General features: G+C 45.9%; 1 protein-coding gene and 1 long non-coding RNA gene across 2 annotated transcripts; one reads left to right on the plus strand and one right to left on the minus strand.

The window, feature by feature from the left end:
• Positions 1-28997: 28997 nt before the first annotated feature.
• On the minus strand, positions 28998-34663 carry Irx1 (iroquois homeobox 1). Its single transcript, XM_036207074.1, has 4 exons — positions 34142-34663; positions 30040-31075; positions 29683-29755; positions 28998-29445 (listed from the first exon to the last, which is right to left on the minus strand). The coding sequence occupies exons 1-4, from the start codon at positions 34415-34417 to the stop codon at positions 29388-29390; spliced, it is 1443 nt and encodes a 480-aa protein (XP_036062967.1). The 5' UTR covers positions 34418-34663; the 3' UTR covers positions 28998-29387.
• A 15548-nt stretch (positions 34664-50211) lies between these two features.
• LOC118596042 lies at positions 50212-52345 on the plus strand. The gene is made up of 3 exons (XR_004946660.1): positions 50212-50265; positions 50361-50432; positions 50540-52345. It is a non-coding gene; the product is annotated as an uncharacterized LOC118596042 (long non-coding RNA).
• Positions 52346-72089: the final 19744 nt, after the last annotated feature.

Genomic DNA, 72089 nt, shown 5'->3' on the forward strand with positions numbered 1-72089 from the left:
GAGGCCCCTTCATGTGCTCCAGCAGTGAACAGATGGGATAGATGTTGGGGTGTGCCAACTCAAAGCCCAGAATCTGGGTCTAGGTGGTACCTGGGTTGATCAGCTTGCTCACATTCCTGAACATGTGCCACCAGGGCCAGCTCTTCCACTTTGCCCAGGTGAGGGGCAGGGTTCAGGTGAGGGTTAGGGCTAAGGTGAGTGGCGGGGCTGGCCATGCCAGGTGTAACTCTTAAAACCTTCCTTATAAAGTATCCAGCCTGTGGCATTGTGCCACAGTGGAATAAAGTAGACTGAGACCACCCTGGTTTCTGGTTCGACGTGGTACTTTCTTGACATAAGCTCTTGGCATGATAACTTCCTCAAACTTCTCATAACAAAGTTACCCTCATCTGGGAAACATCACCCCCATTCACTCTCCAAATGCCCAGCTCTAACACTACTCCCAGGGGCTTAGGACCAACCCATGGTTTGGGCAGGGGGGAAAGCTGCAAGACAGACAGACAGGCTCTCCACTGTCTAGCACCCAAAGCCCTCCATCTCTGACTGTTCACAGAGTGCAGCACCCGGGAGCAGGGGAAGACTAGTCCTGCTCTGGCCAGGAAGAAGAAGTGTTTTCTGAAAACCCTGCTATGAGTGTCAAGTGGAAGTGATCCAAAAATATGACCAGTCATCATAGTTTATAAACACACACACACACACACACACACACACACACACACACACACACACACACACATACACACAATACCATGAATCTGGCTTCAACTGAAATGCAATACATTAAGCCTAAAGATGTTACCAAAGCACGTATTTGCTGCTTCCTATTCCCTTACTTCCTGTCTAGTCCTAAAATGGTCTGCAGTCCTTTACAGTAAAAACACTTAAACCAAAAACTTTTTAATCAATGTCCATGAAGTCAGTTCTCTGGCAGTAAAAGCAAATGTTTAATAGAGAGAGAGCAGCTGAAACAGAAAACAGGAGCTAAGAAGAGTGTGCTCTTTGTGTGAGAACAAGCCCCTCACTCCAAGGGCTTCTGTTGGGGATGGGGTAGCCTGAGTCAGAGCTGAGATCCTCCTTCAGCAGAAAGACCTTCAGGGCATACCCAATGCATCTCTACCTAAGTTCTCCAGAGTGCATAGTCTAAAACCATGGCCCTGGGACAGCAGAGGGTGAAAGTATTTTGAGATGGGACCTTCAAAGGGCAACTGAGTTAAAATGAGGGTCTTGGGGTGGGCATGAGTCAACAATGATAGGTGTCCTCATCCAAAAGGATGTAGCTATCTGCAGAGCACTTTGTTTTCTTTTACCTTTCTGGTGCTGGGATTTTGTCGGACTTGAGCCTGTGCAGACTTGGTACACACCGCCATGGTCTCTATGAGTTCATACATGTATCAGTGTATGAAATAAAATTAAATTAAAAAAAAACTACTTCCAGAAAGAAATCTTTATCAAGGCTATGCCTGGCCTGGTTAATGCACACTTCAGAAAGGAAAAGGTTATCTCCAAACTAAAAAGTGATGCAGCCTGGACAAAGGCTTTTGAACACTGCCTTGCAAACTGCCTCAGTAAGACAGGTTTTATGGCAGAAGTAAGAAGTGGCCACAGAACCTATGTGGGGTCATTGAGCACATCTGTCTGAAAATGGCAAGTCTGCACTTTGAAGGCTGGAAGAAGTGAGAGGCACCTGGTGTTGCAGCTACTAGAATCAGGCCTCACTGTAAAATGTAGAAGAGAGGTCTCTGCTGTGCCTAGTGGCACAGGCCTGCCACCCAACTACTAGGGAGCATCCTTGGAATGGGCACACCTGTGATGCCAGTACTTGGAAATCTGAGGCAGAGGATGGCTTTGAGTTTGAAGCCAGCCTGGACTACATATTAAGTCCTTGCTGGCCTGGCTTATATTATAGTGAGACCTTATACCAAAATAAAAGATCCAGCTTGGGCGATTTAGCAAGACACTGTCTCAAAATTAAAAATATGAAAGGGGTTAGGAACGTTGCTCAACAGTAGAGCACTTGCCTTGTCTGGGTGTGCAGTGCCCTGGGTTCAACTCCCAATTCCAGGAAAAAAAAAAAAAAAAGGTTCCTTTCTCCAAGCCAACTAGCCAATGTGTGAATGTGTGCTGAAACCTGGAGCTGACCATCCTCAGGAATCAAGGAGGGCAGTGTCCCCCTCTTACTTTCATTGTCTTTCAACAGGTATCAAAATCAGTGGTGTGGTTGCCAGGGAAATATGACTGTATGGAATCCCTAGTCCTGCGTCTAGCCCTAAGCCCCAGCACAGAAACTCTAGAGTGAGCAGACAGAGTTCATAGGGGAACCATCCTGCCTCTGTCTAGGGGTGGAAGGTGCTGCTGAGGTATGGTTCCCTGAGGAATGGGGCCATGACTCCCAGATCACAGTTCTGCTTCAGAGCCAGGCTTCAGCTAGCTGCCCACTCCTTTGCATTTGTCCCTAACAAGACCACAATGATAAGCAGCAACAATTACTCATTTGTAGCTACAGAGTACCCAATCCCACATAAATTTGTTTAGCTGGCTATTAATCCTGATCTTTTCATTAGGAAGAAAAGAAAAAGCTAAATGAATTCTGGGTGACTGCGGTGGACACAGACGTAGGAAGCTTTATAATCTTCGGGCACTCTGTTATCAATGCAACGACACTTTCGATTGAAAAATCAATTTTCCCCTTCACTCCTTTTAACCTCTTGTGCCATCTTCTTCCCTTGCCTGGATCCGGATAACATAACTCACCATGAAAGCCAGACAGAAACAGCCTTGGGCATGTCCACAGGAAACGCAAGTCCATCTGAGCTCAGGAGGGCTGTTTTCCTCCCACTCAGGCTGCTTTACCCCAAAGGCACCTTTCAACTCTCCTTATTAATCCTCCTCAGTCCTGAGGAAAAGTGAAGCCCAGTGTTTTCTGTTAATAATGCGCACAGGCAGGCGGGAGCTGGACAGGCTGTGCGGGAAGAAAGGAACATGGGCTTATTAGCCAGACACCACATCATCCTGAGTACACACATGTCAAGGTGTCTGGTGCTCACTGCCTGCTTGGCCATGAGCACTGACTCACACACAGACATGCTCGTGATGACACTAGGGCCTGAGCACAGAGCACCATCCAGGTGGAGAACTGCTTCGCTCCTCAGTTGCTGAAGTGAGATTTGAGGACATCATAGCCAGATCCAATCATGCTGAAACAACACAGCTAGGGACCCTGAGTATGGAGCCATGAGTGCGAACTCCTTTGATGGCTTGGGACCCCTAGCCATGAAGACATACCTGTGCATGTTCTTAATGGCTCATGCCTTGTGCTCCTTCCAAAGTCTTGCCAGAAAAAATACAGTTGTAGCTTCACAAGAGCTACCTGTGCCTTCAGCTCTCCATTGTCCTTTCCTGTAACATAGGGATCAACAGCATCTGCCTCCCAATGCTATGGTGATGGAGTGTGTGGGAACATTCCTGTTGCCTGGGACCTTAGTTTGTAAGGATAGCTGAGGCCCTCTGTCACTTCAAGTCCTGTTCAGAAACAGTGCATCAACTAAAAAAGCACATAATACCTGTATTACACAGCTCTGGGGCCTGGGGTCTCAGAATTGGTACCAGCAAGGTCTGATGAGATGTTACTTGTTGTGGTTGCTAGCTGGCTGGCATCTGGCTGTATCACGGAAGGGCCAGACAGCTTCTTTTGCCGTGCTTAAGACCCTAATCACATTCAGGAGGGCCCCAACTTAATGATCCTGTCACTTCCCTCAGAACTCATCAATGGTGCCATTCTGTTATAGTGCTTCTTCATGGGGCTATCCTGTGTATAATGAATAAAAGACTGTTGTAGCTCAGGCTGATCATTTCAGTCAGGGGCTGATTTCTTTCTCATTCAAAGAACAGGTAAGTCTCATTCTTTCTTATAAACCATGGTGAAATACGTGGTGTTTCCTTTAAGAGACAGCCGCTGGCAGCTTGCAGTCATGGGAACTAGGTCATGGGATTTGCACTGTTAAATGTTCCCCCACTCCACCCCAGCTTCCTGGGCCACCCAGCATCAGCTCTGTAGGAAGAGTTCATGGCTCTCTAACAGTGTGAGTAGGAACAGGAGGTGAGTGAATGGGACCAGGGAGGTGGGACTGGGAAAGTCATTGGTGCTAGAGTGTTGACAGAAACAAAGGAGAGAGAAGCTAGATGCTGGCTCAAGGTGTCAGTGTGCAGAGTTGGAAGTAAGCTGTCCCTCCATTCACTCTGAAGGGCGGGGTGGGTCTGGCACAGATTTGATGAAGGAAATCAAGGCTTCCTGTGGGATTGCCAGGCTGGAAAAGCCCATTCACGAGCCATGGGGACATGAGACCAGGTGAAGAGACCCAGGCTGCAGGGTCATCACCACTGATGCTCTCCAGGATCCTCAAGTAAATGAACTGGTACAAGGAATAAGAAACAAGGTCTAAGCAGGTGTCCTTGAACCTTCCAGAAGAATAGAGCAGGAAAAGGGCAGCTAAAGATCGGCTATGCTTGGACACTAACCCTACTAGAAGTAGGGCTGACAGTACTGGTTTCCCTCCTATGAGAACAAGGGAGGTCAGTTATGACAACCACCCACAGAAAGGCTGCGTGGTAAAAAATGAAACAGGATGCTGTTGGGTCTATAGGCGCAAAGCCTTGCATAAAGAAAGCTGAGTGGAGAGGGAGCAATTTGTTCTGGGAGGGAAGACAGGAGAGGATGGACTTGAAGGAGTAGACTTGATGCCCAAGAAGCTTTCTGGGAACGATTTTAAATAAAGAGAAGGTTGGTCCAGGTGGATCCCTGCTTAGACCAGGCTAGAGTTCTCTGCTTATCGGTTACTGAAGGGAGCTGTTGAGACATCGTAGGCTGAACCAATAGAGAGAGCAAAGAACGGAAGATGGTAGAAAAGAGATGCCATGTGTCAAAAGGCAAGTCCAAAGTTCAGTGGGAAAACAAAGGACCCCAGAAGAAGGTAGAGCCTGACCTTGTCACAGGTATGGAAGAGGCTGGTTTCTATATCTAGAAGATGGGGTGTTCCTTGGTTGGCTGGCCATTGGCTAAGAGTGGCATCCTGAAGTGGGAGGCATGTGAAATGGATGTATTCATGGAAGTGAAGCCATGAGATCTAGATCATGGAGGGTCCCCTGGCATCAGTAATGGCTCCTGTTGGGTGTCTCCTCATGCTACACACAGGAATACAGGGAGAAAGCCAGGGTTTCCAGATGTAAGCAGGCTCTTGGTGCTCAACTCTTGCAAAGAATTCCCAATGTGTCTACCTTAGCGAGTCTTTAAGAATCCAGAAAGGGAGGAGACTGAGTGGCAGACAACAGTAAGAACTTACCTCAACCCCTTTGCCTTGTCCTTTCCCTCCTGCCCAATGGCACTTACTCCTGTACTCCCTCATGTGGATAGAGCCTTCTGATTGCCCTAGAGTCTAAGAGAACAGGACTCTGACATTTCTGGGATACAGTATGACATGAGCACAGTATGGGATCTAGTCTGGGCCAGTTGGACCAAAGGAAGTACTTCCTGCTAGCTTATGGGAGGTTTCATTGCTCATAAAAACTAAAGTTGTTACGAGGGAGATTTTCATTATTTAAATGTGAATTGCTCCCCACAAACTTGTGTGCTTGAACCCTTGTTTTCCATCTGATGGTGCTGTCTTGGTATGTTATGGAGCCTTTGAGAGATGGCCTGGTTGGAGGAAGGAGGCCCCGGAGGGTGTTCCTTAAGGATGTCTTAGCCCTGTGTCCGTTCTCTCAGTGTCATTCTATCTGTCTCTGTCTTTTTCTCCATGTGTGTTTCTTTGGGTGTGTCTATATCTCTCTCTGTCTCTCTCCCTTCCTCCTCCTCCTCCTCATCTTCCTTCTGCTTGCAAGTTCCCCAAGATATGAGCAGGCAGCTACCACACACTCTGGCATCTTCATTTATCCTCTCAAAACTACAACAAAAATTGAATCCCAACTTCTTAAAGCTGTTCCTGTTGGGCATTTTTGTTGTGTCAATGAAAAAAGTAACCTGAGGGCTAAGATGCCAGCTGTGTGGTCCCTGGGGCTATAGGACATCTGTACTCAGACCTTGAGGAGAAGCATGGAACACTACCTCCTCTTACCTTTGGATTACTTTTTTTCACATAAAAAAAAATCATAATATCACAACTGCTCACTGAGTTAGGAAGCAGCTGCCTTAGAGGACTGCACTGTGGGATAAAAGGATCATAACATTCCATTCTTCTCTAGGGGTCATTTCCACTGCAGCAGGAAGTAGGCTACCTATGAGCACTACCTCTCACAGAGGTCTGGTCGTCACATCTGCCAGGATGCAGAGCATAGTACAAACATGGTCACAACCAACATTTTAAATGACAGTAGTATAAATTAGAAACCACAGGGGTGTTGTACACACTGAAGGAAGGGTCATTTTTATAAGGCTTTTCTTTAGTCACATGTGTCCCTCATATAAACACACATGTATGTGTGTGCTATGTATGGTTGACTTTCATGCATGGTTGACTCTGTTTTATATTCCTGAAAAGAGCGATTATGCTTGGAATGATTGCACTAAGTGATTTTATCCCAGTCTAATGCTACTTGGGGACTTGAGTGACTCATCCCAGATTCCCTAGTGTGTTTCCAGAAGCTCCACACTATCCCCCACCATGAAGCTGAGTTTTATGATTGTTGAGTATGAAATGCTCTGTCACAATTGTGGCTATTAGAATCTTTCACAGATGAACATCCATGAGTGGTTCTCGGAGAAGCAACAAGGTAAGTAGGGCCACTATGTTAACCGAAGTTCTCTATATGAGCTGAACCAATGAAATGCAAATATATTACAAATATTGACTTTCATGATCCATCTGGGCAGCTGAACAATGACCAATGACCATCATCAGACAAGTGAGGCTGGGAACCTGGTCGCTCCTCAGTCTAGATGGCTGGATGTCAGCAGTCCCAATTTGACGATGACAGCCTGGAGAACTGCTAGGTAGCTGCTGGCCTGCAGTCTATGTGCAAGGCAGGTAAAATGAGTTCAAACGTCAGAGGAGCGTGTCAGCATGACAGTAGTGAGGAGTAGGTACACTCACCAACGAGGCATGAAGGTGGGAGGTAAAAGGTCGAATTGTCCTCCCTCAGTCTTCTTCTCATCTGGGCTTCCAAAAAGTGGTGCCCATATGGGGGTAGGGAGCCTCATCCCTCAGCTAATCCTCTCTAAAAATGCTTCACAGACCCTCCCATAGTTGTGTCTCTTGCTTGACCCCAGATCCAGGTAAGTTTACCACTAAGGTCAAACACCACAGATGTTGCATCTTAAAAGTGATTCTTGTCCTGGAGAGGTCCTCACTATGGTGTTCATGGTGATGATGTGTAGCCAACCCACTCTAGTACTGAACAGATGGGAGCAGACATCCATCTATGCTGCATCATTCTGAAAATCCATTTCATAGTCAAAACATCAATTATTGTAAGCTGAAATTTTTAATCGTTTTTATAAATGTCTATTTGTATATAAGTGCTTTGTCTTTGTGCAAATATTGACACCATGGGCATGCTGGAGCCCGCAGACATCAGAAGAGGTATGAAGTCCCATAGAATTAGAGTTACAGGTGACTGTGAACTGCCATGTGAGTGCTGGGAACTGAACATGGGTCCTCTGCAGTTGAAGTTTTCAGACAGGAATGTCATGAGTAGTGCTTCCCCCGAGAAACTGGCCTGATATCTAGAGTTAGAGGGTTGAGAACAGTGGAGACCTTTCCCATTATTGTTCCTGTTACAGGTGGATAAAGGCATACAAGGCCTTGGTGCCTCTCTCCCCGACAGGACACGCAGTTGGTGGTTGAGAGTGTAGATTCCCAGGATGCACATCTGCAGGGTACACTGTGTTTAGCTATGGTGTGTATGGGGCACTGATAGCACTTGGGTATGGAGTTCTTCACTTATCACTCACCTGAGTTCTCCAGAGGCAGCTCAGTCAATGACAGGCCTGTGCATATTCATATGCACACATACACACAAGCACATACAGACTTATACACTCACATGACATGCACATACAAACACACATACATATACACACATGCACTCACACAGATACAATATATATACACACACCACATACACTCACACCACACACACACACACACACACACACACACACACACACACACACACACACGAATCAGGTCATCTTCTAAGATATTCTAGATATGAACCCAAATCTCAGAAAGAGCTAATTTCATTAATTTTATAATAAAAATTAGTCCCTCAAATAACCACACTGTCACATTTTTTTAAAAAAATAATGGTAAACCTTTCTTTGTCATTAAGGAATCTTAGACATTCACAGCAGCCTAAAGCAGCAGCATTGAGCAACGTCTCACTGTTTAACAGAAAGTAGGATCCACAGTTGACTCTCACAGCATATGTGGTGAACAGAAGTATGGCTTCAAGTCCATATCCTGGGTTTTGAATTAAGTCACAAATATAGTCAGTTCATATCATTGTCATTTGGCATCATAATGAAGCATATTTGTGTCACAACCATCACTGGTAACATTTACCATCTCTGTTGTGAGAGTGGTCCAGCTCCTCCCTCCTAACTGTTGGGAAACCACCAGCACCTCATCATGACTGAGTCACTGGAGTGTACAGCAGGAGCATGGCTGTGAGTGCAGGTGCTGTGAGGGCTGTGGGAGGCTCTGTGGTGTCTTCTCTTCTGGAGGATATGGTGTCGTTGCTATGGGGCAGTAACTTCAGGATTTAAATCCCTCCCTTTGTGGAAAGCTGAGAGCAGATAGAACCATTTCTTGATTATGATCAGGGTGAACATAACTTAGATTCAGCCGGGTTGATTTTTCTTCCATTTCTTATGAGATTGTTGAACATGGTGCATCTCCATTGCATGTAATTGTGGGGTAGTAACTATGGGGGAGACAAATCCCTCAGAAATTTCAAGTTTTCACATGGGCCCCTGGGGCTCTAGAAGTTTCCCCTGCTCTAGTGCCTTTGAGTCTTGGCTTAGTTTCCTTCTTTCAGCAAAGTCCTTCTGAGACCCTGTTCAGAAAAGGCTGTATGAATACAGTCCTGTGATGTCTCTGAAATACTTTTTCATTCCTAACCCATACATAAGCAAGATGATGCTTTGCATCTTTTTGTCACTAACACCATTGGAAATCATAACAGGATAAAGCAATGGGATGAAGTGGACCCCCAAGAGGAGTTATTTCAACCAATGAAACTCTCCCTGTGGAAACAATCAGATCATTGGGGTTAAATTCTGCCACTCTGGGCTGTCCTGAAAGCAGGAGCCATGAAGTTTCATGGCCATTCAAGAGCTAAGACAGGAAGAAGAGCTGTCCCATGGTCCAGATGCCTCAGGATGCATAGAATACCAAATGCAAGGGGTCAGTAGCCCATGGGACAGGGTTTGTCTTCACAGGGGGCACCTATTCTCTCATAAACTCTGTGTGGTGTATTGACAAGGGGAACACAGACAGCAGGGCAGCAAAAAACCTCGGAGAATTTCCATACAGAGATGACTTCAGCACAGGGGGCCCCACAGAGTTCTGGACAACAGCTGCCCATATGCAGGTAAAGACTGCTATGGCCAAAGGCCAATCTTGTTGCACAGGGAATGAGGGAGCTCCCTGACCCAGCCATGCAACCCAGGGTGTCAGTCAGACCTTCTTGCTATAGTCAAAGATGTAAGAAAAATGTCTAAAGGGAGACAGGTATACTCTTGCTCACAGTTTCAGAGGGTTCATCCTATCAAGGCTAGAAAGGAGGACACACTGGGACAGAGGAACTAAGCCAAAAAGAAGAGAAAAGACAAGGAGTGTTCAAGGTAAGAAATGCCTCTCAAATACATACCCATAGTGACCACTTCCTCCTGCCCAAGCCCTACTTCCTCAGTGTCTACCACCTCCCACTTAGATAATTCAAATTTTAAATCCATGAATGAACTAAACCACTGGCCAGACAGAGCCCCTGCAGCCATTCTCTCAGAAAAGTCTTCAGGAGTACTTGTGCCAACCTTCTAGACAACTCCCAACTCAATCAAACTGACAGCCCAGAGGAACTACTGGACTGAGGTGAATCCTCAAAAGGTCTGTTCGGTACTGTAGAGGAAATACTTGATTTTACTGTGTGGTTTAAAATTGTTCAGCACTGACAAGAGCTAACGTTGGAGTCAGAGCATCTTAGTGACCCCAAACATGGTCCCTTTGATATCCCTGTGATGATTAGAAGTATTGTCACTGCTGTGTTTATTGCTGTAGCAAAGCTTCCTGACCATGAGACTAGGCAATCAGCCTTGCAGGTGAGAGGCCATGTACTTAGAAAAGCCAAAGACAGTCACTGTGGTGAGCCTATTTGCCCAGCATCAGAAAAAATTAAACACAATTCTATGGTTTTCCCATGACATCCATGGATAGCAAAGGTTGGATATCTCTCTGAATTATGGAACAACTATTTTATTTCCTGTGGTCTGTTGCCAAAGGGTCACTTATAAGACATTAATATCAATTTCATGTTTGGTTATTTGAACCCATATCTCTGGCACACCCTGAAAGACAAGACAGAAACTACCAAATGCCCTCACTTTACAATGACCTGAATTCAGCATCAGATGCTAAAATCAGGACATGAGATTTGTGTGAGGAGATAAAAGGCGGACCACATGTGGCCTGATATTGGTGGCAGATGTGATTGTCGAAGGGTGATGGCATTTCCTCTGACTTGGACGCAAGCATGACTAGCAATAGAAGTATGCTTTGTTCCCACCCCACATGCTCTCAGTATTGGCAGTTATTACTTCCTTCAACTTTTAAAATCAGACGTTATCCTGCCCACTGCAGAGGCTGCCCTGGTGCAGCATGAGAGGCAAAGGTACGGATAGCCCTTGGTAAATCTCTAGATCCCTGCGCTAAAAATGAGGGCTATGGGATCACTGCTCCCTCCTACTTCCCCAAGTCTGCGTGTTTCCACGTACGCGTTCCTATGGCTGTACAAATAACCCATTCTCTGCAGACCCTAGGTCCCTCCATCCTCGGACCTTTTCTCTTAGCGTCCACACCCCCTCACATAGTTCCTTGCCCCTTGACACCCTTTAATTGACTGCAAATGAAACTTTATTGCAAAATGCCTGCAGCTTTATTAAGCAACTGGATTTACAGGCAATAACATAATCAATATAACATTAATATTGCACATAATTAAATAAGATTCCTACAAGGTCCTGCCTGTATCCTGGAATAGAGAAGCTAACTATTTTCACCAATGGCTTTAACCTGGGTCCAGGGGAGGGGGGGGGCATGGGTTGAAACCAAACTTGGGAGCACATAGTTCCCAGCTCTTCTAGCTGTTCTTATTTTTAAGTATTTCATCTGAAACACATAGGCAATGACCCTGGCAACCCACGGGAAGGCTCTGTCACTCTTTGTTTTCCTCAGGACACCTCTCTTCCAGGCCTGGAGTCGGGGGGGGGGGGGTGCGGAGGGCGTCAGGCTCCGGAATGACTAATGCTCTCAGTGCTCACCAAGACCAAAAGGCACAGTGCTAATTGAGTGAATTTGTTTCCCCACCAAGAAAAGAAGGCTGAGCCACTGAAGGCTCTTGGGACATTCCAGTACAGGGAGCCACATCTGCCGGGAAATGAAGAACTGAGACCTAGAATGGCATCAGCCAGCCTTGTCTCCCGGGCCTTAGTGCTCGTATTTTAAATGAAGGGAAATTCCCTTAGAATGCTCTTGCAAGAGGCCCAGAGAGCAAAATACTACAAGAAGGCAGTGTGTTTGGTGGGAACACTGTACATGTGCACAGCCAATAGAAAGTGTGAAAGACACATACCACATCAGGGAGCTGTCAGGAGAGAGAAGCCACTGACTTGCTCACTCCACATGGGTCACCTGACCTCTTCGAGCAGCTTACTTGTGATGTTGGTCACCTTGTGACTTGCAAACCAGTTTCCTCAATACTCACCATGTGACCCCATACACCACCACATAAGACTGGATAGAGTGCTAGAGGTGAATGCATCAATCTAGCAGAGGGGTGCACAAACCATCTGTGCAATGTTGAGGATGGTCTCTGTGATGCACGGAGGCAGAGTGAGACCATAGCAGCAAGCCCTTGATCTCAGGATCTACTTTGCCTGTTACTCTGGTGAGGCTCTTTGCAAGAAGACGTCCACCCCTGGGAGGCAGCTGTCTTCCAGGTAGAATGTGGCTCAGGCTTGGAATAGGACCCCTGATGCAAATGAGAACACATTGAACATATTCCATGCCCAAAGCCTGGCATAGGCTCAGAAACTAAACAGTTGCTATTAGCAAAGTGAATTTTGACAGCTTTTTGGAAGAGCTATGGGTCTTGATGTTTACATTCAAAGAGCACAAGACTGTGTTGCCAAGATCCAGCCAATGGGAAGGATGGAAGGATTCAGCACCAGGAGAATTGCAGCATGGCTAGGCCAGAAATACTGGGAAGCTTAATGCCTAGCAGCACACGTCAGAGGCTCTCCTGGACCAATCCCAAGGTCAATGAAAGCCACCTAGTGGGTCAGGCTCCAGGCCTCAGGAATGAAGTCAAGGCATGAAGGCTGACCATCAGAAAAAAGAATCTGTTGAACCTGGTGGATCTATTGAACTTGGCATGAGCAAACCACACCTTAATGAAGGTCAAGGCCATTTTCTCTGGACCCTCTTCCTTTACCAGCACAGTAGAAACCTCCATATGCATACATTCTTATAAACACATGGATCCATTTTCTTAGTTGTAAAATTGAGTCCATGACTCTAAGAGTGGATAGCATTCCCCATGTAAGCACAGTTCTGCCCACAATACCCATTTCCCCTCCCCAGTGCACTCATTTACTATTTAAAATAATCAGTAGGTCTTTTACAACAGAGATTAAACCTTGAGTCCACAAAAGAGTAGATGTCCTATAGTCAAGTGGTGGCCTTCCCTACCTATTGACACACAGCCTCTATGACTCCTCTTTGCCCACACTGACCCTTCCTCCCAGGAAGCTTGTGATGCCTGGTTTCTCACCCTTTTGCCTCTCAACTACAAAGTGTGTGTGTGTGTGTGTGTGTGTGTGTGTGTGTGTGTGTGTGTGTGCATGTGTGTGTCCGTCCTTCTGTTTCCTATTCTGCTTAATCTCGCTCAGGAACTGTGTCATGTGTAAACGGGGCTGAGGTTGAGCATTTGTTCCAGGTTTACATTGGAGCACCAGAGGCTGCTATAATACTGCTGGTGACATTCGCAGGTTTTCTGTTGGTGACGGAGACATAGATTTCTGAGTGAAGATGACAGCTAGTGAGCAAAAGGCTTGAGACAACAGAACACACACAAGGGACACAGACTTCAAGATATATACCTACACACCACACACCACACACACACACACACACACACACACACACACACACACACACAGCACAGATACATCTGCATAAACACATATATACATACACATGAGTTACTTGGACAATGAAGACCAAAACAACCCAAAAGTCTTTTTATTGAACTAACTGACAGTTCCAGAAGCAGGAGAGACTATGAAGTCCAGAGACTCAAGTAATTCCACCCCCATGCAAAAACACTGGCAGATATCTCCCAACACTTGCTGGAGTAACTCTGGCATTTCTGATGAAAACATTGTGCACCTGACCAGTTTCTGTTAGAATTACCTTTCCTGACACAGCCGCCTTCCCATTTCTGTCTGCTGCAGTGTGCAGTGTCACACGCACACTGCAGTCCAACCTCGCAGGAGAAGGTACCTCTCTTTCAGTCCTTAAAACAGCACCATTCCAAGAGCAGAGAGGTTGCATCAGCTTCCCCTCCTGCTGACCAAAGACATCGACAAAACTCTCAAGCCTCTTGCTGACTGAAGATAAGTTGTCTGCTCAGATTGAAGTTAGCCATGACACAGCATGTTGCTCAGGCAGGATCTGAAACCCCATCGCAGAGAACTTGCAGAACCATAATAAACACACAGGCAAGCACGTTGTGTTTGCCTTTGGGCCATTACAGTATAAGAGTCTCAGGTGGAACAACTGAAAAGAGAGAGCCTTGGTCCATAAAGGAAAAGACACAGGCTTTTTCATTGTTCTGTGGTTCAGCAAGTACCACAGTGAGCCATAGGAAACCAAGTCAGAGTCCTTTGTCTCCTTTGGCCACACACAGGAAGAGGGAAATGAGCTTTCATTGGTAGGGGACAGCTTGTTTAGCTTACTGAGAAGAATGATAGTGTATTTGTTAATGAGTGTTGTTTAAAGGGATTGAAACACCAAGGCTCAATCTAGAGCTAAGGAAAACAAGATGGAGGAGAGAGCAGTTGAAGCAGTGCTGACTCATTGTCTGGCCTCCTCCCCTGTGGTTCTTGAGCACCAAGACCTTCAGACAGAGCATCTCGGGAGGATGATGCCGAGGCCACTTGGCTGATCCCTTGAAGAGAGACCATCCCCAGTGACCGACTGTGACATTCGGAGACATGTCTGTGGAAAGCCCTCAGGGTGCCTATTCTTATGTGTCTCCTTGCCCATCCTGGAAGAGAGGAGAAGAAGAAATGTCAAGAGAAGCTCCAACCTCTGGGAGAGGGGGTCTGAGGATCGGGAAGGGGAAATGCTGAGTTATTGGATCCTATCTTAGAGAGCAGCAAAATGATTTTAACCATAGAAAGCTGGTGTCTTTGTCCTGCACAGGTAATGTTGTCAGTGACATGCCAACCTGTTCCATTTGAGCATAAAAATATTTTTTTTTTTTTTTTTTTTTTTTTTTTTTTGGTTTGTCGAGACAGGGTTTCTCTGTGGAGCTTTGTGCCTTTCCTGGAACTCACTTTGTAGCCTAGGTTGGCCTTGAACTCAAAGAGATCTGCCTGCCTCTGCCTCCCAAGTGCTGAGATTAAAGGCGGGCACCACCACTGCCCACTGAATATAAAAATATTGTTAAGAAAATAAATATTGATCCCTAGTAATGATTTAAAAAATTGGAATTAAAATTTAAAAAAATAGTAATAATTGACTTCCAGTTGGACCAGCTCAGTTTCAAGGTGTAGTGGATAGCCATCCCAGCATTGGCTGGGAAGTTCCAACCCCCATTGAGGCTTCGGTAATGGTCGCGCCCACAAGGCAGGGCGGAGAAGGAAACAGAAGACAGAGGATTGGAAGGGGAGGCGCGTTTGGTTCCGGGACCCTGGAGGCTGGAGGTAGACCGAGCAGAGTTCTCCAGAGAACACCGCCGGACTGCACTATACCTTTGCCAGACCCTGCAACATACCCCTTCATTGTAAGTTACTCCACAAAATAAACCTCCCTTTTAACTACATGGAGTGGCCTAAATAATTTCACCAATACCAAGGGATCAAGGGTAATGACAGAGTCAGAACCACACAGATTCATTCTGGAATGCACAGTTCTACACAACTATTGCTTGGTAACAGAAGAGCCCCATCTTGTCAGAAAGCCATGCTAAGTGTACTTTCGGAAAATCCCATAAAAGTCAGTGTTTCACCATTCAGTGGAAGACTGGTAAATGTCAACACCTGCAGCAGTGAGCATGGGCAATCCATGACCCTTGAATCAGCCTGAATATGGGCCCATATGAGTTGTCAGGGCAAGGCTTTATGTAGACATTGTTTGAGACTGTGAGGTGGACAACACCTAGTCACTATGTGAACTGTTACAGTTCTATGCACTGACTGTAGCTGACCCAAATGAAGTTTTCATCCCTGGTTTCCCCATTGAAACTCCTCTAAAGACAGGAACGAGCAAAACAGACCCTTTGCATCCCTCACCATCGGAAGTAAGGATGGGGGCATCTTCCCTAAGAACCATTTGACTCTCCTGCCAGCATGAACATACATGTCACAGATTTCATACTCCTTAAAAAAACTGTAGCTGGGCGGCAGCGGCGGCGGTGGCAACGGCAGCAGCAGACACCTTTAATCCCAGCACTCAGGAGGCAGAGCCAGGCTGATCTCTGTGAGTTCAAGGCTAGCCTGGTCTCCAAAGCGAGTTCCAGGAAAGGCGCAAAACTACACAGAGAAACCCTGTCTCAAAAAACCAAAAAAAAAAAAAAAACCTGTTAAAGAAACCGAAAGTCTACACAGTGCACAGGGTGTGAAGCTGGCACAACCATGAAGAGATGTCCCCTTTGGCTGTCAAAATTAAAGGGGGATTGCATCATGATTTTAAGAGCCTCAGAGAGGCGCTTGAATTTCAAAAGCCATCCAAATGAACAGTGGACTTTGATAATTGTAAATATATCAGAAGCATGTGTGTTGAACTCACCCCTCAAAATAATGGATGGGTATACCCAGGGGCATAGGCTTTGAATACCTCAAACTTCTAAAAATATTAGGGGTTCAAAATAGAAGGCTTTTTAGAGAAAGCCAAAGCTGTGTGTTGCAATTCATGTATGTACATCTTATCAAGATTTTGTGTTTCCTTCAAATATTTGATGCTCAAGGAGACTGGGGAATATTTTTACTAATTTTTTTGCCAGTTTTTCTTCTTAGGAATAAGATATATTTCCCAGAGGAAAGAATCAACTTGAGTCCCATGGATTAAGCTGGTTTCAAACTTGGTTGAGAAATTCTTTTGGGACTGAGAAAGTGACACCATGGGTAAAGTACTTGCTCATGGGAAAAAATAAAAACAAAAACAACAACACTTGAGTTCAGGTCTCAACAATACACATAAAATCATGTGTAGTCCTAATAGTGGGAGTGTGGAGACAGGGCATCCATTGGCTTGTAGGGCCAGCCAAGGCAGCTGGAACAAAATTGGAGACTCCAAGTTCACTCAGGGGTCCTGTCACAAAAATAGGGTGGAGAACAATAGAGAAAGACACCTGTCATTAACCTATGGTTTCCACATGTGTACAGCACACACACACACACACACACACACACACTGCTGTGGATATCACTCTGTATAAATAAAGTGCTGATTGGCTAGTAGCCAGGCAGGAGGATAGAGTAGGCGGGACAAGGAAGAGGAGGAGGCTGGGAAGAGGAAGGCTGGGAGAGGACATTGCCAGCTGCTGCCATGAGAAGCAACATGTAAAGACACCAGTAAGCCACAAGCCATGTGGCAAAATATAGACTAACAGAAATGGGCTAAATTTAAGAGTAAGAGCTAGACAATGGTAGGCCTGAGCTAATGGCCAAGCAGTTTAAATAATATAAGTGTCTGTATGATTATTTTATACGTGGGTTGTGGGACCACAGGGGCTTGGTGGAACCTGGAGAGAAGCTCTACAGCTACAAATGGCGCCCAACGTGTTGGCAAGAGTTTCCACCTAAAGCCTAAGAAAAAAGATTCTAAAATGGAGCTAAAAACAGCTTCCTAGTTATCTCTCTCAAGTTAGCGGCAGCCTGCCGGTTCGAGCTACTATGGCGGGTTCCTGGCATGTGCGGCTGACCTGCAGTGTGGTGGGAATGAGGAGTCTACAAGTGGCACTTTTCTCTGCTGCATGTAGATTTAGCCTTTGCTAGTTAAAAAATAAAAAAGGTTTCTGGGCTATGCACTGCTTTGAAAGAACTGCTTCTGATAGTTGATGGTACACAGGGCTCCAGACCCAGAGCTGGCAGTAAACTGTACCACCGCCATGTTGGGAAGCTGAGATGGGCGGAGCCAGCAGCCACAGCGGCGTTTCAGTCTTACAAAGATGGATATTACACAGAGAATCTGGTTTGTGTTGTCTTTGGGATTTTTAACTACAAAAAAAGATTTGATCGTAAAAGCTGTTGAGTTAAACAAATATGTAAATTTTAAAGGTACCTTGACTTCAAAATTTGGATATAAGGATATGTTGCTTTGGAAAAGAGTCTCTGCTTTTGTTTTCACAGAAAGCCAGAGGCTATGGATTTGTTCCAGATTAAGATACATCATGTTTGATCAGCCAAGACCACCTGAAAGGTCTCTGATGACACCATGGCTCAGATGATCCGACATCCAAAATGGTTTCAAGGCAACTGGATCAAAAGTTTACCCTCACGGACTACTCCATAATCCTAAAATTTTCTTTATGTCCCCATAAGATACAGCGCCCCCCTCCAGCAGGAAGTAGTAAGAAAAACTACACCCAAATTCCCAGCTGGCTTTAGAGATGGAATTGGCTCACTCCTTCTCTAAACCCAAGCACGTTGTTAAAAGAAAAGGTTAAGAGATTCTTGTGTCCCAAATCAGAAGAGCCCTCTGGTGTGGGACAGAGAAAAGCCAATATTTTATTTAAAACAGGTTGATTATAAATGCAATCTCTTTTTAAAGATAAAAAGGGGATATGATATAGATATGATAGGATGAAAGGGTAGATTAATGAACTTACTTCTAAAAAGCAACAACTCATTTAAAATGTTTTACATTGGTATAGATTTTAGTCTATTGATGCAAACTTAAAGTCAATTTTGTTATACTGTGTATATATTTCTACTCGTGTTTAAGGTATTATGTTTGTATAGCTCATTTTAAATTGAAATGGATAATTAAAATAGATTAATAATTAGTCATCTATGATAATCATACTCATAGCCATGTTAGTTAAGTCTTCTAGATATACATAGAGATATTTCAGATAGATAGGTAATCTTCAAATACTTCAAAGACCTACAAAATATGGCATTTAAAATACTTTTAAAATTTAGACTTTCTGGACAGTGAGACATGTCTGCTCCTGGCAGCACCAATTTACTTCAGAGAGGAGGATGGGCATTGAAGACACTTCATATCTTATCTTCACCTTGGCAAAAATAGCCATTTGGGCAAGAAACTGTTCTTGTCTGGATTGCTTGATTGACTGGACATGCAGGACCCATGGAAAGGTGACCACTAAACTTTACTTGACAAAATGGTCCTTCAGGTTCCTGCTTCGCAGAGGAAACGGCCAGACATTCTACAGGACACTGAGAGAAGTGACCGAGAGACTCTAGCCCTGTGGGCTGAAGACAAATGCCCCAACTTTACAAAGGAACATTAGGTGACTGTCCAGGCTGCCAGCTGTCTCTGTCTACCCTGCAAGACTCCTGAAAAATGCTTGCATCCTTCTCCCATAATATTATATCCTTCTGAGGTCTTTGATGTGATTGAAGACTAGATAGTTATAATTTCCTCAGTTATGATAAAAGATAAGTTAGATATAAAACCTTAAACTCACAAATATAAGATAGGATATCTTCTTTAATATTGTAACTATAATTCTTGCTTGATAATTGTTTTGTTATCTGTAATTTTACTTTGTAAAAGTTAACCCTCCTTTTTTAACAAAAAAGAAAAGGGGAAGTGCTGTGGATATCACTCTGTATAAATAAACTGCTGATTAGCCAGGCAGGAAGGATAGGGTAGGCGGGACAAGGAAGAGGAAAAGGCAGGGAACAGGAAGGCACTGCGAGGCACCGCCATGAGAAGCAACATGTAAAGACACCAGTAAGCCACAAGCCATGTGGCAAAATATAGACTAACAGAAATGGGCTAAATTTAAGAGTAAGAGCTAGACAATAGTAGGCCTGAGCTAATGGCCAAGCAGTTTAAATAATATAAGTGTCTGTATGATTATTTTATACATGGGTTGTGGGACCGCAGGGGCTTGGTGGAACCTGGAGAGAAGCTCTCCAACTACAACACACACACACTTTTTCTATCATTACTTTCATCTGTGGATGACTAAGAAAGGCAGATGAGGCAGCCCCTGGCTGCCATGGGCTTCATCCTTGAAATACCTTTGCCAGTGAGTTCTCCAGCCTTGTACACCAGCCCTCAGCTATCATGCGCACATCTCACAATATTGTTTTCTCACTGATATTTCCAATCTCTTTCTTGCTTGTGTAACTGAGGTCCCATCAGCAGTCCTCAGTGGGCATGTGCACTGAGTGGGAGACTGTCCTTCGCATATCCTTCAGCTAAGTCTTAGACAACTGCCACCACTTTGACATTAGCAGCTGCATGACTATTAAAATAATAATGGAAGAAAACATTGCACAGGTGCAGATTAATTGCACAAATGACCAGTGAGTTGCAGATGGGAGGAGAACTTGCTCAGACCTAGCCATGGATGAGAGTGCCCAGAGAAGCGGCAGCTACCCTTTGACTGCACCACTTGCAATGCATTCCAGCTCCCGCCATGAGTTGCAGGGGGTGCAAGGCAGAGTTTTATAATCAATCCCTCTTTTGCTGTGGGGACATTGAAAAAAATGGTCCTGCTGACTGTGGATATAGTAGAGTTTTTATAACGATCTATCATCATGGGCAGATTTGTATAACCATCCATGTGTCTGCCAGGACTAGCATGGCCTCTAAGAAGCAAGCTACAGGACAGGTGCCGCTCCATGATCCAGGGAATCCTACCATGGCTACCACAAATTATTTTCGTCATTCAAGACCAATTTTCTCAGAACTTTGCCGTTCTAGTTCAAGTATCAATTAACCCAGAAAAGCGACACATGCTGATTCTGCAACAGGAAATGGTTATCTGCATCTCAGGATCCAAGTGGCATTCTGTCCTATGGGGTGGCTCTACTGTATCCCTCAGCATGACCCTACCTAAGATTTGGATTCCTGGAGTCTACCCTAATCCTTCCAAAACAGAAACTAGGGAGGAGGCTGAAGGCAAGTATACTCTGATGAGCCTCCCGGAAAGCTCCTTCCCTCTCCCCTCTCCCCTTTCTCTTTCCTTTCCTCCCCTTCCCTACTCTCTCCTCTCAGATTTCTCCCTCCCCCAACTTGACTAACTCTCTTGAACCGTAGACTCTCTGTACCTAGGCATGAAACCATCTTTCACTGGCTTTCCTTTATTGCAGACAGGCAAGGTACAGCATGTCTCTCTTGCTAGGCACTGAGCTCTGCCTGAGAGCTGGGGTAACCTTCATCTGCTGGCAATGGCAATGTCTTAATTTGGTGAGTCATAGCCCTCTTCAGAATTCCCCCTTCAACAGGTCTCTGTGCATGTGAACTGACAGTTCTACGTCTTCTTGGTACTGGTACAAAATGCCTGATGCTTCCTTGGAGACAATCGGTCTCTGACTTCTCAGGTGCTAAGCATACCTGATTCCTTGTTGTCACTGCAGCCATCATTAATCTTCTCTTCCATAAATGCAGTGCTGTCTGCCAACTTCCCTGAGGTTGTATTTGCAAACTCAAACCAAAACACTCTGCATCTCCCCAGGAGGAGTAAACCAACAAAGGAATCATAACACCTGGGAAGGGTGAGATACTGGTCCAGAGTCTCCATGATGAAAACTAAACAAGCAAGTCACAGCTCTAATCCAGGGATGGAGAGCCCAGAAATATTCTGAAATGTTCCAAGTGGGAGTAATTTACAACCAGACCAGTCAGGTAGCTTCAGAAAGAGTCAAGCAGAAAAGCTCTGAGTTTCAGGATCCCCTTGCGAACAGCTCAGAGGGCACAGGCAGAGCCCAGCAATATGGAAACACACTCAACCAAAGGACTGTCCCCCAAGCCTGAGCCCCAGTATCCTCTAGGACAGGCAGCTAGGACAGGCTCTGTTTAGCAGATGCTTGTAGAGGTAGTAAAGTCAAGTTTGGGAGGAGGTGATAGGTCGTCTCGAGAGGGTGCACCTGAGAACCTAACTGTAAAAAGGTCTTTCAGCCACAGATCATGTGGACTCCCAACTGTTCACTTCTTAGGGCACTTCCTGCTCTGCTGGAGTAAATGAACACCCACAAGTATAAACCAACAATGTAGATATCAGAAGAGGGCGGAAGGAGCAACGTTTCCCAGAAACCTGAACTCACCTGATGTGACCTCCTCCACACACCCGTTTTGAATTATCCCAGGCTGAATCTAAGTGGAGGATACCACACCGGTATGGCTGCCTCTCATCTTTTATAGAAGTCACCACAGGAGACCAAAGTCAGAAATACGCCATTCTGATCAACAGGACACATCTGTGGTGAATCCACACAGAAGTAATTAGTTTCCTGGTGGTGTTTTTACACAAGAGGCTTAATGCAGGACCCCATTATATAAACAAAAACTCCAGACAGCTACTGGCTGCCTGATAAAAAATAAATCAGATTGCAGAAGGGGGTTTGGCCTAGCGCTGCTACAGGCAATGACTTGTAATGAGGTATTCCAACACTAATTATGAAGCTTATTAAAGAGAATTGTCAAACTTGTACTAAAGTGCATACTATAATCATGTTGAAGTAGGCGGGCCTGGAGAGCACACAGCCCTCAGTCACCTTGCGGCAGAATGGGCCATGCAGGCACCATCAGTCGCTGGATCAAATCACAGAGACAACGTTATCATGCTTGGCAAATTGGTCAGGATAAATCTGACGGCGAGACAGGTGAGAATCCCAACAGCTTGGTGATAATTCACACATCAGAGCTTCCCTGTTCACGAACATCTGCCAGGGAAGAGCTCGGAAACTGTCAGGAGCAAACACCGCCAACACAGTGTTTTATTATTAAACTTATTCCGAGGCTTCTCTGAGGTTGCAGAAGCAATATTTCAATGTACTCTTTCAGGAGGGAAGGAAAAAAAAAAAGATTAATAAAGATGTTAGGAAGCTGAACTGCTGTGAGATGTGTTTAATTATTCCCCACAGGACTGCCCCAGCAATCTGCTGACATTTAGCCCCGACCTTGCAAATCCTCAGTAAATATTAATATATCAACTCAAACAGGGACCGTTGTTTTATTGGTTCACGGAGCTCGGAGAGATTCGCCACAGCGGTGAAAAATAATGTGCAGAACTGAGGAAGACGGGCCGCTTTGATTTCACCTTCTGCTGCACACGTGAGCTGGGGGCATCCACAAAATGGCAGCTGCTTCCCTGCAGCCGTGGAGCAGCACTTCAGATGGCTTCGCCTCCCTTTGTACAGCCTGCCCGAGTAATCCCAAAACCACAGTGGCCAGAGACTAGAAAGCAGGCAGAAGGGGAGACCTGCTAGATAGGAGAAAGCTCACTTCATTATCTGGGAGCGGGCTGAGATTTTAACAAGACAGAGGGTTTAGTTTGTCCTCCTATCATCCCTCCTACCTTACCAGGGGAGTGAGCCTAGTACAGGTCAGCCCGACCAGGGTGCCACTCAGCCTCCAGGCCCCGTTTCACCTTCAGAGGCTTTGTGTGGCCCCATTCCTCAGGACTGTATGTGCATATTTGAAAATGGATATGGCTGGCGTGCCAATTCAGGTTTTCTTAAAGAGACGGTGATGCCCAAAATGATGATGACTGCTTTTGTAACATTCCTGTCGGGTTATATTTTTAACTGTTTTCTTTGTCAGCGCCTCAAAATTAGACATCTATTACTGACTTAATGCCCCCCCATTATTCTCAGGTCCCTGCGGGCTGCGTGCTTGCTGTGGACCCAGGGGGGCCCCAACATTGTGGGTGCAAGCAAGGGACTCCCTAAGTGCACTTGGCTTTCTGATGTAGCACTGCTGAGCTAATGTGTGATTAATTTTATTCATAAAAATGTTAATCACTTCATTGTGAGATCTTTTTAACATTCAGGGCAGCCCACACCTTGCTCATTCCTCTCACAGCCGTTTGTTTGTTTGTTTGTTTGTTTGTTTAATATTTCCTAACATTGTTGAAGCTTTCCAAGGAACCATCAATTAAGCATACACTTAAATGTCAGTAACAAGCACAACAACAAACGAGCCAGCAGGAAGAGACACGGAAGACTCCAAGAAGGACAATGACCAGCTCAGTCTGGTCTTCTGCGTAGTGTGTGACTCCAGCACTCAGGGCCTCTCCCATCCCTTGACATTCTACAGCACTAACAAAGAGACATCTCCCCAACTGGAAAATAACTAGGGGAGAGGTCAGGCTGCTTTCTTCCCCATTGTGGACTCGGGGAGAGGGTATGGAGGGGAATGAAAGGAAAGAAATTAAAAGAAGATGAACTTGGAATTTTAAATAAAAGTTCTCTGTCTAGGTGATTTAACCTACAGTCCATGATCCAGGGCAGTCCTCTATGGTTGTGGGTCCAGAAACCTCCTGGGCAGGGTGGGGAGAGGAACTGGCCTTAGATGGTGCGCTCACCCCTGCCTCAGCCCTCTGTTCAGCCTAACCATAGCATCCTCTTGGACAACCAATATACTCAAAAAGCTGGAAGAAGGATTGGGGAACCAGGAACAGCCCAGGAGTTTTCAGAAAACCATCAGTGGTGTGTGTGTGTGTGTGTGTGTGTGTGTGTGTGTGTGTGTGTGTATACACATATATACATATGTATGTATATATATACAGATGTGTATATATATGTATGCATATATATATATATATATACACATGTGTGTGTGTGTGTATATATATATATTTAAAGGTTGGTACTTGGGCCCTGCTCAAGGACCCCTTGTTGCCTAGAGGACAGTGAGTGCTCTTACTTTGCAGGTTGACAGGGGCATCAGAGTGACTTCCAAGTCTCAGACCAACACCACTGAGTCCTGTGTGGACCCTATCCCCACTGCTAAGACTCTTGTGCCACACTCAGAGAACTCGCTAAGGGGCTAGCTCACTCGGTGTGCCCTTCCAGACTCAGGGATGCTCTCCTCTCTACTGCCCCACTTCAAACAACCTGAGGGTTTGAGGCCGCACAAGGGCCCTCCACCATGGTGGGGGGGGGGTGATTTTCAAAGCTTTTCTCTTCAATGGAAACGGCTGTTAAAATACACAAGTTATTGCTTTGGTCTAAAGTCCATAGCTATAGAAATTGTTCACTTGAAGCTAAAACATGTCCAACAACTCCTAGAGAGTAGGGCCCTGGCTGAGCTTGCGGGGCTGACCTGGCATCCCTTGACATATGTCCTCCTGAGCAGGTCCCACCTTCTCGAGAGGGAAGGGGAATCTGCCTCCAGTCACCAGTCTCCAGGATACAAAGGCCTCCAGCAGCCCCCACGGGATGACCTTTGGAGGCCTTTCAGCTCCAGCTCTGGAGCCATAATTAGAGTAGGCCTGCTCCATGGGGGCACACTCGAGACTGCAAAGCTCAGGCAGCAGCTGAACTGCTCATGAGATTACTGCAGGGTCTTCATGGAGGCTGAGCAATTGAACACTCACTGCCCAGGACAGTTCCTTGGGCTGCAGCTGCAAGGAGCCTTTGAGGTGGGGCTCTCGGATCCCGGGTATCCCACCCCCTAACCCACCCACAGGCCATTAAGAAATCCTTCCAACTGAGTGGGCTCCATCACCATTTTGATGGCATAGCCCAGCTTCAGCTCTTCTATCTCCTGGTTCCTACCCTGGATTCCAACACTACGGCCAATCTGTTTCACATGTCCTCTCAACAGCTTTGACTCTGAGAGCCACATCCTTGTTCTCCCTCACTACCCACCAACCCAGATCCCTGTACCCTTAGCCTCCATGTCCAACTCAGGAGACCCTCCCCTGCAAAGCCTGGCTGACTGCTCCCCCAGTGTTCTCAGTTCAGAGATGTCTAGAAATTGGTCTGGCCTTGCATATCCCTGTGTCTGGTGTTCTCCAAAGACATGGCTGCTCCAACTGTGGGGTCCTATCCTAGACCCCACTCCCCCTTGTCACATCACCCAACAAGTGACCCTCTCCAGACTCTGCCTTCCCTCTTTTCAGCCTTTCCATCTGAAGTAACTGTTGGCAAATTACTAGTCACTTTGGGAACACATTTCCCGTTCTATACTCCTCCAAACTCCTAAGCCAGCATCCTCAAACTGGAGTCTCTGCTTTGGAAGGCCCAACCCAGGGATGGATAATTCCTTTATTAGATGAAGCACTTCTGGGTTCTCTGCACTCCTGAGGGAGGAAGGGAGAGAAGTGATTAAGGGCTGCACTGAGCTCCTACTCCTGAAGCTTGGAGGATTTGGGGGATGGACTTGAAGCCAGACCCAAGGCACCCCCAGGTGCCTTGTGTCTGGCCCTGTCCTCCATCTCTCTTGCTCTCTCCTTAACATTCTCTGCCTGCGTCTGGACCCCAGGACAACTGAAACTCTGCAGGGCATGATTCATCGGGTGGCGCCCTTCCGAGCCGAGGCCCATATGACATTAATCAGTGTCAGACCACTATAATGGAGATATGAATATGAATTCTCCATATTGCGGGGAGATAAATGTGCTTTTATATAATGGATCAGAGGAAAGAGGGCTGGGTGGGAGCAGGGAGACTGCAGACGTTCCAGCAGGGTTCAGCCAAGGGTGCTGGTGTCCACTCCACAGGAGCCAGGCTGGGAGGGCTGACCTAGGCCCTTGAGCTTGAAGCCTTCAACTAGAGATGTTTCTTATCCTTCTGTGTCCTCCAGCAAATTTCCAGAGAAGCTCAGCAGCAAAGAGTTTGCCCTGAACACCACACAACCTTTCCACAGGGAGGAAGGGATGCTCGGAGACCACCAGTTCTGTGGAGAGTCCTACGCCCACCCCTGTCTCCAAATTTTCTATCAGAGTTGCCGCCTCACTAGGGATGATGCCTGGAGGGTTGTGGGGTAGAAGTGTCCTGCCCAGGCACAAACTTCCCAAGGAACTTCTGTGGCTCTAATGTTAGAAGCAAGGTGGAAGCCTTTCAGTACTCAGCATCCATCACAAAGATACATTTACTTGTGTATAGCAACTGTAGAGAACCGTAAGCAAACGATGCAAAACATGCTTTGCGGGTGTGATTAAAAATTCATATTTAGTTTTTCACTGAAGAAAAGCAGTTCTAACTGGAGACCTGATGTGTACACAGTGGAAGGCTGGTTCTCGGGGGGACCCAGACTGCTCAGCCACCTTCTAGACTATTGAGCTCCAATACTGTTAGGATCCTGTCAGTTGAGAACCTACTGGTTCAGCCTCCTCTACACCTGACAAACATCTTATTATACACCGGGGGGGGGGGGGGGGGATAAAATGGACGTGGTCAGACACTCAGGCAGTTTTTAGATTCAGAGATGTGAAAAAGAACGCTTACCTGTCTGTGCTGGAGCAGTCCACCAGAGTCAGTCTGCTGCTTCCCACAGTCACTCAGAATGGATCTCCCAGCATATTTTGAAGGTCTGAGCAGCACATAAGCATGCCTGGGTACCCAATTCCTCATTCCAGACACAAGCCATGGGTAGTCAGATTTCTTTAGAGAAGCAGTTCCATTAGGGACCCCATTCCAGAGCCTCTGGGATGAAGGGTCCAGGGATACCAGGATCCATGCAACCTTTGCAAGGAGGGCTGTTAAAAAGGTACTTTTGACTCAGCAAACCCATCAGGACACTGAAAAGACAGCTTACAGCCCAAGGCCCACATTTGTCTCCAAATGCCAGTGGCCTGGCAGCCCCCCAGACACACACCACACACACGCTCACACACATGATTGATCCCAGGAACAAGCACTAAGCCTTGTCACTACAAATCCATGTTCTTGCCCAGGGAGCTCCAAGGCCCGACTGTCTCAGGGTTTCAAGGAGCCTTAGAAACACCACCAGCAGGGGTCAAGGCCCCATTCTGCTTTTGGACCATAGAGGGCGCCTCGAGCTTGTCCATTCAGGCCTCGGAGCTCCCACTGGCTTAGCACAGAGAGTCTACCGGACCCAGGTTCACCTATCTGGGCTACCGAGCTCCTCAGCTGCCCTGGCACCCCATGCATGACCCACCGCTCACTGACATGTGATCCCACGTGCGGTAGTCACTTGCCTCGGCAGCGGCTCTGAGTCTCTTTCCAGCCTGGAGGTCCAGAAGCCCAATCCTCACCCAGCTGGTGGGCAAGGGTGGGAAGAATTGAGGAGAAAAGGGAAAGAAATGCCCTGAGTGTGGTGTGGCGGCGGCAGTGCATGGATAAGCCTGTTGGTTCTCTAGGCGAGCGAGGAACAGCAGTGAAAGGCAGGCAGTCTTCCGCTCCTCAGCCCCGCCAAGCACACAGCGACTCTTCTGAACAGCCTGGGAAGAGCAAGGCTGGGAAGATCTGAGCCCAAACCAGGGAGGGGCTACAGGACTTTGCCTTTCCCCACCAAGCCTGTTTCCCCGCAGTTTACAACCCCCTTCGGCAGTTTTAAAGTCGGCTTGCACAGTCGTCACGATTCCCGCAATCATCAGAATCCCAAAAGTCCTGGCTCTGGGTTGGCAAAACCTCCCACGGTGCTGGAGGGTGCTGCACGCGACCCTCTAATAAAGCCACAAAGCTGGAGTGGCTGGACTCCTAACTCTGGGCTGCGGTTCTCAAAGCTCCTTTCCTTCCGGAGCGAGCCGGCGGCAGCTCCTCAGGGCTTTGTTGGAACAGTCGCTCCCAGCCTTCTACAGCCCAGTTCTGGCTTCTAGGGAACTATTTGATCTGGGCTTTAGTTGGTGCTGGGTAGCAGATCGTCCTACCCGGGTTTAGAGGAGCGCCCTTCGCAGTCCCGCAGAACTCCCCCACCCCGCGCGGCCCGCCCTCGCATGCACACCTCTTTCTCTGAAACTACTTGCAGCGTCTTGAATCACAAGCGCGGGGAACCCAGAAACCCAGAACCGCAACTCATCTCGCCTATCCTCCTATATGAGGATCTTAAAAAGAACCTTCGGTTTTTCTCCTCTTTGCATTTAACCAAGTAAATAAACACATTGCGAGCAATATTTCATACTCCATTACGTCCACGCTCTGCCCAGAAAACGACCCTCCGCCAAAACGCACTGCTCACACTACTAGTGAGTAATTGATTTCGAGCCCGAAGTTCCCCTTTGGGAGTATGATTGGAAATTCTCTTCATTTTCCCCCATTTTTATCCACTTTAAAACATCGTTTTTGTAAACTGCCTAAAATTGAACCCATTTGCGTTCTGAGAAAGGCTGCTCCAGATAAATGCTTGTCTAAGCGTGGCAAAGAATTAAACTGCCAACAAGAAATTGGCCTAGGAGCAAAATGAACAAATTCAACCACCACCACCACGGAAAGACTATGCCTGACACAGTGGTTTGTTGAGAGGAAACACTGTTCCATGGCCCTACTCCCAAAGGAGCCTCTTTGGCTTAACCATGGGCCCCTGGACTCTGCCCAGGATTTCAAGATCGCATACACCCTTGCCTCCCCCCCAACACGCATGAACACAGGGACAAACAGCTGCAGCAGCGTGGACATCGTTTCATTTAGTTTATTAGACAAAAATATATGATTTAAACAAGTTCGCTGACGCGCTATTTACAATCTGAAATCACGCTATATACAGAAAGGGAGAAAAAAAAAAGAAACAAAGAAAAGAAGACACAAACACGGGGGCGGGGGTGGGGGAGATTTACCGAATCGGATAATCAACCCGAGCGGCAGTCAGTGCCTGCCCACCCCCCAAGCGCTTAGGCAGGATGAGCCCCTTTTTGCAAAGAGTGATGCGTGAGAATCACTGACGCCGCCGTCACGTTTGTCCTTTACATAAGTCTCAAATATTTGTCTTAATTCCTCCCTCGTCTTCTCCCTCCCCAACCCCTCCCCCCTCCCCTCCCCCGCAAAAGTAAAAGACGACCCTTAATCAGGCAGACGGGAGGGCTGCGAGGATCCGAGGCGTTCCCTCCTGCGGTGCCAGCGAGCTGCATGAGAAACACAGCAAGAAGACACCAGCAATGAGTAGACAGATCAAGTGCCACCGCGCCACGGCTTCTTCAGGCAGAGCGGGGGCTGGAGCTAGACCGCGGCCCATCAGGCTCCCCGCTCCTGAGAACTGGAGCAGGCTAGAAGGGTAGTGCTATCCAATTGTGAGTACACAACCCTCACTGCCACTCAGCATTGCTCGGTCCCGCCCCAGGACAAAAGCAAAAAGCACTCACTTGTCGCGCACGGGCTGGAAGGACGGCTTTAACTGCTGTGGGGGCGAATCCGACCTGGTGACTAGGTCTCTCTCTGCCAGGGAACAGAAAATGCGCAGCGTTAGGACAGGGGTATAGGTAGTGGGTGAGCCGGTTGGAAGGGTCCCTATGCCCAGATTCCTCGTTAATGCTCATTCCCTGCGACCAATGTCTACCCCTACCCCTCCCTGTTACAAGCCCTCGGGTGCAGCTCAGCACCTCAGAGACACCTAGGCCTAACTCCTTGCATTAAGGCACCCCTACCCACCAACACTGACACTAATGTCTAGGTCTCTTGTCTGGCACCAGGTGGATGCAACCTTTTTTTTTGCTCGGTACCTGGAAGTGCAGGACTGCTTCGTGCGGAGGCCTTGTCACCGTGGAGCACCCCAGTGGCAACCTGGACAGGAGGCTGTGGAGGTGGTGGTGCAGGCAGGTGTGGGCCATGGGGTGCGGCGTGGGGCGCGCCAACGCCCAGGAAAGAGCGCATGTTCAGCAGCGAGCCCTGTGCGAGGAACGCGCCGTTGGTCCAGTTGGAAAACTTGCCTATGTGGCAGGTGTACAGTCCGTGGCTGGGCAGAAAGGCCGGGTGTTGCAGGGGCGCGCCGCTGGGAGGCCCGTGCGTGCTGGGATGGCTGGAAGGTGGCGGTGGAGACGCCTTGGGCACGCCGTCCGGGCTAGTGGCTGTCTCAGCCAGCGACCAGATCTTGGGCTTGCTGTTCGGCGCGCCCTGCAGGCCGACCGCCGTGGCGCCAGGACTCAGCAGGCGTGTGCTGCCGTGCTCTGAAACCTCCTTAGCCAGGCCCAAGGGCGAATCTTGGGACTTGAGTGCCTCGGCGGCCGACAGCGGTGAACTCTGGTCCCGAGCTAGGGCGGGAGGGGCTGCGCGCGCCCTAGGAACTTCAGCCTTGTCCTCTTCGTCTTCGTTGCTCTGGTCACCATCACGCTCGTCGATCTGGTCGATGTCAATGCTCTCCAGGTCGATCTCCTCGTCGTCCTCGGCCTTCTCCGGGTCGCCCTCCGTGTCGCTGCCAAAGAGGGCGCCGTCTTCCTGGTCCTTGCTGCGCGCCCCCCAGGTCACCTTGTTCTCCTTCTTGAGGCGCCGGCGCGCGTTGGCGAACCAGGTGGAGACCTGCGTGAGGGTCATCTTGGTGATGATGGCCAACATGATCTTCTCTCCCTTGGTGGGGTACGGGTTCTTCCGGTGCTCATTGAGCCAGGCTTTCAGCGTGCTGGTGCTCTCGCGCGTGGCATTTTTTGGCCGCCCGGGATCTCCGTATTGGAACTGGCCATAGGGATAATAAGCAGGCGTCGTGTGGGCTGCGAAGGTGGCTGGATGCACCCCTGGGTTGTCCTTGAGTTCATACTGAGATCCCTGAAGCACCGCAGAGCAGGGGAGAAGAGAGAGAAAGGAAATAGAAGGAGAAAAGAAAGAGACAGAGAGATGAGTTGCTAGGAAAAGAAGACCTAGGCTCCTGTGGACCCTGGGGGCCTCTCGGGCACCTGATTCACCAGGCCCAGAAAAGGAACACACACACACACACACACACACACACACACACACACACACACACACACAACTATTTTTGGAGAGCCATGGTGGCTGGAGGGCTGGAGCTTTAAACTGGGTTGTGGGCGCTGGATCTCCACTAAACAGATTTTTTTTCCTTTTTTTTTTTTTTTTTTTTTTTTTTTGCTGTGGTTAACTCTAGAAAAACTTTTAGAATTCCTGGATTTTTAGAAGATAGCATGATCCCCCCCCCCCCCACACACACACACACACTCCACCCGGATCTTTCCAGGATCCTGGTTCCCCAACACCAACCCTTCACAAAATTCAGATTTCCAAGTTCAGCTTACAGAAGCTGGAGAAGGAACCTTTCCCTGTAGACCGATGAAACAGTTTCTCCAAAACTCAAGGCCCCTCCTTCCTACCCTGAAGGACTCAATCAAAATAAACCATCCAGGGTATTTTTTTTTCAGTCTAAATTCCCTACTAATTTAAAATGGAAGCAGAGTCCTCCTTTGGCCTCCCAAATTAATCTGCATATAATGGTTCACTCACACTTAGAGGGCTGTAGTGGTGACAGGTAATTTAAAATTTTAATCCTGGCCATCCTTGGCAACAATGACAAAAAGCTTTTTTTTTTTTTTTTTTTCAATACAAAAGGAAAGCTTATCCTGTAAAATATTAACGCCAGGCCCTGGAGCCACAGGCTGCAGCTCAGGGGAACCGGTTCAGTTTCCTGGGCCTCTTCGGGACTACTTTATCTATCGCTTAAGTTTGACTTTGATCTGCGGCAGCAAACACAAACTGTTTGCAGGCATTTAGAGGCCATGATTTATTTGCAATCAATATTCTTTTTATCATCAGTAGTAAAACACAGCAAGTCAAATTATCCCATCAGGTTTTTTGGTAAATAACATTTTATCTTTCTAACAGCCTCATTAGGCCTCATTATTACCATAAATTGCCCAGACAGACGCTCACTCACAATTTTATCTTTTGGGTTCCAAATACCGGATCATAAAAGATTGGAAAGCTAGGCCTCCACTGAGGGTTTGGATTTAGGCTTACTTTCCAAGAACCTGGTAGGAGACCTGGAGGTAACACAAACACCTTAAGGGACAAATTTTATTGTCCCTTTAGTTTAAAGAGAAAACAAAACTAAACAATATTCTCCTGTGGACCTTCCCTTCTTTGCCACAATGGGAGCAGATCCTCCTTCCCCCACAAGCACATAGGCACCATTCCCAAATGGCTCACATCTGTATTCAAAATTTCTGTTAAACACACACACACACACACACACACACACACACACACACACACACTCACACTCACACGCGCTCTCCCTCACACACCAAAAGAAAAACCAAAAAAAAAAAAAAAAAAAAAGCAACATCAAAACCCTTCATCTTCCGTTTTTAAAAGATCCAGTTGCCAAGTTAGCAAAGGAGAAGTCGGAGCCCTAACAAAGTTATAAAAAGTATATTTCTTTGACTAACTAGTTTAGTGATCGAGGCCGCTCGGAAAAGGCTTCTGTGGCCCAAATTCGTTTGGGCTTTGTCATTGTAAAACAGACTTCTTGCTTTTCAAAAGTATTTTAGTTGTAATCATAAAGGAGAAATTTTGGGCTCGTCTCTACTGGGAATTCTTTTTGAAAGGGCACCTTGTAAATCTCTCATCGCTCCGGGGGCATCTAGGCTGTCCGAGCAAAATGGGGTCTGATCTTCCTAGTTGGGAGCATCAGAAAGGCGGCTGGCCTGACCACTGAGAAACAGGCTTTCTTTCTAAACTACACGAAAAGTTGCGGGAAAACGCACCGGCCGCTTTGCTCCTGCACAGTTAGAGGCCAGCCTTCTAGGGAATCTGGTCTGGTCTGTTTATCTGGAGACGGGATAATAATTCGGGGTTCATGGAAATTGCGCTATCCAGAAGATAGCAGGGCCGCGGGGGCTGCCTCCCGCACCCACCTCGCAATTTACCAGCGGCATCAAGTTTAAGCACCCGACCTTTCAATCAGAGCAAGGAAAATTGATCGTTTGGAAGGACAGACCGGCCTATGCTCCTGTGGAGAATTAAATTTACACTCCTTCCCCCATCTGACACCTACTGGGACCGGAGATTGGAGGGCACCATTTATTTTTAAGCCCTGGGACACTGCTCCTTTAATTCTACCTTATGTAATGCGGGAAGAGAAGGGCTTTTCTTTCGGTTCAAATAAAACGAAAACTTTGGCAACTTACGAAAGTAAAGGCAAACACCGTTTCTAAAGCCAGAATTTATGTCAACTTAGTATTTCTTAATCTCCGATCCCTATGATTTCCTAAACACGCCATTAAGAGACCTCTGCTCTGCCGATGTCTATTGTTTGTTAGGATGTTTTTGACCGACTCCACTAGGTTTAACTGCTTCCTTTCGGCAAAGTCGAGGGCAACTATCTCTGCTCTGCCAAAGAGGGAGAAAGTAAAGTCTTCTGGGCCCAATGGAAAGCTCCAGCAGCGCCCAGGCGAATCTGGTCACCGGACCAGGCACTGTTGGTAAAGCGGCCCTGGCTGCGGGAGCCCGGCCGGCCTGCCCAGTCGCGCCGGCCGCGCCAGGCGAATTTGCCCCGGACCTCCAGTGCCTGCTGCCTTCTCGGGCCTGCTCCTGAGGCTTTTCTCTACTATAGCGCGACCCTTTTTCAGGCTCCGTTCTTCCGCCATCCCAGAGCGCGGGGGGTCACTCACTGCTTGGGCTTCTGGGCACTCCCGAGTCCCAAGGGGGACGAGGCCTCAACCGCCGGATCCCCTCTGCTGGACCCTTCCCGCTCCTTTCCCAGACACTGCCTGCGGGTCCTCGGTTTCCCCGCTGACTCAGCCGCTCCCGCTGTCCCCGAGCGCGGTGATCTCCCGCCAGCGCGGGCCGGGAGGGCGCGCGGGAGGCGGGAGCACTCACCATCTGCGAGAAGAGGCTGAGGTCGGCGGCATAGGGCAGGAAGGCGCTGTAGTTGGGTGCGCCCGCGTACGGTCCCGCCGCGGCATACATGCCCAGCACCGAGGTAACTGCGGCCGCTCCCGCGCCTGCTCCCAGCTCCGCAGTCCCCGGCCGGCCCGACGAGGCGGCGGCCGCAGCAGCTGCGGCCGCAGCCAGCACCCCAGGGCGCTCTCCACCGTAGGCGCCTGGGCCCGTGGCGCTTAGGTACTGCGGGTAGCCCAGCTGCGGGAAGGACATGTCCGCGGGATCGGCGGTGACGGAGGGCAACACTAACAGCCCGGACAGCGAGACCGGGACGGGATCGGAAGGGATGCGGCGCGGGGGGATGCGGGCAGAGGGCCGGCCCGGGGGGCAGGGGCCGGTTGCTGTTCCTGGGCCCTGTGCTCGCTGGCGGCTCCCGGCTCCCGGCTGCGCCCGGACCCGAGATCGCGCGCCGACTGCGGCGGCCGCCCTCCGCTCGGCGGCGGGGCTCTCAGACACAATTTGAAGTTGATGCTTTGATTGGCATCCCCTTGAGCACAGGCCCCGCCCCTGGCTCCCCTCCCGCCCCCTCCCTGCCTCCAGCCCGCCCTCTCTGGCCGCTCCCGCCCCTCACGGCGAGCACGTGGTGCCCCGCGCCCGCCGGGCCACCTCCTCCTCCGGTGGGCGCGCGCGGCCCGGCTGCTGGTGTGGGTCCGGAGGCCGCAGCCTCCTTCCTAACCAGCCCCCGCGGCTTTTGACAACCTGTCGACATCGGTTTACAGCTGTCTGATACCCGGTTTTGCATTTGAGATATGTCCCCCCCCCACCCCCTTTTAACAAAAGCAACTCTGGGGCTGCGTTTTTGCAGCTGGGGCGGCAGGGAGAGAGGCCGGAGGCTAGGGGACAGTCTATGGCGAGCGGCCTTTCTTCTGTGGCTGGCTCTGTCGCACCTCCGTGGGACATTTTTGGCTGAAGCGCTTGGATGAATCAACGCGTGGCGTGACACCTCGGATGCAGGGTGGGTCGGTCGTCCCCCTGGCCCCACTTCCTATCAACAGATCCTCTGGAAATGGCTGGCCTCTTTGCACTTGGAGAAGCGGGATGTGTGTGGCCGCGGTTCTGTAGGTTTCTCCAAACATAAAAACTTTGAAAAAAAAGGGGGGGGGGCAAGTTAGCTGAGAAGTCACTGCGGCCAGAGGGATCCTAGAGGGAGGGGGAACAGGAGTGGAGGAGGGGACAGACCTGCGCAAGGTAAAAAAAGGACTGGCAAATCCTGCTCGCCGCCGTCTAATACCCTCTCCCAGCTTTGGAGAAGCCTGCATGGCCTAGGCGCCCGCGTTTGTCCACTAGGTGTGCAGATGCGGAGAGTAAACTTGTGTGGAGCTCAGGTGCCTGAGGAGGCGCTGCTACCAGCCATCCGGCAGGACAACTACCAGGACCCTGGCCTTAATTTCCCCTCTTCTTTCGCCCTCGTCCGTCCCTCCCCCGCCCCCTCGCTCTGCTGCCCAGCACCTATCTCAGACGCTGGAAGAATAAGAACTAGATCGATTTGGAAGCTATGGGCTGCCTGGGGCCTGGCCACTAGGTTCTAGGGGCAGACTTTGAAGGCACCCTCCTCTCTCATGCATTAAGGATGATGGTTAAGAGCGGGATGCTTCTGTGCTGGGTTTCTTAGATTAGTCTTGAAAGTGCTGAACCACAATGTCCAGATACCTACCTTCACTCCTAGGCCCACCTTGGACGCCACTGTCTATGAAATGGCATAGGCCTGAGTGTGTCACATCATCCGGGGGAGCTTCAACTGAAGGTTCTGGTGTCAGCCTTAGTGAATTCAGGGCTACAGGGGCAAGCCTGACCATAAGCCCGCATACTGTGCTGCCGCTGTCCAGGGCCACCAGGACCCTGGACACTAGCTAAAGCCCACCTTCTTGCCTAGAAACCCAAACTCCTGCCACACCAGGAAGGCCTCACTTGCAGGTCTTGAGAACAGACACTGAGCCTTGCCTGTAATTAGACATGATACAGCTGGGAAATTGGGCTCCCTTCCTCTGCTCTGGTTTAGGTCTTCTCTCTTGCTCAGGCTGCTTCCTCTGTCTGTCCCTGCCTACTTCACACCACCACCCCAGAAACCCAGACTGCAGGGTACCATGAGGGAGCACCCAGGGCTCAAGCTTGCAAAGCTCCTGACTTCTTCCTGGTTCCCAGCCCATCAGTCACCTTCTAACAAGAAACTTGGAATCCTATCTGTCTCTTCCACACACTCCAAACAAACACAACACTGCAGGGAAGTTATGGTGAGGAAAAGGCCTGGCCATTGTTCTGGCTCAGTGAACCCAGAGTCGCATTTCAGATGACAAGTGAATACAGGTAAGATAAGACCTGAGGTGTTGCCTCAGAGGATGAGGTGGGAAAGGCAGTCCAAACACATCTTTCTGCCAGTACTGACAGAGGGATCACCAGCTTGCCTTGTCACTCCTCACAACTTCCCACATGACTTGCAGGTCTAGATCAGGTCTCTAGGACTAGGGGCTGGAGAAGGAGCTGGGGGTACTTTGCCCCCTCCACGCCACCCCCCACGGCACAGCAGTGGTGTTTCTCTGTGCTCTATGTAGGTCACCTGCACCAAAGACTAGAAATAAGTGGAAATTCAACAAGATAGTGCAAGAGGATCCAGCTGAGCACATCTGGTAATTTTCCTTCAGGACTTGGCAGCAACATGGATGTGGACTTGATTCGGGGAGGGAGGGAGGGAGGGAAGGAGGGAAAGAGGAAGGAAGGGAAGGAGGGAAGGAGGGAGGAAGGGGTGTTGTGGGCAAGTTGACTTTTCCATTATTTGCTGTTGACCAGAGCTGGGACTACAAGAAAGACACTACTTCAAATCAGTTCTGGAAGGTGCTAGCAGAGACTGTGGGCCTTCTTTTCTTTCTCCTTGGCCCCTCTCACCCTGAAACTTGCACCCAGGCATGGGGAAGTAACAGAGAGGTGTAGACAGCAACCGGGGGACCACAAGAGTCATAAAATTCCCAAATCTTCCAGCTGCAAGGGATGTCAAGCAGAAGCTAGAAGCCCTTTCCCAAAAATTTTAACATACAATGGAAAATTAGGGCCAAGTTGATGGCATCTATTCCAAGCTGGAAGAAGGGTTGCAGGTCTAGACATCCTATAGGGGGTCTTATTTTAGTATCATTGTTAGGGGACCAACACTTGTCCAAGTCAGGCCAAGTACATCTGCTCATGCCCTGTTTTGGACCCAGGATGGAGCAGACAGAATAGGGAGGCCTCTGTAAAGGTCATGGAACTGCACCTGCCCAACCCACCAGAACCCACAGATCCCTTAGTCAGGAATATCTTCTTCCTGAACACGAAGCAGCCTTCTTCAACATGATGATGGGAGGTTCTGGCAAGAGAGTTTTGCTAGGGGTCTTCCCTGTAGGTGTTAGGTAAAGCAAGCAGAAGAAATTCAGACTTGGGGGTCTCTGCTAGATGGAGTCCCTGATGAAGTTTGGAAGCCACAGAGCCTCAAGACAAACACAGAGCAGGGGACTGGGAAGCTGGTGAGTCAACAGGCCTTGGGCTGACCCTTCTGGGGCAGAAGTAAGCCTCTGTAGAGAAGTTGGGGGGGGGGGCAAGTGCTAGGGAAGAGCAGGCAAGGAGGTTATAGGGTACATAGATACCTTAGGGTCAAGCTGTTTTTTAAGTGAACCTTAAGGCTTGATGGAAACTTGTTCTTTGGGGACACTTTTCTACATGAGAGAAAGCTGGGTTTTAGTGCTGTCTTCCCAGGGCTTCATTGTTGGTAGGTAGTCCCTGCTTCCTCTCACTTTCCTCCCCCAGGGATTTATGTAGTTAAAGTTGAGATTAATCAAGGTAACAACGTTCTAGCTTACAATCCTATTTCTTCAAAAATCACCACCCACTGTTTGTCAGAGTGTGCTGTGCAGGGGAGGCCAGGGTCGGAAGTCATTTTTAGGGACAGCTTCTGGCTTCACTAAGGGAGCAGAACAGCTTGGAATGCAATGACAGAAGCCTGTTACTCCAAGGGGCTGTTTTGGGTTCCAGGGATGAGAACAGCTCCAACAGGTCTCCCATAACAGACTGGGCTAACCTGGCCAAAGCCACAGGGACTCTCCACCCGACTTGTGCAGGTTTATTTACAGGTCTTATTAAGTATCATTAGGACTTCGCAGCTTGTCCCAGAAGGGCCCCATGCTGCACGCTGCCACCCTATGGCAAATATCTATTGGTCCTCTGTGAATCAAATCCGGAAAACCACAAGGAAGCTTGTAGCTGCAGCCTCTGAACCTCACCCCCATGGTATCCCCAAGGTCCAGGGGACCCTACACTGGTCTCCTACTCTGTCTTGCAGCATCTAGCCAGTGGTCATATGAAGAGCTGGACATTTGATGACCACAAACAAGTGTCGCCAGCAGTGGCACACACTGGCAGGTGAGTCGCCCTGTAGGGCGGGGAGTTGCAGGGATTGTGGCAGGTGCTGCATGGGCCAGTCCTGCGGAATAAGCGGCTGAGTCTGCACCAGTGACTGCGTGGAGACCTGGAGGAAACGCTTCAAAAGAAATGACTTTCACAGATCGTTCCCCGCCTAGGGAGGAAGCCCTGCTTGGCAGGAATCGCCCCTGGCTAGGACTAAGCCCAGCCGGCGGGCCTGTGTAGAGGGCCATTCCAGAAATGAGCGCTGCACTTCCCCGGTGCCAGCAGATCCATGCTTGAACATCTCAGGGGAGGAAGGGCAGCGGAGTGGACTAGACCTCAGTGGATCAGTCCAGAGTAACAAGATATCAGTGTCCCCGGAATCGGATGATGGGGATTGCATGCGTGTACACACACGTAAATATTTTATAAATTTCCCCTTAATTAACCAGATCACTCCCATTATGCCTCCAATACCATCAACAGCGACAGTGTGAATGAAGGTTTTCAGGGCTTATAATTTGATGTCACCCGACGGTCGCCCAGGGGCAGAAGCGCAATCGTAGCGCCAGCTGCGCTTGTATTTATTTGTTTTCCCGCCGTGTTCCTGTAGGGCTCCATTATGCAGTTTTTAATTAGTTTGTGTTTGTATTTCACCCGTCCCAAATCAATCCCATCCCAGAGCAAGGCCATGTAAATTCTTGCAGTACAGGTGTTGCTTCCTGCTCCCCTAAGCTAGCAAACGCGTGTCTGACAAATGAAACCCGGACTGCCACGCAGAGGACTGTCAGCTCCCGGCAGCTGAGATCGCAGATCAAAGCCAGTGGGACTTCTGAGCCCTGTGAACGCCAGGGAGGATGATGACGCTGTGGCTGTGGAGGCTAGGAACGTCATTAGAGTGAGGGGGGCAGAGCACAGTCCTGCAGACAAAGAGACTTCTAATTTCCCTCCTCCAGGGCTGTGGTCATCCATTGGGCCAGCAAGGATCTAGGGTGACCTTCCCTTTGGGACTAGAAGATACACCAGTTGCTGCTGCTTTTTAAGGGTGGCTAGGGTTGATTCCTGCCCGATGTGCTTGTGAATGGGGTGGCTGGTCCACTAACCCTAGCCTGAGCAGACAGAGCTGAGAACATTAGTGGAAATTTCTAGACAAGAGCTCCACCCCTTTAAGTCTTTTCCTCTTGAAATGAACTTTGTGAAGAGCATATAAATCCATTCTTCTACTCACGGAGAACTTATTTTAAGACTCTCTCTCTCTCTCTCTCTCTCTCTCTCCCTCCCTCTCTCTCTCTCTCTCTCTCTCTCTCTCTCTCTCTCTCTCTCTCTCTTCTCCCCCCTCCTCCCCCTCTCTCCCCTCTACTCAGTAAGAGATTGCTCATCTTTAACTCAGGCACATAGAAATTATGATTCAACAGCAGTGTATATTTAATTAGTGTAATCTCGCTTGAATTTAATTACCTAATGAATTATTTGTTTAAAAGGTAGACCATCTTGTTTGCCAAGTACCAGGCAGACCTCTGATAACTTGCTGTGAGGACTTTGCAGTTTCAGGTATGATCTCTAGCTTTCAGCATCTGTAGCTGTTCCTGGATGGCTCAAACAGAGTGATCTGGGGATGAGGGGAATGGACTACCAAGGGGTGAGCAGCAGCATCCCATCCGTGCAAAGGTTGTTTGTTACTCTTCTGCTGTGTACAAGGGGCCCTTTGTGAATTAATGTTCCCTGACTTCTTATCATGTAAATCTAGTTTATGCTGTAAGCATTTCATTTACTTAGTGGCATACCCCGAACCCCCCACATCACCCCACCCCACACAAGCTTGACAGTGAGGGGACTCACTTGTGTTCTGCATTTGTTATGAATTTGTGTTTTCATCAGGAACTCCCCTCAGCTCCCCGGTGCCAGACTCCAGGGTGCTTTTCCAACCTCTCCTGATGATGAGAAGTCCTTTGGTTATGTGGGTACCAAACCATGGAAATGGAAGCTAGACTGATAAAGACTTCAATCTGAACTGCCTTTTGATCCTAAACTGTATACTACACCATTTCCTCTTTCTTCCAAAAGTGAGAACAGATAATGCCCAGCTATTGGTGTTTTTGTTTGTTTGTTTGTTTGTTTTTGTTTTTGTTTTTGTTTTTTTGGAAAGCTCTGAGTTTAACCTCAGTGTGTCTAGTGCAGAGACTCCTATTACAGACTAGTGGGCCTGCTAGAATCTGTCTGGCTCTAAAACCTGACCCATCTGTCTCCTGTTCTCTTGGGTTGAAGAACCTTCTTATTTCTGTTCTGTCTGTGGTAGGTAGGAGCTTCAGCAGGAACACTTATGTATAGATGGGGAGATATGTCGGTGGAGAAGGCATGCCACCTTGCTGAAGAGAAAGGAGAAAATGAGACATCCCTCCCCTCCCAGATGCCATGTTCCTGGATGATTTGTTCACCAGATCCTTTAAGTTCACTTGTGGGCAGCATTACCATATAAGTTGATAAGAATTATTAAATTCTGTTTCTTCTGAGGATCTCTGAGTTTTACCATAGTCATTCATTTTGAAATGGATGCTTTAACAATCAATAGTGGGTTTATTATAATATTAACTTAATCACATTCAATTATGGCTACAATAGCATCTTTCTTCCAAACAAGCAGGATGGTGTGAATGTGCTTGCCAACTTATGAATTTTCTTCACATCTTCCTCCATATAACAAGTGACAGTAACAACTGGAGAGGACTTGAGATAATAGCTGAGCAATGATAACACATTTCTCAGATCTGAGCAAATCCACAGCTGAGTTTCCAGTCAGACCCTCAGAGGAAATGATACTCACAGGAAGGATGTTAAACACAAAATGTCGTATTTGTGCTTGACACTTACAAAAATGTTTAAAATTTAGGCCAAACAGTGATAGGACTTTGTATCATCCCATAAACATTTATATAGTTGTAGATAAAAGCTGACATACTGTAAGTTCCTCAAAACATCTATTGACAAACACAAGCTTATAAAACGTAACCCAGTGGAAAGCTTAACACATGCCAGGATGTGAAGGGATGGGCATAAGAGACCTCATAGTTTAATGGGTTAAAATCTGTTTTCTGGACTTTAGGGATATCAACTCAACAAAAATGTCCAATAAACTAGTATCTTAAAGGTTAGTGGGTATCTGGAAACTTCTGAGAAATCCTGGAAACATCTGTAGTCTACCAGCATTTTTCAAGGCTGGTCTTACAGATAAATACAGGCAGGACCCAGGGTCCTTGAGCTATCTGACTATAATCTTTGTTCTCACTATCTGTCAGCCCAGGTCATTTTCTGGAAAGGTTCCACAATTAGGAGTTCTCTTCTAGGTTCCTCTAGTTCCTTTCTTCATTTGTTTAATGCCACAGAAAATGCATGCTCTGGTTCAGCCCTCCTGGCCTTCTGGCCGTTTGGCCTACCAACCTTTTATGAGCTTTGGGAGATCTCTGTGTGCACGCACCCATGGGTACTTCCAAAGAAAAGGCAGAATGAGTGTCAAGAGAGAAAGAGAAGAGGATGGAGTGCTGTCTTCTGACAGACTCATTTCCAAGAGTAAGTTAGTTCAAAGGAAGTAATATACCCATGACCAAGTGCAATGCCATCATAGACAAAGTCTCCTTCCTCCTCATGTCCCATACTTCCATAAATTCTGTTATAGGCTCCTCCATTCCAGAACCATCCTCCATGCCCCCATACAGCCAACAGGCTGCTCATCCACATTCCACACCAGATTACCTTTCAGCAGACATCCACATGACTGACTAGGGTCCTCTAAGAAATAACTGAAGGACAAAACTGAGTCATGGATTTTAACTCTCCACAAGGGTTTGTTGACCTTCTCTCTAGACATCAAGCTTGTAGAACACACAGATAAATACGTCTGGACATGATGCCAAACACATCACTACACTTCCTTGCATCAATGCCAATTTCACTACCATGACACGGTTTCTGGCATAGAAATCTCCAAACATTTCAGATCAGCACCGTTTTCTTTCACTTACAGAAGACTGGTCCTACTGCCATCACGGCCACCAGGAGAACTTGCCTGGGTCCACAGTTCCTGATTTAGGCTTGGCCCAGAAATGACTCTAATATAAACAGTCGGAGCCCACTCCTGCCTTCCCCGGTAGCTGTGCCTCACTGCCAGCACATTAATGACCGCTGACGGTGACAGTAGTGGTGAAGGATCACTGATCATTCCAAACCTGGACTACGATGCTATCTCTAGGGTTGAGTTAAGTGGTTTGTAGCGTGCCCTGGCTTAGAACCTTGGCACTTGCTTGCCAGGCCACATGTACAGTGAGGGGCAGGGATGCCAGGTGACCTTTCACTGGCCTTTCCAACCTGCCACCACCCCTGCTGCCAACTCCTGATGGCCTGATACTCCCTTCCCCTCCTTCCATCTCCCCACCACCCATTCCTTAATTTTCTTTTATCTATTTATTCTCTTAAGCCTGTGGAGAACTACTATAAGAAATAGACGGCATTTGTGCTGTGGGGGAAGCTAAGATAAATTAGCTGTCTAAGTATCTTAAGCGTCTAAATTAGACATTAAGTGCCATATACACAGATACCTAATGATTCTGCAAGGTAGGAGGATGCACTGGGCCAGACACCAGCTATTATGTTTCAACAAAGCTTCCCATTGCCCAGTGCGTTGCCAGGGCTCTGCATGGCCCTCCTCTTACTCTCCAGTCTGCCAATGGGGTACCAGAAGCAGCCTGCAAGTCAAGGAGAGGATGAGGGTTCATTCTCTGACCTACTCTGAATCAACTCAACCACATGGCTTTACCAGACAGCAGAGCCTTCCCAATTTTAGGTTCCCCAGTACTTCTGATGTTAGATAGCCCATTGACATCCCACTGAGAGCCCAGAAATAGCCCAGCAGCACTGCTGTCTTGAGTGTCAGCTCTGGGTAGCCCTTTGCTATTTCTCCTGTATTTGGCTCTTCAGCCCTAGGGTACAGCTGTGTCCTGTACTTATTACCCTCCTTTCCCAACCCTTCCTCCCTTTTCTGTTATGATTTGACTATAAAATGCTCATCACTAAGATTGGTCCCCAGCTGGTGGTACTGTTTTCAAAGGTTCTAGAAGCATTAGGAGGAGGGACCTCACTGGAGGAAGAAAGTCACTGAGGGGTAAGACCTTGGCAGGTCACTCAGGGGAGGGTCTCGGGCCCTGGTTGGCCTCTTCGCCATGTTCTTGGCACTGTAATGTCCTACCTGTGTGCGTGGAGCCAAACAGCCAAGGGTAGAGCCCTGAAATTGCACAAACTAAATCTTTCCTTCCATGGTTTACATCTGCTGCTCATCATATCACTATAGAAAGTGGCCATGCCCCTTAATGCACTGAATGTTCCTTTGCTACTGTTTCTTCATTGTGTTCAACTTAGAGGGAGTTTACTACCAGATACCACAGATTAGGTTTGTCTCACAGGTTGGAGGCTGGAAGCCCCCAATCAAGGTCTCTTCTGGATGAGTTCTTTTAGCTGCTGGGGGTGAGGGTGGGGCCTCTGCTCGAGGCCTCTCTGCTCCTGTTTTATGTGTTACAGGCAATCTTGTGGTCCTTGATTGGTAGACCTAGCATCCCAGTCCCTGTTTTCATCTTTAATGTTACTTTTTAGTTGTTTATTGAAACAAAATCTCAGTATATAGCTCAAATTGGCCTTGAGTTTGGTTGCTCAAAGGCAGCTTTATCTTTTGAGTGTTGAGATTAGCAGGTGTGTGTAACACCATGCCAAGGCAAAGGTCATTCTCCTATAAGGAGATCAGTCACATCTGACCAGGGCCCACCATATTCCAAATTGCCTTCATCGTCACTAATTATATCATGAAGATTTGATTTCCAAACAAGGTCACATTGCCAGACATACCAGGGATCCAGATTCCAACATTTACACTGTGGGGATCACACTTCCATCCACAGCAACACCTAGTTAAGAGTCCTTCACAAACAATCTTCTCTGTCCAAATTGCAAGTATCATCTCTGCCTCCTGACTATGCTCTGAGAGATAAGCAGGTGAGACTTTATAGTCAGTGGGGACAGATATGAATCTATCAAAAGGGAAGGCGTGCAGTCACCATTGACTCAAGGTTTGAGCAATGGCTTGTGTTTGTTACACAGAGAACAGGAATAGAAAGTGTTCCACAGACTTAGACAAGTATGGGGTGCTTGGAGGACATGACCAAAGCCACAGAATGGGGCTTATTAAGGGATGCAGGAGGAGACATTGAGGTCTAGTCATTTATGATGGATGCCTGTGATACAGGACTGAAGTGGGCTTTGCTTGCTCTCGGGGCAATATGGGAACCTGTAGGTTTCTAGAAGGAACAGGTGGAGATGTAATATCAGAGGGCATGCCAAGAGGTTCATGCACATCTGAACTGTAGGATCAAAGCAGTTGAAGGCAGGATGAAGGTTGCACACAAGCTCTAAGTCACATTTTCCCTCTTGTGAATCACAAACACGGAAGCTCAGGTATCTACTTGACATATCGATTTCATTTCCTTTGGATGCATTACACAGACGTGGGGTTTCTGGGTCACATCTACTTTGGGCTTGTTGAGGAACCTCTATACTGGCTTCCCTATTGGTGGCACTAGTCTACACCCTTCCTCTGCTTCCTCACACTGCCTAGTGTGTCTTCATTCCCACTCTTGGTGTTGCATCAATACGGCTACTAAGATTTCACCTGTTACTTGCTTATTATGGGACCTTTCTCCCATATCCTGCCCAGACATTTGTTATATCTGTGTTTTTGGAATGCTCTGTTTCACTTCAGCTTAAAATAACACATGTGCATTGCATCCCAGTGACCATTCTCATAGAACCCTATAAAAACTGGGGTTTGGGCATTAAAGATTTCAAGGCAAACTTTGCAGTATAGTGGTGTGCTTTTTTTTTTTTTTATGAATTCTGGATTGTAGTGGGGATCCTGACACAGACAGGTCAGAGCTGAGTCCACTGGACAGTAAACACAGAGACCTCTCTGGGATGCAGACACAAGCACAGGGCTCTGATTGACAGTGCCAAGTTTGCCTGCAGTTGGGCTGTACTGGATTGGTTCATTATTCATTTGCTTATCTAAAAATAGATATTTTTTCTAAAAATAGTTAAATATGGAAAACTTATAGTCTGGTTTACTTTATTGTGCTGGTAAATAAGACTTTGATTGTTTGATAAAAATATGTGACTGATGTTACTGTGTCAAAATGAGAACCTCTAAGGGGATCTGGGGGTCATTTCTTTTCAAAGTTGACTGTCATCCATTATGCATGTTGAGGATGTTTACTTTCTATTGGAAGTGGGAGCTGATGGAGCAGAGACAAGATCGAAGTGTGACAGCAGGAGAGGGCTGCGAAGTTTTGACAGGGAGCGGGGTACCACTTCTGTGGGAAGCCACACTCTTTCTTGACATCTGTCTTGGGAGGCGCGATGGTGGCAAGTCAGGCTGGTGCCTGGGGCAGGATGTCAGTTGGGCATCTTCTCCCCTTCAATTATCCAGCAGCTGATAAAAAATAAAATAAAAATAAAATTTAAAATTTGACACGATTCACTAAGTTAGTCATCACAAGTTTGCATAGAATTCATTTGGGAAGCTCTCTCACCTGGCCCTCCCAGCGGGACAGAATTAGACAGCATACCCAGAAAGCCTGAGACACTCAGACAACTCTTGGCCATGAGTGCCCCACTTCAGGCTGTAGTTTGGTATCTTTCCGTTGAACCCCTCATGGCAGAGGGGCAGAAAGGTCACGGGAGGTACTAGGAGGGTCAGCTCCCCTGCTTCAGAACTTCCCAGTCTCTACCTTGCTTCTAGGTAGACTCGTGGCAAACTTGAGTCCACTGGGTCTCATCACATGTAACCATGTTTGATGCTTCCAGGCTGTTCTCACTGTAACTGGGTACACCAGAGCATTGGGGTCTGTGCCATTTTTATTAGAACCAGGGTTGATATGGGGCAGTGCTGCACCATGCACAGAGGAGGAAGGGGCTGGGTATCCAAAAGAAATCCACACATAAGCCAAGAGTCAATTAATCTGTCTCTCTAAGAACACACACAAACCATGCCTTAATGGATTCAAAGGCTGACAAGGGAGCATCCACCCAACTCCCTGGGCACCAGTTACAAATGTCTCTTCTCCAAAAGATGTTCTGGCGAATGGAGAGAAAAAAATCACCTACTGTCATCGATTTTCCTTTCCTTTAGTAAAATAATTTGGGCACATTAAATGAAACACACACACACACACCACAAATGATAACAGAAATAACCCTTCCAGGCAGGCAAGATCCTCTGTGCTTGCATCAGGAATGCAAACACAAACAGGAACACAGTTGTGATTGCATAGATTGTACACTGTTTTGTATTCATTTTTTTTTTTTTTTGTTGGAGTGCCTCAAATATTTCCTTATGTTACACAATATCCATAGACCTATGCAAACCTGTCAGAGAAACTAAATCCACTTAGCTATTTTTTTTATTATCAGAAATTGAGTAGGTTTGGGGATTTTTATAACCTAATTGTGTATTTATTATTTGTTCACTGATATAAATATTATTCCCTCTCTGTGTGTCTCTCTGTCTCTCTGTCTCTCTCTGTCTCTCTGTCTCTGTCTCTCTCTGTCTCTCTCTGTCTCTCTCTGTCTCTCTCTGTCTCGCTCTCTCTCTCTCTCTCTGTGTTTGTGTGTGTGTGTGTACATTCATTTCCCCATGTATGCACACACCTTTGTGTGTACATGGAAGTCAGAGGACAGCTTTCAGGAGTTGGTGATTTCCTTACACATTTTTTGAGGCAGGGTCTCTCTTGTTGTTTCGTGTGAGCTACATATTCCAGACTACCTGGCCCACAAGCTTCCAGGCAATTCTCCTGTGTCTGCCTCCCATTTCCCTACAGGAGTGCTGAGATTACAGATGCTTGCAAATACATTCAGTATTTTTATATATGTTTGAGGAATTGAACTCAGGTCATCAGGCTTGAATGGCAAGTGTTTTCTATATACGGAACCATCATGCTGGCCCTATAAATCTGATTCTTGCAACAAATGAGATATATCATTTCAAAGCATTTTAACAATTATTACCAGCAGGCTCTTTATAATTCCTATCAATGTAAACATTTCACTTCTCAATCACTCAGCAACAGGGAGCACCTTCATTGGCAATCAGCAAAGCAAGCATTCAGAACACACATGTTAACACTGTTACTGGCTTCTTACACTGTGTTTTCTTTCGTACATCTGTTTCAACTGGTTAGTAAAATCTGAAATTCTATTTGCTCAAAGTAACAGCCACTTGTATGATTGTTCCAGTTCCCAGACAGAACTATGGGTCTCTGTTACACCAGCAACAGGCAGAGCACTCAGTCACACTAACAGCTAGAGAACAGACAGTTCATCACTACAATATGCCTTGCAGAACCTTCTCCCACAGTCTTCTCCAGCTAGACTTCAGTGGTTGCCTGGAACACTGGCCCATTGACATTCTGGATGTTGGGTATAACTTATGATTGCCTCTTTATCTGAATCATCAATGAATCAAATGATGAATCTCCCCCAGTGCTGCATTCATCCAGGGTATCTCCAGAACTTCTAGAGACAGAGACTCAAGGATATACAGTCCAAAGAAGAGGCTATCACTTGCGGACTAGCATCCATGTGATGCTGTGGTTTTGGTAGGATGGTAGAAATATGACAGATATTTACAAGTTTTGATTTTGTAGGCTTTTGTTACTTAGTTTCACTAAAAGCACTTTTGGAGGTTTTTTGTTGTTGTTGTTGTTTTTGTTTTTGTTTTGTTTTGTTTTTTGGTCTTCTCTAGATACCCGGATGTTGCAAATGTAACATGAAGAACCACTGAGCTTTATTACAATGTACTTATTAGTAGCAATCACTTTTTTGAGTTTCTAGAGGGCTTCCTGTCTCACTTAATTAGCCACACCCATGGCAGAAAGACCATCAGGTTAAGCTAAATGGACCTTAAGATACGCAGGGTACAAGTGGCTACATCAATCTCACAGCCAGGTTCTTAAACTTTATTTTATTTTTTTGCTTTCTGCATGTTAGCTTTGAAAATACTAGTAAGTAGCCATCCTACTATGAAGATCTACTCAAAAACAAACATCAGGTTTGTTCTCCAATCGAACATGTTTCAATGACACCTTTGGACATCTGGTCAAATACTGGCTGGCTGTTTCTGTTCAGTTCTTCCTAGATTTCAGTGGATCTTTTATGCCATTGGTAGACAATGCCTACCCATTCCTTTCTCCCACTGACACCTTGTGCATTTGCTGTGGATGTTCTTGTCTGCCCAATGCCAGTCCAGTGAGGAACGAGGACAGTGCATCTTTCCACAGAGTTGTCTGAGGAGTAAGAGAACATCAGGCTTCCAGAAGGGTGTGTTCATAATGGTTAGTGTATAGCAGAAACAGAGCAGTTGTCATGCTTGTGATAGAGCAAATCACAAAGGGAGTTTGCATTTCTAATGATCATAGGATCATGACCAAGTGGCTTCTTAGCCTGCGTCTTTCACAGGACACATACACTACCACACTGTGGTCCCTTTTACCCATGGTCTCATGGACCACTGAGTCATAGCAGTCATAAAAGTGACTGGTGCATGTGGGCTGATGGATCTTTTTGTGGATTATTACGGGGAATCCCAGAGCAGAGGAGCCTGATGATCTAGTTCCTGTTCACCCAAGTGTGTGTTCAACCCTAATGTTCTCTCCAAGCAGTGTTCCCTTTTGAGTTTGGTTGATTGCAGTTTTATGATGCAGAAGAAAACATCCTTTTTACACAGCTCTGGCCTTGATGGGAGGATCCCCACATCCCTGAGAAGTGTTTTTTGAGGGGGAAACCCCTCTCTGGGCTTCACCATCAATGTGGTAGGGCTTGAGAAGGCAGCTCTCCATTGGTGAGCTTGTTTGAGCTCCTAACATCCATGCTTCTGGACTCTGCTTGGGCCAGGGGTGGCAGCAGGTGACCTGTGATCTGGGGGTTAAATGCAGGTTTAGCAGCCCCTGATAAAAGAAGGGAGCTAGGCAAAAGACTGCAGTGTGGCCTCCAGACAAATGCTAATCCCAGCTTGAGGATCTGAGTCATGTCCCAGTAAACCTCCTCCTCTGAGTGTTTATAGAAGGCCTGAGAACATTCTGTCTCCAAGGAAATATCCTTCAGACTCTTGATGGCTCATTAAAGGGTAGGAAAGTATTAAATAATTTTATCTGAAATCTGAAGTACCCAAAGAGCAGGATAAATGTTTGGCTTCATTTTTGTAGTGTTGAGAGATGTCTTTGATTTCCAGGGCTTGCTAATCTTTGCTTTTTCCTGAGTACAGGTAATTCTATTACAAATTAACAAGGGAAAGTCAACTGACAGTGGGGTTTTAATTGCATATAATTACTTGGTATGCAGAAGTATTTTACAATTGAGATAATTTGCCTGAAAGTGTTGGTATTTAGCAAGCAGAGTTTATGGTAATTCCCTTATTTTCCCCCAACCGCCTAGTAATCTTTAAAACAAGGAAGTGGGGCCACAGTAAGAATTCTGAATTGAAACAAAGCTATACATGAAAGTGCCTAAAATGTATCTGTTTGTCTTTGTTTCAATAGGGATCCAAAACAAAGTTAATCTGATCAACCAGGATCAATAGAGGAGTGAAGATTCACATTTCTTTGAAGCTGGTAAAGGCAAATAAATAATCCTTCCGAACAATGGAGGCCTTTACTTCTCAGGCTCCAGCCTGAACGCTATTGTGAGTGGGATTTGCCCGTTTCAGGTTTTCCTTTGGCTGCTAGAGCAGGTGCCTGGATGCAGGGAAATGCCTATGTTGATGCCGTTGTCTCCACGGGTAAGTGAAAGTCCCTCTTAATCCAGTGTTTCCATTTGATAATGGTTTTTTTTTTTTTTTTTTTTTTTTTTTTTTTTTTTTTTTTTTACCATCATTTTATTCCTCAGGGACTCTTCTTACCTGGGACTTGGTATCCAACTACAGGGACATGGAACAAGCAAAGACAGGCTCACTTCAAATCTGAAAGAAAAAAACAAAACAAAACAAAACCACTGGCAACATTCTGACCTGACCTTAAGGAGCTCCAGACAATATCAGTCCAGGAACAGCTGTGGGAGGAATGCAAGTTTGGGAGGCAGAAGATTCTCCCTTCCAGCATGGTATTGGGGACCCAGGAGAGGACAGACAAGTCTGTTGATTGCTGTGTGTCTGTCCCATTGTAGGCTGTCTGAGGATAGCAGCCTCAGGATCCTTCTGTAACAGCCTGAGTTGGAGGGTACTCTTCTTTTGACCACACAAGGTATAGGGAAGCTGGGCAAGTGGCATACATGAGTTCAAGGTATTTGGGAAAGGGAAATACCCTCAGCCTGTGTACCTTATCATAGTCATGCTGCCTGTAGGCCAATTCAAGGAACAGTCAGATCACTGGAAATGCCTATTTCACTCTCTCCAGACACATATAAACATTTCTTACCCAGCCTCCCCCTGGCTCAGCTCCTCATCCGAGCTCCCAGAAGTGACAGAAAGCAATTAAGGGGGAAGCCCGGCCTCATTACCTACAGAAACAGGAGTGCGAGAACACCTCTGTGGCCCTGTACTGTTGACTTGAGGGTTGTTCACGGAGTATGGAGGTCACGGGTGTACCCCACGATGCCTATGCCAACGGTGTGAGGAGAAGTGGAGACGACTCACCACACAGGCTCCACATCTCTCGAAGTATTTTTCCCTTTAAAATAATTTACTAATTTGTCATCTTCCATTCACAGATATCAATCCCCAATACCCATCATGTGCCAGACACTATGTTCAACGTTAGGCTCATAGGATTTGGAAACAGTGGAAATTATATTCCTAGGAACTTGAGAAGAGAAGAAGCATGGGTGTCCACTGCTGTGGGATCCCTAGGCTCAGCCCACTTACCGTCATGGAGCATTGCTCTGCAGAGGGAAGTGACAAATTGGTTTGATGGGATTCTGTGAGATCTGTCACATGTACTTAAAAGCTGTGGGCAACAGGCCAAGAGCTTCAGAAATGGAAAGGATGTGTCTAAGCTTGTGTATTCCAAACTGGGAGGGGATAAGTCCAGTTAGGAGGGGTCTAGATCATCGCTTTGATGGGAAGGAAGTGCCAGGCTATGAAGGTATGACCTTCATACTGAGGGCTCAGCTTGCATCTAAGGGAGAAGAGGTAGCTTTCTCAGCACAGAAGGGGGAGAGATGAGCTTTCTAACAATCATCACAAGAATGCTGTTTAGGGAATGCTTTGAAAATACAGAAAACGCTATGAAGGAAAGCTAGAGACAGGCCTCTTCCTTAACAGGACAAACCAGAGTTGTTGCATTGTTGCATTCTCCCTTCAGTTCTGAGCTATGAGGGGGGCTGTACAGGAATTGGTTCCTGGGCGTGATTTAGCAATTAACATCTTTTTTGTATCCTATGGTTTGGTCTAGTATCTGGGAAAACAGATTTGAAAAAAGACAGGAAATTATGGTTGAAGGTAAGTGGACCAGTGGTGGTGAACATCATCATTTTTTGTTTACCTTTTCTTGTCATAGCCTAAGAGAGTTCTTCCTTTGTGGCTGCAGATCAGGCTGCCTCCCCGAGAGGACTTGGGAGAGTGATGCGCTTACAACAACTATAGGCCCACATTTTCAAAAATGCTGATTTCTTCACGCAGGTTTTGACACTGACAACTCAGGTCTGTATTTTACTGCTGGTGTGTCCTGTAGCATTCAACCCTCAAAGGGCTTTTTGTATGGGTGTGATCTTCTAAAACGTGATCACTATAAAAACATCACTAGAAAGTGTGGTCAAGAGGTCACAACACTGAATTTCTGAATTTCATGTTTTTATGGATTTATTTATTTATTTTTTAAAAAATTTACTCTTCTCTCATACATGACATCCCAACCACAGTTTCCACTCCCCCCACTCTTACCCCCCCCACACGCACCTCCCCTCTCTCCTAGATCCACGTCTCCTCTGATTCCCTTTGGAAAAGAGTAGGACTTCCAGGGTTATCAACCAAACACAACATAAAAAGTTACTATAAGATCAGGCATATACCATCATATCAAGGCTGGACAAGGTAACCCAGTAGGAGGAAAAGGGTCCCAAGAGCACATGGGTAGTTCAGAATGGTGCAGAACTCTGATCCTTCACCTCCCAGGTGCTGGAGTTGCAGGTGTGGGGTGCTGACTATGTCTGGCATCTGAGCTCTCCGTCTGTGCTGTTCTACTTCCGTGCTTAGTAGTCATAAGTGATTCCGTGATAAGTGTGTGGTGGCCCCTAAGCAAACCAGCCCTTGTTATCCTGCTGCACTTCAACTTGCATGGGGAGTTTTTAGTTTATCTTATATGCATACGTTTGTGTGTCTCTCATACATGCAGATGCATGTTGGTACCTACAGAGGTCAGAAAGTGGTATTAAACCATTGTAGCAGAGTTGTAGGTGTGTGTGAGCTGCCTGATAGTGATGCTGGGAATCAAAAGGTAGTCTTCCAAAAGAGCAACATGCGCTTTTGACTGTTGAACCATCTCTCCATCAGGGACCATGTGAGTTCAACTGCAGCCATCCTCTAGTAGTACCTCAGGAGCACACTCCCCGTGTGGCACTGCTGCTTTTTCCTGGACTCAAGAATTCCACCAAAACAGAATGAGATTTCCCAGAATTTTGATCTCAGCCTCACTGTTGGGTTTCTGTGCTGACTGCCAACAGACCCAAGATATGACTTTCTTCCCCCTCATACTACCTTCGAAGTCTCCCACCTGCCTCAGCTCCCAGGAAGGAGTTTGGAATGCAGAATGACCAAGAAACCTCCATCGAGAGGGTTCTGTCCTCCATGTTGTCACACCACACCCTTTTCTCAAAGAGACTCCGTAGTGAGAATACATCACCTTTACCTAGTGTCTAGCCATGTTTGTCTGGAAGTAAAGTTTATGCTTTCCTGGGCTCTCTTTGGTGGCATTATCTCCTCATTGGTTTGAAGGACCGCAGGGTCACAACCTACTTTCTTGTTTCACATGTAGGTATTGAATCTTCTTTTAAACCATCTCATTCTTTTTCCTCTTCTGACTCTGCCACTTACAATCTTGTTTGAAGCTATGGATTCATTGTCTGGCTGTGATCTTCTTCAACAGGAGTTGCTTTGTGGTATAATCATTCCTTTCCTCATTCACCATCCTGGAGGCAGTTGGCTTTTTCATGTCTTTTGTATTTTGTCTGTCAACTTTAGGGTGTGTCAGGCTCTCCCAGATTTCTGATGGAGCCTATAAGCTGACTATTTTTAAAAAGTTGTTCTCTGAGTTAAACATTTTCTTTCTAGTTCCAAGTCTGTCCATTTAAAATTCTTTGTCTTTGTGCAGCTCCAGGAAGACCCCATGTTTGATTACACAGTGGCCATTGCTCCTAGTGAAATGCTATTTGTCCTCTGTACTCATTTTCTGAACTGAAGGAGAGCTGCATTCCACCTGAATTCTAAGTTATGCATTCAGTTTCCAACCAAGCTTGAATGACTAGTGTTTCCCTTGTACAGTTCTGAGAGCAGTCATGGGTTCTCTCCCAACTGACTGATGATCATCTGGGAGGATGCACTAAGGTGTGTTAAGGACTCCACACCTCTCTATATAGAGAACACATTGTCAGCTGCATGTGCTGTAGACAATAGCAGAGTTAGAATCCACAGAGGCCCACGTCATCCTAGCCATTGTCTCACCCAGCAGAGCCACCAGGGCATCCCTGCTATCCAATGGTACCACATCTACACCAATAAATCCTTCAAGAGGGTAAGGAAGATGGTGACTCTACAGGGACCTTCTGATTGTCACTTCAGGGCCACTGTAAAGCCTAGTTTCTGAAACTCAGCTTTGAGTGGACACATTCTAAACTTTGTGCCCAATACAATTTGAAGGGTGTTAATCTTTAAAAAAGGCTAAGCCCTCTGGAGAACATATACATAACTGATACAAGTGAAAGTCATGCTAGCTCTGTCACCATGGAACAGGACATGTACAGAGTGTGCCAGCACCCACTGGTGCCAAAGTGAGTCCTATGTTAGGCTCATCTTAGCAGCATGTATCTGATAGTGAAGTTTGTCAGATAAATCATAGGTCTGGACCTCAACTCAATACACTTAATTGTATCAGATCATGGTTAGGGGTCATGAATTCTTCAAAGATACTAACTAGATACAGGCCTGTTGTTTTTTTTAAAAGCCATGACTTACAGTGTCTCATTTCTGATGGGTGGTGGTGATGGTATCAGCATTCCTATACTGTGTAGATCTGTTCAACACTGGCCTTGGAACATGTTCTTTTTCTCACATCCCCCTGGATCTCTGATCACAAAAGGAAATATCTATCTTTCCCTCCTATTCTTTCTCAGGAAGCACCAGATGAATGACAGGTGTCCTTGAGGTTCTTCAATTCAGGGGTATGCAGAATGGATGAAGACAGACATGTCCTGTTGCTGAGCCTGTAGGCTGAATAAAGGCACTGGTGATTCCTGTGTGAGTTATCCCAACATGAACCAGATGAACTGCAGCTTCAGAGATGACATATATGCACCTACTTCTCCAAAATTCATTTGGAGCACTAGGGTGTGTCCACAAGACTACTTGTACTTAAAATTGGCAAAAACCAAATTTTAACCTCCACCAGTTAAGTCTTCAAAACGATTAGTGTTCCATCTCTGAGCCCTCCCTTCCCCTAACTTCCAGTGGGTGCAATTGTCTATCTCCATTCTTTCACTTCTTCTAAAATACCTTGGTATTGGAATAATGTGCCATGTGTTCATAGGGTTTTTCTTTTCACATGGCTCCTTTCAGTAGATAAGCACACTTAAGGTCCCTCTACCCCCTATGACTTTTTATGGCTTTGAATCACTTATTCTTTTTGTTTTGTTTTGTTTTGTTATTTATTATTTATGTGCTTTAATTTTACACATCAGTCATGGGTTCCCCTGTCCTCCCCACTCCCGTCCCCCCCCCCACCTTCCCCCCAGCCCCTCCCCTCCATTCCCATCTCCTCCAGGGCCAAGACTACCCTGGGGATTCATTTAAACCTGGTGGATTCAGTACAGGCAGGTCCAGTCCCCTCCTTCCAGGCTGAGCAAAGTGTCCCTGTGTAAGCCCAAGGTTCCAAACAGCCAGCTCAAGCACTAAGGACAGGTCCTGGTCCCACAGCCTGGGTGCCTCCCAAACAGTTCAAGCTATTCAGTGGTCTCACTTATCCAGAGGGCCTGCTCCAGCTGGGGGCTCCACAGCCTTTGGATCATAATTCATGTGCTTCCATTCGTTTGGCTATTTGTCCCTGTGCTTTTCCTATTTTGGTCTCAACAATTCACACTCTTACAGTCCCTCCTCTTTCTCGACAATTGGACTCCTGGTACATATACACAATGGAGTACTACTCAGCAGAGAAAAACAATGACATCATGAGGTTTGCAGGCAAATGGATGGATCTAGAAAAAATCATCCTGAGTGAGGTAACCCAGACTTAGAAGGACAAACATGGTATGTACTCACTCATAGGAGGATACTAGATGTAAAACAAAGATGACTAGACTGCTACACAATTCCAGGGAGGCTACCTAGAAAACGGGACCCTAGGAAAGACACAGGGATCGACGAATGACAGAGAAATGGATGAGATCTGGATGACAGTGGGAGTAACAAAGGGCAAGGTTTGAGGGAAAGAAAGCTTAGGGGAGCAGGAGATCCCAGCTGGATCAAGAACAGAAAGGGAGAAAGAGGAATAACAGACCATGATAAATGTAGACCACATGAGAACAGGAATAGGCAGAGTGCTGGAGAGGTCCCCAGATATCCACAATGATACAGCCTCTGTAGACTGCTGGCAATGGTCAAGAGAAAGCCTGATCTGACCTAGTCTGGTGATCAGATGGCCAAACACCCTAACAGTCGAGCTGGAACTCTCATCCAATAACTGATGGAAGTGGATGCAGAGATCCTTGGAATCACTTATTCTTTTTGATGGGTGAATATCATTTCTCATCTTGATATGACATAGTTGCTCTATAAATGACTGACAGGAGGACATCCTGGATTCAAGGTTTTCTTTTAATATATATTTATTTTATTTCTGTCATGTGCCTCTGTGTGCTCTGTGTTTGTATGAGTACATGTGCATGGATACTCATAGAGGTCAGAAGAGGCTATTATATACCCTAGAGCTGTAGGTCTATAGGTGGTTATGAGATGCCTGGTAAGGGTTCTGGGAACCAAACTCTAGTCCTCTGTAAGATCATCAAGTGCTCTTGATGACTAGTCTGCCATCTTTCAAGTAAGTCCTGTGGTTTCAAGTTTTAGAGGTCTTTGAATTAAGTGTCCATGTGCAGGTTTATGCATAGACATTTTCAAATCCTTTGGATAAATACCAAGGAGCATTTAGTGAAGGATCTCTCACTGTAGCTTCCTTACATAGCAGACATCAGCACTGGAAATTAATGAGTTTGTTACCTCTACTCTCCAAGCATTTGGTGTCCTAAGTGACACGGAAGGTCAGACATTTTACCTGTCTTCTTTGGTGAAGTGTCTGTCAGTCTCTCACACATTTTTGGGTTGAGTTGCTTTTATTTTAAGTTGCTTGTGGTGGTCTGAATAAGAATGACCACCATAGGCTCATATCATTTGAATGCTTAACCATAACAGAATGGCACTGCTCCTGGGAGGGACTAAGGGATATGGCCCTGTTGGAGTAGATGTGGCCTTGTTGGAGGAAGTGTGTTACTAATGGGTGGACTTTGGGATTTCAAAAGCCAAGGTCAGGCCCAGTGTTGCTGACTTCCTGCTGCCTACAGATCCAGATGTAGAACTATCATTTACTTCTTCTGCATGCTGCCATGCTTCCTGTCATGAGGATAATGGATTAAACCTCCAAACTTTAAGCCAGCCCCAGTTAAATGTTTTTCTTTATAAGAGTTGTCGTGGTCATGGTGTCTCTTCACTGCAATGAAATACTGACTAAGACATTGTATCTTTTCTCTCTTTCATTATTCCTTACCCTCTTCTCTTTATTCCTTCCTTCTTCTCTTTCTTTATTCCTTTGTAAATGTTTTCTCCTCCTCTTTTGGTTATTTTCATTCTCTTCAGCATGTGCTTCACAAAGGAAAGCTTTTAGTTTATAACTTCAGCTCCTCAAATGTTCCCCAGATTGCATGTTCTGTGCTCTATTGGATGCAAAGCCATTGAGACTTGTTCCTGGGCTGTGTTGGTGGTGTTTTGTACTTCTGAGTTTTAAATGCAAGTCTGCCACACATTTTAAATTAGTCTCTGTGAAGATCTGTGACTGGGTCAGTGTTTTACAGATAGACATTCTGCTGCTTCACATGTTTGCTTCATGGCATTGCCTCTGGCTCTCCTCAAGCCTCAGCTGAATGCATGGAAGTGAGTTGACCATCAGCTTCTCAGTTCCTCTGTCTGTCCACTGTTTTGTCCAATGCCACCCTATCATATAGGCTTCTTTAAGACGGGCAATGTTCATTCTCCAACACTGTATTTTCCTTCAGTCTGTGTTGGCTGATCTGAGAGTTTTCCATTGTGCACATAGTTTAGTGTATGTTTGCTGATACTCAGATAAGTAACTGCCTGGCTTATGTTAAATGTGTGGATGGAAGTGAGGAAAGCTGGCAAGGGAACAACTTTGACTCTTCCAGTTTGTGCCCATCAGCTGTAAGTCCTTTTCTCATGTTTTAGATTCTTTTCAACACAATTTTCCTTTTATGGATTATATTTTATAAGATATACACCTGAGAAATTATCTTTTTACATGCCAATGTTATTGTTATTCTGTTTCATGTTTTAGACTTTACTTTTTCATTGTAGTTATACTGAGAAGAGTTGGCATTTGAGTGCTAAATTGTATCCTGTTAACCTGAGTTCAAGAAAGATTGCTATGTCTTGGAGCTTCTGTATAGACAAATAAGTCTCCTGAAGACAGTTTTATCATTCCCTTTCTGGCTCATGTACTATTTATTTAATTTTGCTCTCTTTTTACATTATGTAGGATTTCTAGTAGTATATTAGTTTATTGAGTCTTTTTTAAAAAATTATGAATGGATGTAGCATTTTTGCCAGATGCTTTTCTGCCTTTATTGATTTGATTATTGATTTCTTCTCTGTATTAGTTCAGTGATGTGATAATCATATTAATTTATTTTTCTATGTTTAATCAACCTTGAAACAAGTATAACCCACTTGGTCTTGGTGTAAATCTCTATTTTAAAAAATCTCAGAATCATTTGCTAATTTCTTTAGTGTTTGTCTATTTTTTAAATCCATTTTTATGAGACACTCAGAGTAGTTTTTGGTTCTTTACTGTCTAATTTTGATACTGTGGTAATGCCTGATTTTCAGGATGAGTAAGGCAACCTTTCATCTGGGGCAGATTTCAAGGGCAAATGGTATAATGTCTTCATTGTTGGAATTCTTTAGAAATAATTCTTGTTTAGAAATAATCTAAAGCATTGTCTGCACCACCAGTGGACACTATGCTGCAGTCCATCTGTGGATGTCCTGAGGTCTGTGCTGCCACCAGACGCCATGTTGATGTATGTCCATTATCCATGCTGAGATCATGTTGATGTCCATGGTCCATGCAGCTTTGGGAGGCTAGGTAGAGGTCTGTGATCCATGCTGATGCTGGCTGTTGTGGGCAGAAAAGAATCTGTTGTGTTGGTATGAGGATTCCAGACTTGTAATTGAGACTGAGAGACACTGAGGATTTCTGTGATAAGCTTTTCCCCACCCAAAGAAAGGGGAAATGGTCTAGTCAGGAGACCTTTGAGAAGGGTCCTTAATGATTGTGATGGGGATGCAGAGGTGCAGCTCTTCAAAGTTATTGGCTTCTGGTGGGGGGTGGGAAAGTGCTGTGAGATGGTTTTTCTATATGCTGTGAATATGTGTTGATACCATTGGCTAGTAAAGAAGCTGCTTTGGCCTATAGCAAGACAGATTAGAACCAGGCAGGAAATCCAAGTAAAGATACAGGGAGAGGAAAGGCAGAGTAGGGGAGATGCCACTAGCCATGTGAGGGGAACAGTATGCACTAGAAGATAGGTAAAGCCACAAGATGTGGCCATACATAGATTAACAGAAATGAGTTAATTTAACATGTAACAACTAGCTAGCAATAAGCCTGAGCCATAGACCAAACATTTTATTATTAAATTAAGCCTCTGAGTCATTCTTGTATAAAATGGCTGCTGCCTGTGTGGGATGGGACAGGACTGAGAAATTTCAGTCTACAGGGAAGGACTCAGTTATCTTTGACAAACTGGTCACTGGGAGTTTGGCCATACTCTGATGAGTATATTGGCAGTATATTTGGTATACTTTTGTGGGTGGGCAAGGAGGGTACAAGGGTGGGAGGGATTGATCTGGGAGGAATGGGAAGTGAATGTGATTGGTATGCATTGTATGAAATTCCCAAATAATCAATAATTAAAAAAATAAAGTATCAATCAAGTTTAACAAATATGCATGCATATACCCAACAAACACAAATTGCCCCCATCTTCTTGTGTGGAATTTTAGCAGGTTGCCTCTTTCAAGGAATTGTTATAGTTCATTTGTATGACTAAACTGGCAAGCAAGAGTTGTTCCTGGTGTCTCTTTGCATCCTCTTCATGTCTACAGGGCCTACAGTGATTGCTTACTTTGTTTCTGAGATGAAGCATTCATGTCCTCTTCTGCTTTGTTACTTTGGAAAGAGGCTTATTGATTTATAGAGCTTTTAAAATAATCTATGTTTGCTTGTTTGCTTTCTCTATTATTTATTTATTTGGTTGCTTTTCATTCCCTTGATAGCTCTTCTAATTTCTATTATGTTTTTTGGTCTGCTTCTTTTTGACAACATTTGCTGCTGCTATTCAGATTTCTCAAAAAGCTGGTTAGAAAAGTTAGAAGATTGATTTCAGATCTTCTTTTCTTCCAGATGAATGCATGGAATATAAATTTTCCTCTCACCACTGTTTTTAGAGTATCCAGAAATGTTTGCTGATTTGCATTTTCACATCCCTTTAGACTGAAACATTTTTTAAAAATTCCTAACTCTGTCTCATTTAGAAGTATGTCACTTAATGCCCAAATGTTTGATAATTCTATGTTTGTGTATCAATAATTATTTATTATTTAATCATTGCTTAGCAGTTCATAATATCTGATATTTATTCTTTTAAATCAGTGGAGTGTCTGGATTTGACCCGGAATACAGTTTATTGTGATGGATGTCCCATAGGTCAAGAAGAGTGTGTACTCTGCTGTCACCTGGTACAGTAGACTGTAGAGGTCAATAGATCCATTGTTGGTGTTTGTTTAATTCAACTATGCCCTTATCGATTTTCCTACCTGCTGGGTCTGCTCTTTTTTGATAAAAGTGTGTTGAAATCGCATCTATGGCTGTGCACCTGTCATTCTGTCCTTGTGTCTCTATCAGTTTCAGCTCCCGTTTTTTATCTTTTTTATTAGGTAAAAATGTGTTGAGTGTCATTAATGACTTCCTGGTGTACTGACCTCTGGAATGTCTGTCTCCATCCCTGACTATTCCTTGCTCTTGAATTTGCTCCATCTGAATTCAAATAGCTACTCCCACATTCCACCATCTATTTATTTGTAATATATTATGGTGCATTTTGGGTAGACAGCATATAGTTTGTTCTCATCTTGTTGGTCTATCCTGTCAAATTTTGCCTTTGTTTTTTTAAAACTGCATCCAGCTTTATTAAAAATACTTTTAAAAATCAGTCATGATGTTTTGGCAGCATATGGACCTACAGTCATTAATAATATCCAATAACATACAAACTCCCTTTGTGTTTGGATTTCCAAAATCAGGGAGCCACTATCAACCCCAATGAGGTTTGATCTTGACTTTAACAGGAAGTTTAGGGAGTCGGCATTCCCTGTTTAGCACCTTTCAGAATCAGCCCCTGAAACTGAAATAACAGTTATTCTCCTGATGATTCATAGTCTGTAAGTCACATCATGGCACTTTTGAGGATGCCCACCAAAATGAAATCACTACAAAGTCCATTTTGACAGACTTCAAAAGTCAGTTTAGGGGGTTAGGGTCCACAGGCCTTTGGTTTTAAGTCAGTTAATTCTGTGCTTGTGGTTGAGAGGGAGGAGAACACGAAAGTGAATCAGAGTGACTTCACAATATAATATTTACATCTAAATGATGGTCTGTGTCAACATAAATCCCTCCTCTGGGGAGCCAATTGGAAGTCTTAACTCTGCAGTTAAAGGTACTTTTCCTATAGTAATTTAGCTTGGGGGGGTGTTAGTGACACATACTCCTTTTCCAAAATAATGAAGTGTTCTATGTGCTGACAACACAGCTTAAAAATAATAAAACAAAATTTTGCATTTTTAATTTGTATTTATTTATTTTACTTTATGAGTATGGGTGGTTTTGCCTGCATGTAAGTCTATATACCACATATGTGCCTGGTGCACACAGAGGTCAAAAGAGGGTATCAGATCCCCTGGCACAAGAGTTATAGATGCATGTAAGCTACCATGTGGGTACTGGGTATCGATCCCAGAACCTCTGCAAGAACAACAGGTGCTGTTAACTCCTTAGCCATCCTTCAACCCCAAAATTCTGTATTAAAAATAATATTTCAGAGTGTAGTCACCCTGGATTCATGGCTGTCACTGGTGCACACACTTCTGTAGGCACCTCCAGCATTGAGTGCCTGCCTGCCATGCCCAGGTTCTACAGGACCTTTGAAATGTTAATTTTATTTTTTGGGATCTTCAGATATTAGCACTGCATCCATGCCACTTCTCTATCCTCTCTCCAATTCTTCCCATGTCCCCTTTTCCTTTTAAAATGTCTGATCTCTTCTTTAATTATTGATACATGTACACGCTTATGCACACATGCACATATACATGCACGTGTATGCACTTGCAACCCTCTGAGTTTGTTACCCCTATCCCCTCTTCCTTGTTTCCTCTATTCTGCATTTTGTAGTTTTATTTAAACTTTTTGTGGCTCTAACCTCTCTCTCCCTCTCTCCCCCCCTCTCCCTCTCTCCCTCTCCCTCTCTCCCTCTCTCCTTCTCTCCCTCTCCCTCTCTCCCTCTCTCTCTCTCTCTCTCCCTCTCTCTCTCCCTCTCTCTCTCCCTCTCTCCCTCTCCCTCTCTCCCTCTCTCCCTCTCTCCCTCTCTCTCTCTCTCCCTCTCTCCCTCTCCCTCTCTCTCCCTCTCTCCCTCTCCCTCTCTCCCCTCTCCCTCTCCCTCTCTCCCTCTCCCTCTCTCCCTCTCTCCCTCTCTTTCTCCAGCATACCACTTTACTTCTGAAAGCCTTTTGAGTGGCTGCTCTGAAATGGCCACTGTGCCTTTTGGCCTTGGCTTTGTGATATTGCTGCTCTGTTTAAATCATTCCCTTCTTGCTTCAGTGACTTCTGAGGAAGGGTCATTTCTGGTTTGGCTATGCATTGAATTTCTCCACTTTCTGGCTTCTTGAAGGGTGTCCCTTTCATTTTTAGCTTTATGTCACACTAATGTAAAGTGACTAAGTGTTGTGACTGATCTTTATTGTCTTCTTCTGTCTGTTTCTTCAGCTTTCCTTCCTCCCTCCACTCCTCTGGTTTTAATCCTGTTTGGTGTTCTCAGAGCCTTCTAGACAGATAGTTTTCTGTCCTATATTACTTTGGAAAAGATTCTCAGTAATTAGTTCCCAGTAGTTCCCTTTGTTCTTTACCTCTCCCCTCCCTTCATTCTTCCCATCTCTTCTTCCCCTTTCTGCCTTTTCTCTCCCTTCCTTCCTGACAAGCTCCCCAGAACTTTATTTTAGACTGACAAAGATTTTCCTTCTACATCCTTATGTCCTTTTAACCACATTCTGTCTGGGAAGTTTGAGTCTCCAGTAACTAAGTCAAGGCTGAGACAGGTGCTGCCCTGCATGTGGGGAAGAAGACACCCAGGGATGCTGCACTGAGGTTTAAGGCTGGGAATTTCTAGGACTGGAGCAATTTGTGAAGTGTGGTTGATTGCAGAGAGTTTGCCCAGCTCTGCTTCCATTCCTGAGGACTGGCTGCTCCAGATGTCCATGCTCAGAGATCTAGGCTTGGATAGACAAGGCTATCAGCAGTCAGGCTGGAAGAAAGATAATAATGATATGGAAAGACACAAAATGTTATTTATCACTTATTCATTGCTGTCCTGGTGTCAACGGCCTGTTAGTTTATTATTCTTTGGAGTAACAGAATTTATTAAGTCTATTCGTCCCCATCACATGAAAAACACTTTGTGCAAATGAGGGGGGATCTTTGGGGGAAGGCCTGAATCTCCAGCACCATGAGAACATGAAATGTCATGGAGCTCCTTTTCAAGAAAAGCTGTCCTTCCTGGCTCGAGTGCTGCCTCTTGCAAAGCCCACAGGCTGGCCTTGCGATGCCAAGTGAAGAAGTAGGAAGTGTGGGGCACAATTTTAGATTATGTGATCACTGCAATACCAAATACAAGATAAGGGAAAGCAGAGGTGGTAAGGGAAGCCCGTGTGGATAGTAGGAGTTCATTGACCTGAAAGTCAAAAATGGAATCAAATACATACAAGGGTAGGTCAGAGAAGGCTTCTGGTTACTCAGATTCTGTGGGTCACTGTAGCATAGTGCTGAGCCAATGCAGCCACTGGAAGTATCAACTTCTGATGAGGAAAGATGCAGCACTCCAGACACTGCAGGCTGGAGCTCACCCCTCATGTGGTCGGCTGACTGTGACCCCAGGGAGACATCACTGGGAGGCCTGAACGGCCCAGGAAACTCATAGCCTCTAAACTGTCTAGTTGGGACAATTCATGTATTATCTCAAGGTTTGCTTTACTGATTGATTGATCAATGTTGATTGATTGATTGATGACTGATTTCACAGCAAGGTCTTGAAGCTAGCATCTTGCACATGCTAGGCAAGGGCTCTACTGTTGAACTACCTCCCCACCCTTTTGATTTATTGTGTTGTTTGTTTTGAGACAGGGTCTCACTATACTGTCCACACTAGCCCAGAATTTCGTCCTCTCACCTTAGCCTCCCAAGCAGCTGTTTTAGAGGCAAAAAAGCCACCAGACCCAGGGAAGGTTTCATTTATTTGATTTTGTAATCTCTGAAAAGCACAGTGGTCAGAGATAAATCATCCAGGGTTTAAAGGCTCTTCATTTGCATAACACACCCTTCCGTTCTTTCCTTCCTGTCTAGGGTTGGCCTCTGGGACCATAGACAAGTGGGCAGAGCTTCTCTGAATGACAGGAGATGGTCTTCAGTGAGGCGTGGCCCCTGCCTGATGTGCACACATGCAAACCCATCTACAGCTGTAATGACACTCACTGTTCAGGAATGACACAGCGACCTCATGCTGTACACTGTCACTGTGGCTGGGATGGAAGTGAGGAGCAGAGCCCTCTGGATGAATCTGGGGCTGGTGACTCCCGAGGGAACCTAGCTGCCTGTCAGGTTGCCAGCAGCGGCCACTGCTCTGTAGCCCAAGGCACCCTGGCTGGGGGATGCCCTCAAGTCCCAATTAGAAGAAAAACAGTGCCTGGGAGAAAATGCTAGGTAAATATGACTAGTCTCACTTTAATTAAGTTTGATCGGAGGTTATTTTGCACCCAGGGAAGCCAGAGCCAATTTTCAGAGTGCAGTTCACAAACCAAAGGCAAGTCATGTAAGACAAGAAGAGAACACAGGCCTCAGTGTGGCCTGGGGTTAGCCCAGCTGTACCTCCAGGCAGTCTCACAAAGAGCAAGTGCTCCACAGCTCAGAAGGGGTCACACTCCCACGCGGGCACATCATCTTCCTTTCAAGTTCCAATAGCTCAAATTCTTCATGCTTATCTAGTCCCAGTTCCTAGAAAGGAGCCAGTTCTTCAGGACACTGGTCCAGGGTGTGTGGTCCATCCTGGGTTAGAGCTTTTCATTCCTCTCTGTCACTATTGGTGACAGAAGACAGGAGGGAAACCCAGCAGCCAAGAAAGTCAGGGCTGAAGAGTCTGAGGTCTGCACAGTCACTCTCAGAAGAGTTGAGGACACAGCTTTTCCAAGGACAGCTTGACAAGTCCCTGATTAGGGAAGACAGAAGAACCCAGGAGACTTCTATAGAGCTTGAGAGCAGAGACTAATTTCTTTGATACATTTTATACATGTTCAAATTGACTTATTTACTTTCTGTGGAAAATGGGGGTGATAGTCATTTTATTAAAGAGCTGATGAAGGCTAAGGGCTTCATCACATGTGCATGCCAGCAATGCATACACAAATTTAAAGAGACCATGAGCTCCCAATATCGTGAAGTTGAGGTAATGGCCCTTGGGAAATGCTTTTGCTGTGGGGAAAGAGTAGATACACAACCTTGGCTGCAGTTCCTAAAGTCCATTCTTGGTGTTTTCTCTAACTCCTACCTAAGCTCTCCTGCCAAACTCACCCCTCCTATGCAAACAGGCAGACCATGCCTAACCTCCTGTGGGCAGAAACGTTGCTGTAAGTATACATTTCATGACTCCATTAACGCTGTTCACATTTGTAACTGTACTGTCATCTATGAAGTGGGCACAGTGACAGTGTCCATTCCACAGTGTTATGCCTCATAACTGAGTTGGTGGGGAAGGTTCTTTAAATCAGCATTGGACATGCAATCCCTATAAACAGACTTCCCTTGGACATTATTCGATTTTATTTTTCTGGAAATTTAGATTAAAATCAAGTAAAAATTGGCCTTTTGGAGATCAGTTATCTAAAGTGTGTAGATACCTTTGCCTGTGTTTCCTATATGGAGCTTTCTCATTCAGGAACATGGATTATTTCCTCTTTCCCAGTATTCTCTATTGTTTTACAATGATATTATTAGGATCTTTTATCCACTGCATTTTCAGGCTGATGGTATCTGCTCAATGGAAGATATCAGTATTTCACACCTACAGCTAGAGTGCACATCCCCATGAATTCTAGTAATTTGTGAATTTTCACTTGACTCTTCTTGTTAAATCTTCATAGAAACCAGTAATGCTTTCAGATTTTCCTTTCTCACATTATCATCTATATTCCTTAGAAAGGGAGACCATATGATTTAATTTTCAAGGAAGGTACTTTGTTACATGAAAGAAGATGGAGTCATCCCCCAGGAATCATAGCTGGGAAAGGGATGGCCCCAGCCTAAGCCATATAGGCCTGTGAGTGAGGAATGTGGACAAGCTTGTGCTGTGACAGCTGTCACAGTGGGCTGGTGTATACCTGTTTATGCCCAGCATCGAATTCCTTGCTTGCTATAGTATTCTAATTTACACACATAGGGATGGGGACATTGCAAGGGACACTATTAACACATAAAAGTGAACACATGTGTATTCATATATGAATATATATGAACATATATATGTATATGAATTTTTGTATACAGATACATGTATAGGTATTTGCTGTAGAAAGTTTAAAATTGTAGCCAGCTATGATAGTACACACTGGTAACACCAGCACTTGGAAGCTGATACAAGAGTATTCTATGAGTTGAGCTCATACATAGGTTACACAGTCATTCCAAGGCCAGCCTAGGCTACAGAGTAAGACCCTGTCTCAATAGAAAAAAGTAATCTCTTTCCTAATTCGCTAGTGATTTTTGATATTTTTTAATTAAGAAATTTCACAGCCAATTGATTCTCAACAAAACAATAATTATTGAAAAAAGAGTCCACAAATTTGAAAGAGAGCAAGGCGGTATATAGAGGGTATAGAGGGGGAGTAAGAAGGGGAAATAATATAATTATATTATAATCTCAAAAACTAAAAGACATGATATTTCTAAAGTACTCAAACCTGACACCAGGGAAAAGATCCACCTCCACAAATACACCCTGGGAAAGGCAGGGGTTCTCCCAGGGATCAGGTGCCCTGGGTGGAGGGCTGAAACTGGGGCCTCAGCTTTGGCTCCAGACAAGTCAGCTTGATGTGGATCAAAGGTTTCCGTGTGAATCTGGAAGCCATGAAATTACTAGAAAGAAGCATTGAGGCAGCACTTCAAGGCATGGACCAAGCCACAATTTTCTGGACAGCATCACACGGAAGAAGACAACAAACACAGAATTTGACAAGTGGGGTTCTGTCAGGCCAAGATACTTCTATATGGGAAAGGAGACAAAAGAGCCCAGGGTGGGAGGTCACTCCTGCAAACGGTTCTTCTGACAGAAAGTCAATATCCAAAACACGTTGACAGCTCAGAAAACTCAAAAACAAAAATACAGATAATGATACAAATTGATGCTTCTAAAATGAAAAAAAAAAATTGAGTAGCCAATACATTGTGAGGAAAGAAAAGGTTGACTTCATTAGGTTTCAGGAAGGGCAGGTCCAGCAGCAACAAGCATTGGCTTGCTCCAATTAGAATGACTATCAAAAGGAAAAAAATAAATAAAACATTTTTGAAATGTGGTATGAAAGTTAATTAGCACAGCCATTCTGGAGTTAGAATGGCGGTACCTCATAAATCTAAAAACTGATCTACACATGACTCAACCAGCCACTTCAGTTGTTTATCTGGAAGAAATGAACACCTGAGAGACTTCTGTGCATCTGTGTTGACGACAGAACTGACCACTAAAGAAAAGTAGGGGTCAGTCTGGAGTAATCAGCATGTAGATGGGTCAGGAAAATACTATATATGAGCAAAGGAATACTATTCTGGCAAGTAAAATCCTGTTGTTTGCAGTAAAATGAGTGAAGTGGAGGATATGATGTTAGATGGAGTCAGCTGGACATAGAGGGACAGGAACTCCACCACACACACAGAAACTAAAAACATCAACCTGAAAGTGGAGTAGCAGATTCCTAGAGATAGGAAAGCTACAGCAGTGGGGAGAAGAGGAGAGATTTGATCACACTGAATACGTGTGCAGACATACTACAGAGACTATTAAATGGACGGTTGATGTATTAATAAAAATAGAGATGTTTAAACTGAAAAAGAGGTCTACCAGATGACCCAGCGATAATATGCATGAGCATAGGTCCTCAGGAAATAGAGTCAGCACACAGTGTCCTGACCCATGTTTATTGAAGTGTTGTATACTACAGCAGTGATATAAAATCCACACAGGTATCCATCAATGGATGTGTGTAAGAAGTGCAGCATATATTCAAATGCAATATCATTCCTACCTAAAAAAGGAGTCAAAATCTTGTCCTTTCTGGCAAAATGGACAGGACTGTGCAGTGGTCTCTATGTTAAGTAAAATAAGGCAGTCAGTCATAGTATGAAAACTATCATTGGTTCTTTCTCCCATGTGGAAGCTAAAAATTGTTCATTTTAGTGTGGACTGTGGATTACCAGAGGCTGAATGAGAGACATGGTAAAGAGAGGTTGAGCACTGGGTACCAGTGTAGTTGTACCAGAGAAGTGGGTCCTAGAATCCCTCAGTAGAAAGGGGCCATGGCAGTCCATAGAAACCTGTGATACCTTTCATGATGGCTGAAGTTCAAACATGATGTGCTATGACAGAGATGGAAGTCACCTTGATCTGGTAAGTGCAATGTATAGATGATTAGATTTTCACATGTGCTTCATAATTATGTACAATTACTCTGTGTGAATTAAAAAGTTTTAAAAGTGTAAGGAGAGGGAAGTTTTGACTAACCTAATTTGATCTTTACTCATTGTCAACACATATGGAGGGGTCACACCTTGTTCTGTAGTTCTACCCAACTGAGATAATGATAACTAATAAAATTAAAATGCCAGAATCTATATGAAGTTTTATCAGCTTTTCCTATTGTGTTTATCTTCCAATCTATTGAGGTAAAGGTTTTTATTAAGAGTTTCTTAGCATACAGAAATTTTTTACACCTTTGCAGTAAGCTTCCCCAGATACAAGACAAGTGCTTGCCACCTGCCTTCCCTGCCCTGTCCCCACTGCCCCATGGCATCCTAACTATTTGGCCAATCACCCCAACATAGCTTGTTTACACAACTCAGCAAATGTGATCTGTCTTGCTGTGGAATGGTTTTTCTGCTTGCTGCGAATATGTGTTGCTCTCATTGGTTGATAAATAAAGCAGCTTTGAATGGCCAGGCAGAATAAGGTTAAATTATACAATCAAACTGGAGATGAAGGAGGTCAGAGTCAGGGCAGATGCCAGTCAGCTGCCGAGGAAGCAAGATGTGTAAAAAACAAGGTAACAAGCCACGTGTGGCAAAGAATAGATAAGAAATATAGGTCAGCCTGGTGGTGGTGGCACATGCCTTTAATCCAGCACTTGGGAGGCAGAGGTAGACAGATCTCTGTGAGTTTAAGGCCAGCCTAGTCTAGAGATCGAGTTCTAGGACAGGCTCCAAGGCTACATAGAGAAACCTGTCTCAAAAAGTCAAAAAAAAAAAAAAAAAAAAAGAAAGGAAGGAAGGGAGGGAGGGAGGGAGGGAGGGAGGAAGGAAGGAAGGAAGGGAGGGAGGAAGAAAATATGGATTAACTTAATTGTAAGAGCTAACTAGTAATAAGCCTGAGCCATCAGCCAAACATTTCTAATTAGTATAAGCATCTGAGTGATTATTTTAAAAGTGGCTGCAGGACTGGGCAGGAAAGAAAAGCCTCTGGTTACACTGTCTGAACCAAATGTCTCTGCTATACTTCTAGTGACCCACTGTGACTCCATTAAGTCGCCTAAAGGCTCAGACCCCTGACTTTGCATGTTGTCCTTGGGACGCAGTCTGTTACTTTAGCATCTACATTTGAGCTTGTCTCTCCCCTGTGGGACTTGGACCTCCTCAGGAATGTTCAGGTCTGGAAGATCTTCATGACTTCATCCCCAGAAGAGTACTCAGCACCCGGGGAACAGAGATGGAGGATCCATTCAAGGAATAAACAAAGGATGCCACCTCTGGACCTTGAGCAGAGCAAGCATCATGGCTAGTTAGCTGGAGACTAAACCAGACCAAGCCACATTTAACCTCCACATCTGACTCATTCAGCCCCCAGTGGTAAAAGTTCAGCTAGCTGACAGCACAGCCCTTCCTTACCAAATCTCCTCATCCTTTTGGAATTATACCCCCTTCCCATTATTGCCCTGAGTGTTATTTTTTTGAACTATGAAGCAGTTACATAAACTCACTTACATCAACAATTTATACATTCTAAAAGTATGGCTATGCTTTGAGGATTTAAGAAATGCTATTTACAAGTCATACTCTGCCACAGTTTATAGAGATTTACCTCCTGGGTTGCTGGGATTGAATTGGAAAGTAAGAAGAGCTGATTAGACCACAAATTTGCATATTTATTGGTGTTTGTCTGTAGACAAGGATTCACCACATTTTCCTCCCAGCTTCTGCTGCACTCTCTCCCTTTGTAGTGATGAACACTTATTCATTACTTGCTGTATCCCAGGCACAGAGCAAGACCCTACAGTGTAGAGCTGAGAGGTCTACAGCTTCCAAGAACCTCCTGTTTGGCTCAAGCAGTAGAAGGTGAGGAATGTGAGTTTGGGTTGGTAAATTGGGGCATGTCTGATCTGCCCTCTCTGCCTCCACTATGTACTCCTAAGTTGCCAGGGCAGTGCTGGTTTCTGGTAGCCCTGGGGAAAGCCTACCCAGGTTTGCTAGGCTTGGTTTTTGTACAAAGACTCCAGGGCTGAATTCAGCCTCCCATGGGTAGCAGTCTCCCTTCTTCCTCTCCAGAAACTGCTGAGTTCACTGCCACTAAAGAGCCAGAAGGGGAGGGATGCAGAGCTCCCTAAGGTTCCATCAGCCCCTGGGGTGACTAACCAATTCATTGGCACCTTTCTACACAGGCCAGTCAACCCAATGGACCAAGGTTTTTGTCTTGGCCTTGGCCAGTTTGTATCCCCAGTCAAAGAGGACTGGGTCTGTGTCTGAAGACTGTCTGGAGACTTGATCTGAAGTTTGGGTCAGGGGTGGTCCAGAAGACTGGAGAGAAACTCTGACTCCTGTGGCAGTCTCACTTAGCTTATCCTGGCCCGACCACAAAGCCTCCTTCTAAAGAGGCCATCAGCAGGGCTGCACACATGGTGAGCAGCCGCTGTTCAGGGAGCCGCATTCCTGCGGCTGGAACTGCTCAGGGGCAGCTATAGCACAGGTGGACTATGAGCAGAGATGTGTGCCGCCTGAGAAGAGGATAAGGGATGGCTGTGGACTAATGGATGGGCCCTTCAGGTGGAGAGCTGTGGGAACCTGCCTAGAAAAACAGAATTTGTGATGGGAGGGCCTAGCAAATGGGGATTTTCTCATCTGCTAATGGCATAAGACTAATCAAAATATAATACAGGTTAAAGTTAAAAATGTGTTAATTTTGTATCTGACGAATGTTTTCATATAAAGCAGTGAAAAGCCACCTTCATCCCCTGAATAGCATGTCACTCAGGTAGAGGCTGCTGCACCTCTGCTGGCCTGAATACCTCTCTTTCTATTTGTTTTTCATATTTCCTGCTTTTGTTTTGTTTGTTTTGGTGTTGTTGTAGTTGTTGTTTTTGGTGGTGGTGGTTCTG

Source organism: Onychomys torridus, chromosome 15 (genome assembly GCF_903995425.1).
Source record: "Onychomys torridus chromosome 15, mOncTor1.1, whole genome shotgun sequence".
Classification (NCBI taxonomy): domain Eukaryota; kingdom Metazoa; phylum Chordata; class Mammalia; order Rodentia; family Cricetidae; genus Onychomys; species Onychomys torridus.

Coding starts and splice junctions, on each gene's coding strand:
- Irx1 (XM_036207074.1), bottom strand. CDS start 34,417: ATGTCCTTCCCGCAGCTGGGCTACCCGCAGTACCTAAGCGCCACGGGC. Junction 31,076..34,141: donor TCAGCCTCTTCTCGCAGATG/GTGAGTGCTCCC, acceptor GCGGTGCTTCAG/GGATCTCAGTATGAACTCAA. Junction 29,756..30,039: donor AAGCAGTCCTGCACTTCCAG/GTACCGAGCAAA, acceptor GTTCCCTGGCAG/AGAGAGACCTAGTCACCAGG.